At 38.5% G+C, this 71,100-nt stretch overlaps 6 protein-coding genes and 1 long non-coding RNA gene across 10 annotated transcripts; 3 read left to right on the top strand and 4 right to left on the bottom strand.

The window, feature by feature from the left end:
- Positions 1-16,066: 16,066 nt before the first annotated feature.
- On the top strand, positions 16,067-22,472 carry LOC110878656 (probable translation initiation factor eIF-2B subunit delta). Of its 4 annotated transcripts, none has more exons than XM_022126999.2 (7): positions 16,067-16,637; positions 18,192-18,320; positions 18,392-18,720; positions 19,880-20,624; positions 20,705-20,801; positions 20,891-20,945; positions 22,152-22,472. In XM_022126999.2, exons 1-7 carry the CDS (start codon positions 16,199-16,201, stop codon positions 22,215-22,217), a joined length of 1,860 nt encoding a protein of 619 aa, XP_021982691.1. In that variant the 5' UTR covers positions 16,067-16,198; the 3' UTR covers positions 22,218-22,472. The 4 variants fall into 4 exon arrangements, with proteins under 4 accessions (XP_021982691.1, XP_021982690.1, XP_021982689.1 ...); XM_022126998.2 differs by having other exon boundaries at positions 16,067-16,649; XM_022126997.2 differs by having other exon boundaries at positions 16,067-16,661; positions 18,395-18,720.
- Positions 22,473-25,196: 2,724 nt separating this feature from the next.
- LOC110878655 (sn1-specific diacylglycerol lipase alpha) lies at positions 25,197-28,596 on the top strand. Its single transcript, XM_022126995.2, has 5 exons — positions 25,197-26,237; positions 26,848-26,906; positions 27,012-27,140; positions 27,621-27,756; positions 28,132-28,596. Exons 1-5 carry the CDS (start codon positions 25,542-25,544, stop codon positions 28,456-28,458), a joined length of 1,347 nt encoding a protein of 448 aa, XP_021982687.1. The 5' UTR covers positions 25,197-25,541; the 3' UTR covers positions 28,459-28,596.
- Positions 28,597-30,101: 1,505 nt separating this feature from the next.
- LOC110878654 lies at positions 30,102-34,631 on the bottom strand. The gene is made up of 10 exons (XM_022126994.2): positions 34,037-34,631; positions 33,764-33,901; positions 33,334-33,522; positions 32,340-32,477; positions 32,135-32,253; positions 31,921-32,053; positions 31,300-31,429; positions 31,108-31,187; positions 30,883-31,017; positions 30,102-30,625 (listed from the first exon to the last, which is right to left on the bottom strand). The coding sequence occupies exons 1-10, from the start codon at positions 34,508-34,510 to the stop codon at positions 30,386-30,388; spliced, it is 1,776 nt and encodes a 591-aa protein (XP_021982686.1). The 5' UTR covers positions 34,511-34,631; the 3' UTR covers positions 30,102-30,385.
- A 983-nt stretch (positions 34,632-35,614) lies between these two features.
- On the top strand, positions 35,615-38,670 carry LOC110876342 (protein FAR1-RELATED SEQUENCE 5-like). Its single transcript, XM_022124513.2, has 5 exons — positions 35,615-35,753; positions 36,069-36,828; positions 36,917-37,175; positions 37,361-37,924; positions 38,011-38,670. Exons 1-5 carry the CDS (start codon positions 35,615-35,617, stop codon positions 38,668-38,670), a joined length of 2,382 nt encoding a protein of 793 aa, XP_021980205.1.
- Positions 38,671-40,678: 2,008 nt separating this feature from the next.
- Positions 40,679-41,744, bottom strand: LOC110874666. The gene is made up of 3 exons (XM_022123179.1): positions 41,663-41,744; positions 41,262-41,516; positions 40,679-41,193 (listed from the first exon to the last, which is right to left on the bottom strand). The coding sequence occupies exons 2-3, from the start codon at positions 41,505-41,507 to the stop codon at positions 40,765-40,767; spliced, it is 675 nt and encodes a 224-aa protein (XP_021978871.1). The 5' UTR covers positions 41,508-41,516; positions 41,663-41,744; the 3' UTR covers positions 40,679-40,764.
- A 432-nt stretch (positions 41,745-42,176) lies between these two features.
- On the bottom strand, positions 42,177-43,674 carry LOC110876341. Its single transcript, XM_022124512.2, has 4 exons — positions 43,378-43,674; positions 42,660-42,966; positions 42,473-42,580; positions 42,177-42,382 (listed from the first exon to the last, which is right to left on the bottom strand). The coding sequence occupies exons 1-4, from the start codon at positions 43,672-43,674 to the stop codon at positions 42,177-42,179; spliced, it is 918 nt and encodes a 305-aa protein (XP_021980204.2).
- Positions 43,675-60,022: 16,348 nt separating this feature from the next.
- On the bottom strand, positions 60,023-60,908 carry LOC118482102. The gene is made up of 2 exons (XR_004867231.1): positions 60,652-60,908; positions 60,023-60,170 (listed from the first exon to the last, which is right to left on the bottom strand). It is a non-coding gene; the product is annotated as an uncharacterized LOC118482102 (long non-coding RNA).
- Between the last annotated feature and the right edge of the window lie 10,192 nt (positions 60,909-71,100).

The following is a 71,100-nucleotide window of genomic DNA, read 5'->3' as shown; positions in this document are numbered from 1 at the left end:
TCCCCAACTAAAAAGAAATTCCGTCCCGAAATTTGGTATGCACTCACTAACGTAAGCTATATTGTTCACTAGTTTTCCTGGGGTGTCACATCCTCCCCAACTTGAATGGGAATTTCGTCCCGAAATTCACTAGTCGCATCAACACTGGGTTTGCTAGGTTTTGACTGGTCTTTGGGGAACAAATGTGGATACTTAAGTTTCATCTGGTCCTCGCGTTCCCACGTGAACTCTGGACCACGTCTTGAGTTCCAACGAACTCTCACAATTGATATACGGCTGTGTTTACGAACTTTAACTTCCCGATCCATAATCTCAATTGGTTCTTCGACAAACTGCAATTTGTCATCTATCTTCAGCTCTTGAAATGGTACAACTAGTGTTTCATCAGCCAAACACTTCTTTAATTGTGATACGTGAAACACATCATGGACATTACCCAACTCAGCGGGTAATTCCAACCTGTAGGCCACCTTTCCAATTCGTTCCAGAATTTTGAATGGCCCTACATAGCGAGGGTTTAGTTTGCCGCGTTTCCCAAAACGCACCACACCCTTCCAGGGTGAGACCTTTAACATAACGCGATCATTAACTTCGAATTCCAACAGTTTACTACGCTTGTCAGCGTAACTTTTCTGGCGGTCGCGAGCTGCGGCCATACGGTTTCGGATCTGCACAATGCTTTCTGATGCCTCAAGCACAAACTCAGGGCCTGTGATCTGACTATCACCCACCTCAAGCCAACAGAGAGGTGAACGACATTTCCGTCCGTACAATGCTTCGAAGGGAGCTGCCTTAATGCTTGTATGGTAGCTGTTGTTGTAGGAGAACCCTATCAATGGCAAGTGTTTGTCCCACCCTTTCCCAAAATCAATCACACACGCCCGCAACATGTCTTCAAGTGTCTGGATGGTGCGCTCGCTTTGACCATCCGTCTGCGGGTGATAAGCGGTGCTCATGTCGAGTTGGGAACCAAACGATTTATGCATTGACTGCCATAACTCTGAAGTGAAACGCGGATCTCGGTCTGAAATGATAGAAGTTGGCACCCCATGCCTAGAAACCACCTCCTTAAGATACACTGCTGCCAGCTGAGAGAATTTGTCTGTTTCCTTGATTGCTAGGAAGTGTGCTGATTTCGTGAGGCGATCAACAATCACCCAAATGGTGTCATTCCCAGCCTGAGTTCTTGGTAGTCCTGTCACGAAATCCATGGCGATCTGTTCCCACTTCCATGTGGGTATCTCGGGTTGCTGCAGTAGCCCTGAGGGCTTTTGATGTTCTGCTTTGACTTTAGCACAAGTCAAACATTTGTTGACGTAGGTTGCTATATGAGCCTTCATGCTGGGCCACCAGTAGGTAGTTTTCAAGTCGTGGTACATCTTATCTGATCCAGGATGTACAGAGTAGCGTGATTTATGTGCCTCTTCCATTACAAGTTTTCGTAAGTTACCAAAGAATGGGACCCAAATGCGTCCAGTTACGTAGTAAGCACCGTCTCCCTTTCGTTCTAGTCGTTGCCTCGAGCCACGTAAAGCTTCAGCTCGAACATTCTCTGGTTTCAACGCTTCTAACTGAGCGTCTCGTATCTGGGAAGGAAGGTTGGACTGGATCGTGAGTTGCAATGCTCGCACACGCCTGGGTGCATTATCCTTTCTGCTGAGGGCATCAGCTACAACGTTCGCCTTGCCCGGATGATACTTGATGGCACACTCATAATCGTTCAATAGTTCCACCCATCGTCGTTGTCGCATATTCAATTCTTTCTGGTCGAAGATGTGCTGAAGACTCCTATGGTCGGTGTAGATGGTGCATTTGGTACCGTACAGATAGTGCCTCCAAATCTTCAACGCAAATACCACCGCTCCTAACTCCAAGTCGTGTGTCGTGTAGTTCTTCTCGTGCACCTTCAACTGACGAGAAGCATAAGCTATCACTTTCTCGCGTTGCATCAACACGCAACCAAGACCCTGAATCGAAGCGTCACAATAAACCACAAAATCTTCGGTTCCCTCTGGTAACGATAAGATCGGTGCACTGCAAAGTTTCTGCTTTAACAATTGGAAGGCCTCTTCCTGCTTTGTTCCCCAAGAGTACGCCGTGTTCTTCTGTGTCAGCGAGGTGAGGGGTTGCGCGATTTTCGAGAAGTCTTTAATGAACCTTCGATAATACCCTGCGAGACCAAGAAATTGTCGCACTTCAGACGGAGTCTTTGGTGCCGCCCAATTCTTAACCGCATCCACCTTCGCAGGATCCACATGTATCCCTTTCTCGTTAACAACGTGCCCAAGGAAATGCACTTCTCGAATCCAAAAGTCGCACTTAGAAAATTTCGCATACAGCTGTTCCCTTCTCAAAAGTTCCAAGATGACACGTAGGTGACGCTCGTGATCCTCCTTGTTCTTGGAATAGACTAAGATGTCATCAATAAACACTATAACAAACTCGTCGAGATATGGCTTACATACGCGGTTCATGAGATCCATGAAAACCGCTGGTGCATTTGTCAATCCAAACGGCATAACCAAAAACTCGTAGTGTCCGTAGCGCGTTCGAAAAGCAGTCTTGGGAACATCCTCTTCTCTAACCCTTACCTGGTGGTAACCCGACCTTAAGTCGATCTTTGAATAAAAACTTGACCCTTGCAACTGGTCAAACAAGTCGTCGATGCGTGGTAACGGATAGCGGTTCTTAATGGTCACCTTGTTGAGCTCTCGATAATCAATACACATACGAAATGACCCATCTTTCTTCTTTACAAATAGTACTGGGGCTCCCCAAGGCGAAGAACTGGGTCGAATAAAGCCCCTGTCCAACAACTCTTGCAGTTGATTAGACAGTTCTTGCAACTCTCCAGGTGCTAACCGGTATGGAGCTCGAGCAATCGGAGCCGCTCCCGGCGCAAGATCAATCTGGAATTCTACTTGACGATGAGGAGGTAACCCTGGTAGCTCCTCTGGGAATACATCAGCGAATTCTCGCACCACTGGCAGATCCTCGATCTTACTTTCTTCAGACTGAGCGTTGGTAACTAACGCTAACATTGCAGGATACCCCTTTTGCAGATATTGCTGTGCACGCATGGCCGAGATAATACCAACCATCGTCCCACTACGATGCCCTTGAACTAATAATGTCTCTTCATCAGGGAGAGGGATACGCACGATCTTCTCTTTACACAAAATTTCTGCTTGGTGTTTAGACAACCAATCCATGCCTACCACTATGTCAAAACTACCGAGCGTAACGGGAAGGAGGTCAATATCAAACACCTGACCCACGAGATCTAGTTTGCATCCAAAAAGGACATTCGAGGCTTCTATCGTTTTACCATCTGCTAGTTCTACTACTTGTTTAACTTCTAAAGGTGTTGGGGTTATCCCTAATCGTTGACTAAACTCTAGGGACACATAACTCCAATCGGCACCCGAATCAAATAATACAGAAGCAATACGATTGTTAACAGGAAACGTACCAGTTACAACGTTGCCGTCATTCCTGGCATCCCCTGCTCCAAGCTGGAACACTCTGCCGCGAGCACCATTTCCCCCATTATTGCCGTTGTTGTTGTTGTTGTTGTTCCCAGCATTGTTATTATTCGGGCGGTTGTTGTCGTTGGCGTTCTGGTTTAACTGAGGGCAATCCCGCTTAAAGTGGCCCTCGTCACCACACTGATAGCACCCCTTCCTGAAACCCTGGTTCTGCTGGGGTGGTTGCCCCTGTTGTCTCTGGTTTTGCTGGTTCTGTTGCTGCTGGTGTTTGGGTTGTGAGGCCCTACAATCCATGGCCTTATGGCCCATCTTACCACACTTGTTACACGTCCGACCACACGGCCCAAAATGATGATAGCCACACCTGTTACACCGTGGCTTTCTCCCTGCATACGAACCCTGGCTGTGGCCACTTCCCTGGCCTTGATTGACAGAAGACGACTGGCTGATGCCGCGGTTGTTGTTGTTGTCTGGCCTTTTCTGAGTCTGACCAGCACCGGGTGCTTTGTCGTAGTCGCTCCACTTCCGTTTGTTATCATTAGCAGATGTAGTAGCAGTGGGTGCCGCAGCAGCAGTGGCTGAAATGCGCGGGGGTAACGAATTGCTCTCGACCTCTTGGTCCACAATCTTATGAGTCAGACGAACAATCTGTGTTAAATCATTGAGATGGGCTGCAGTGACCAAACTCTTCACACAAGGAGGCAACCCTTTGATGAATAACTCAATCCTCCGGGACATAGGCCGGGACAAGTTCGGGCACATGTCGGCCAGTTCATACGATCGCTTCACATACGCTTCGACTTCAGATCCAACCATCTTCAAGTCGTAGTACTCGTTTTCCAACTTCTGGACCTCGTCCCGAGGACAATACTCTTCCCGAATCAGCTCTTTAAAGTCATCCCAAGTTGTAGCATTCGCTGCCTCGATGCCCAACAGTTGGACTTGGGCATTCCACCACGTTAGGGCACCATCCGCCAAGGTACCCGCAGCATATTTTACCCTGTCCCCAGCGGGACAATTACAGATAGCAAACACAGACTCTGCTTTCTCGAACCATCTTAGAAGTCCCACAGCCCCTTCAGTCCCGGTGAAGGTCTGTGGCTTACAGTCCATAAACATTTTGAACGTACACGCAGGCTGGTTAGGTTGAGGTTGCGCTTGCTGACCTAAATGACGGAAGGAAACACATTATAGGAGTGAAAAGACATGTATGTGGCATAAGAGTAAAGAGTACTTGGTACATTCCGTACCAGCTTGATAGGCTGCTAAGGCCTCAGCCACACGGGTATTGATTAAGTCAGTCAACTCAGCCTGAGTCATGTTGATGTTGCCACGTCCGTGTCCTCGTCCACTCATGATTCTATAGTTGGAAATGAATCGATTCAGAAACTCGAAGCGAGATGGAAGTCAAGTATCATACTGGTATTTACGTACTACCAAGTTCACACATAGTAAGGCAGAACCCTTCTCACGCTCGATAAGCCTCATTGGGACTTGCATGCACCCCGCGTTATTATTAAGTGTGCACCCATAATAATAAGGCAATTTGCATGCTTATCTCAGTGCCTCTTAGCTTACGCTCAAAGTTTCCCCCCGTTCAAACAACACAACAGATGGTATCACAGGTCTATGGTTTACATGAGTCGAAGAGTAGTGTCACACTATCAAGTCACTATGGTGTTTAATGTCTCGTTTCGTATACGTTGTGAGTATGTGACTGCTAAGTAAGTAATGTATAAAGTGAGAGAGAGACGAACCTTGCAATCTGGAGCTGAGTGTCATGATCGATTTTCGAAGTTGTTTGGTTATAGTCTGGTTTTACAAAACGTTTTAAAACCTAGTTCACTATAACCAGTGGCTCTGATACCAAACTGTAACACCCCCGAAATTCCACCTGCGGAAACCCCGCGAGGCGTGTTACGCATCAGAGTTCGAGCCACCAATCACATTGAACCAATAGTAAATACTTAATAAAACATGCCATTAATTACCAATAGAAATTGTCAAACATGATATCAATTCTCAAGATGTTGGGTAGCGGAAGCATATAATAAATTATTTAGCAATTGTTTCGTAATAACACTTAAACCAATGTATCAATATAAGATAATACGAAAGCCTCGACCCATGACCACTCCAGCACTCCCAGATAGCAAGTCCATGTTCCAAAGTTAACGACCTACAAGCATGCAAACAAGTGTGTCAGACTACGCTGGTGAGTTCAAGGTCTTGTTAACGGGTTGTGTTACCAGATGTATGTTAATGTGATTCAATGTTGTATTACGATGTTGCTCATGCTAGTTACCCTAGGGAGTACGCCCTTACAGAACCGAGGAGTGTGCCTCTTAGCAACCCACTATGTTGTTCACGCTAGTTACCCTAGGGAAAACGCCCTTACGTAACCGAGGAGTGTGCCTCTTAACAACCATAGTGAAACCCAGATAATTAGTTCACCCCCGTCCTTACGGCCCGGTGTGAGGTTTCCCACCTAATAGCGCTATCAACTAATTACCCCCATTGCCCTCCAGGCAATCCGATGATAGATCCCATGTTCAATAACCAAAACCGATTAAGTTGTTTACCCAAAGTTTCCCTTCCAAATGTTTACCAGTTGTCCCAAACCACCGGGACGCATGCTTGAGAAAATGCATTGAACTCACCTTGGTTTGCTCGGCAGATTATACCAAAGTTACTTGAATTAAAAGTGATCAAACACGTCCTAACAGGATTACCATACAAGTCAGGTTTGGTTCAAGTAAAGCACGTATGGTTACACAGAGTTAACACGTTACAAACATGTATCGATCATGGCAACACTTAATAGTTAAACAATGCATTCAACCTGTGCGATCATCATAAGCCCAATAGTACTTGGTCCAATCATGTTGTGCGATTCAACAAACCCAGCCCAAATAAACATAAGTGATCCAATAGCGTGTACGGCCCAAATAACAACATAGATGACTTGTGCGATTGCACCGGCCTTGTGCGACTGATAAGCCTTGTGCGGTTCGGATGGGCTTGTACGTTCGGATTAGCCCAGTCCAAATCAGAATATCCGACCCAAAGTTAAGCGAACACAACACTTGTGCGGTCCAGTGATCTTGTGCGACTGTGGGTGCATTGTGCGATCAGTCTTTGTGCGATTCAGATCAGATTCTAGGTGATCTGATCTTGTGCGGCCGAAAGGGAGCTTGTGCGGTTAGACTGACTTGTGCGATACATATTATTACTTCCCGTGATTTAAGCAATCGGTTACCACAAGTAAATGGGTTTCCAAATTTACAACAACCAATTAACACAATTAACAGTTTCCAAGTAGGCCGGGATCGATCAAACAAGCTTTGTGACATGTAACTCATACAAACCCTAATCATGTTTCAAGAACACATCCTATAATCATTCAATCGGATTAAACCTTAAAACATAACAATCTCATAACTGATCAATACTAATACTCGAATCCATGGCATAACAATCCGATCAACATAAGTATATTTCAAAACACACATTCAAGCCGATTACAACATGAACAATCCGATTTTTATGATCATTAACAGTACTCTAACAAGCGTCATCAAATCGGTTCTAGCTTATCATCACATGAACATTCCTAATCAATATAGTCTACGCATGAGATCATGTCATCCTTCAATAGTAAAGCAATAACAAAATACTAACCGATAGATAGAGGGTGATCCGATTCGAGGAACGATCTTCAGATGAGAAAGAGGTGCTTGCCGTCAAGTTTGAGAGGAGAGAAAGAGAGCTAGGGTTTGTAACTTTGTGTTTGTTTTGTTAAAATGTGAGATGGTTACAACATCTCAAGTGTTAATCGACTAGAGGGAATGGGCCGAACCCACACTTGGGCTGCCCCTTTGATCCGAGTACAAGCAATACGGCCCAATGGCCTTGTGCGTTCGAATGTGTGTTGTGCGGTTGGTTCATGTTGTGCGGTTGGGCCATTATACACATACATACATAGCACACATCCACATAACAACATATCATGTATTCATCAATCATATTATTCACATAATCAGTCAAGTTCATAAAGTCGTGTCGTGTTCACGAATGTTACACAAAGATAGGCTCAGATTGCGTATTGTCACATGAGCAATAGAAGCTTCTACAGGTTTGTCTTTTCTGCTGCTTCTTGGGCACGGCCCCGTGCTCGCTGAGCACGGGGCGTGTTCAGTCTTCTGCCTTCTCTGTTTTGCTTGGGAGGATGCTGTCGAGGGGTCGGGCAATCCACTTTTGTTCCTTTCTTGTATTTATGTTAGATTTAGCTGCCTTTTTGCTTCTTTTGTTAATTTGAGCTTATTTAATCCTGAAAATACAAAAGGAAGACAAAAACACACTTTTTCCAACATTAGTACTTAAAAAGGGTTAGTTTTATGCCTCATTTGACGTAATTTATATGTTTCATTTTGCACACATCAATGACATCACCTTCAAGAGCTCAAATCTTAGAGATTTCACGGTGAAAAGTGAGATTTCAAAGGAGAATTATGTAGAGGATATCGTGTAGATCAAAGATGTACAAGAATCTAGTGTAAAACGTACCGAAATCGCCGAGAAATGGAAGAAAAGTATGAGTGCGTGCGTCTGGATCGAGTGAGGCTGTCACATCAGTGGGAATGATGTGACAGGCCTATTTATAGTGTCATAGGGAGAGAGTGAGGCGGTGTGCATGGATCGGATGGCAGTTCGATCGAATGGTCATCCGATCGGTTGGTCATCCGAACGGATTGCCATTCGGTCAATCCCATCCTTTCTATGTTCTCGTCTTTGATTCGATTTGCGAGTTAGGTTAAGCGTTGCGTTGTGTTGTGTATTATGGGGTAATAGTATCACATAACTAGATTACATCATTAACACCATAATTTCCGCCAGTGACAAGACTCCAGTCCCTCGTTCAACCAAGTCTCAACTTTCACGAGCCTCAAGAGTCAAGCACCAAAGTATCAAGAGTCAAGAATCTAGATTCCAAGCATCAAGAATCATAGCTTCCAAGTATCAAGTATCAAGAATCATAGTTTCCAAGTATCAAGTATCAAGAATCATAGTTTCCAAGTATTAAGTATCAAGAATCACAGTATTAGCATCACAAGGTATCAAAAGTATCACATATCGCATAGTATAGGGGCTAAAAGTGACAATTAGCCAAAAGTCTAGGGACGCAGGCGTTACAGGCCTGTTTCGACAATGGTTGTTCCTGAAAAGCATTTGAGGATGGTTTGCGTTGGTAACAACTCAATTTACTTTCTGAGAAAGTTATTTGCTTTGCACATTATAAGGTCATATCACATCCAAACAAACGCTTTTTCTCGATTTCACATTCAAAACCTTTTGTTAGTTTAATGTGGGAGCCTATTTTGTAAATTTCTGTTTTTGAATGGGTCTATAAAAACAAAAATTTAGGAAGAGTATCAAAATTTGAAAAAATTAAAAAAGATTTTATCTTTGTTTATAAAATGTTAAAAATGAGCTCAGGGAGCGAAAAAAGAGGAAATGCTAGAGCGAAAAAGGGGAAATGATAGTACATCAGTGGATTATCAGTGCATCCTAAAGATTTGTAATGTTTAAAAGTTTTAAATAGTTAGTGTGTCGGCAGACTCTCTAAGACTAGTAATTTTGCGATAACGATAGTTCTAGTCGAAAACACGGTCAATATTGCGTAGTACTTAGTTTTGTCCTTCTTTACTGTGTGCCTGACTGGTAATTGTTGAATGCTGAATAATATAAAAACCAGTCAATATGTGAACTTTCACTACTTTCTGAAAAAGTCACTGTGATTGTGTTTTCTTTTTTAGAAGATTTAAACTTGTTTTATTTCTTTATTTTGTTTAAGCATTGGACATCTTATGCAAATACGAAAGTATCGAACTAGATGTTAGTGCCTAAACATTTCTGCTTTATTTTTCTTGGTGTTTCGTTTAAGTCTTGGATCACCTCTGAGTATACGTGAGTATCGAACTGGTGGTTAAGATTTAAACGCTTTCAATTTGTTTTATTTTCTTTATTTTGCTTAAACATTGGATGATCTCTACGTATACATGAGTATCGACCCAATCGTTAATGTTTAAGTGTTCAACTTTATTTTCACACAAATCACAATTGATAATGTTTGAAGACATTACTCGAGTCAGTGTACTACATGATGAGAGGATATGCTAAGATTGTGGGGCCCATATGAACTTTGTGAATTTAACGTACCTTAATCGTATCAATAAGCATTACGAAATTATTAGTTGAGTTTAAGTGGACAAACAATACCGACAATCCACATGAATTGTTTAAACTCAATGTTTTTTTTATAAAGAAAGAACAACAATGTAGCTGGCTAGTCTCAATCAAACTAATATGATCCTCTTGGACATGATACTCACAAAAATATGTGTTGTACATAGTTTCTATATTTGATTTTGAAAAATCCAAAAAGATTTTTCTTTTCAAATTGTTTTTGATAGTTTTCCATATAAAACTGATAAAATTAATTTTTCATATGCACGGAGGCATCTTTGAGATAAACATGGATATATCCAAAAATGTGAATTGGTCTAACAAGACATTCGAGAAGATGTTTGTGACTGTGAATGGATTGGTGTTGATAAACGCATGAGGTGCAGAATTTAGGATACTCACCGGGGTGCAGAATTCGAGAAGATCACGTGATACTTCAACACCTCTCAGCAACCATAAACGTGCTAAAAATTTTCCATGAGGATTTAAAGATACGATGATATGATGGCCGATCATCAGTCATACTTGAAATCTCCCGAGCTAGATTCTAGTTTACCAGATCGCCGAAGATCTGATCCTCAGATGACAGAAGATACCGAGCTAGGAAACCTCTTCCTACATCTTCTTAAGCACTCAACAAAGCAAGAGTCAGAAATGGCCCGGATGATTAATATAACGGTGCTTTAGGGGCATGTTTGTAATATTCATGTATTCGAGACCTTAGGTCAAGGGGCTATAAATAGGAGGGTCAAACTTGTATTAGTTAAGACTTGGAAACACTTTCTAGGGCTTGTGTGTGTAATATAAAGAAAAAAAGTGTGGGTTTGACATGTAAACATCATTCATAATACAAGCGTGAATGATATCTAAATCTTGTGTTTGATCTTGATACACAACATCGTGTTTGACGGATTTGGCACGTCGAATACGTTTATCGAACGAATCAGTACGGTTACACGATCCTACAATGAGGCATCCCAACAGGGGTAACAATAGGTGTACTTTTGGTCTCTTACTTTTGTCTTATTTGATTTTTGAGTTAAATGCCCGAATAGTCCCTATGGTTTGGCCTTTTTTACCTTTAGTCCCTAACTTTCTAAAATTACCTCTATACTCCCCAACTTTTCAATTTTTGTTCCCAGATAGTCCCTAGCGTGGATGGGGGTTAGTTTTCTCAGTTAAGTTGGTGTAAAATGACTATAATGCCCTAAAGTAAAACAAAATGAATTAATTAAGTACTTTTTCTTAAAAATAAAAACCAAACTCATCCCTATCCCTACCACGGTCTGTCTTCATCATCACCTTCAACCCCCCCCCCCCCCTCTCTAAACCACCACCACCTTCATCTCCACCACCACCACCATAAAACCCCACCGTCTGTCAACACCTCTATCACCAACCCATCGCCCTCATCGCCATACAGCTCAGCCACCACTGCCAAAACCACCCCCGCCACAACCACCACCGCCGCCATCATCACCACTGCCACAACCACCTTCCGTCACAACCACCACGCCGCACCCACTTCATCTTCCCCACTGCCACAAACCACCCTCCGCCACAGCCACCACCGCCGCATGAAGTCAAAGTAAGTTAGTGGCAACACCCTATCTTCTACGGTAGCAGATGGTGGCGTTCAAAATTTAAATTATAGCAGGTGGACCAATAATCGTTGGATTTCATGTTGAATTGGAAATTCAAAGTTAAAAATTTTTTTATAGATAAACATTGGGGAATTTACCCTCTTGAATTCCATGGAAGATGAAAATTCTACACAAATAAAAAAGAACGAACCGAAGGAAAAGGTTTGAGTGATACCTAGTTACGCGAATCAAACATAACATAACAAAATGAAGAGGTTAGTAGGAGTAAAAGTGCAACGGTTGTTCGATGACCTTTGTACGCCGTTCATTGGTGAAGCAATCAATCGAAGAGGCTAATTCAGTTAGGGTTGAAGAGGTATGAACCACCACAGAGATCAGAGCATGCGTTTAGGGATTAAACAAACAGTTCTATTATTTTACTCATTCCTTTTATCCATTATCCAAATATTAATCTCATTCCTTTTTATCCATTATCGATCGAAGGGGCTTCACACGGTGTTAAATTCATTAGGGGTGGTGTATGATGGTGGCGGTGGTAGATTTGGTCGGAGATGGTGGTGGTCGCCGGAGATTAGTTGATGGTGGTGGTGATGGGTATTTTAGTTGGTCGGAGTGGGGTTAAATTATTTTATTTAATAATAAAGGTGGAACTCACATGAATTTTTATAACTAATTAATTTATTATTTTAATATACAGGGTATTTTAGTCATTTCACACTAACCTAACACCAAAAACTAACCTCCATCCGCGCCAGGGACTATCCGGGAACGAAAATTAAAAAGTTGGGGCCTATAGAGGTAATTTTAGAAAGTTAGGGACTAAAGTTGAAAAAGGGCCAAACCACAGGGACTATCCGGGCATTTAACTCATGATTTTTCGTTTATGGAGGCACAAGCGTGCACGACACTTTTTCTTTCTAGCCCACCACGTTGTTCTGATTCTTGCTAATCTTCCAAAAGGTGGGCTGAGGCGATAGGCATGGCCATGCATCATGTTGTGCACGGGGGTGCTTCTTGGAAACTTCTTATTTTTCGTCATCGTTTTCTGCTTCTTTTTGATCTTAGACCTTCAATTCCTACAAAAACTAAAAAAGAACGATTTAGGTAATGTTTCCCAAATGTGGAGCTAGCCCACTTGGTAGAGACATATGCCTCTTAAGGGAGAGGTCCAAGGTTTAATCTTGGACAAGGGTGAATAATTTAGAATTATTGGTGAATAGAGTTGAGTAAGCGTTACCATTAAAAAAGGTAATGTTTCCTTCATAAGTTGCCTCAAAAGTACTTATAAAAGGTAATGTGTTTTTTTTCGTTAAAAAAATCAACCTCAACGGATGGGGTTTTAAGCAACATTCCCTACATCAATTTAAATGACGATCCAATCGATGACATAACACCAACAAGGCCGCGACAGAGGAAAAATTTTGAGTCATCAAGCAAAGGGAAAGAAGGTTGGGTGGATTCCATGAACGAATTCAAGTTGGCCAAAATGTTGGACATGGAGGAGAATAAAGAACGACGCAAGTTGTTGGCAGATACAAAGTTAAAAAGAAAAGAACAATACATGAACCACTCGATTGAGCTAGAGGAATAAAGATGTGAAAGTTTTGACCCAACTGCACGAGAATGCCGAAGAACCGTATCGATCGACTCATAGAACTCAAATGGGAAATTTTTGCGAAGTGGAATTGGATATGTAGCTTTTAGTTTGTTTTTTATTTAAATTCGGTAGTTTATTATTATTTTTATGAAACATATGTTTTTTTAGGTTGTGAAGTTTTATTTTTATTGTAATTTTTTTAAGTTTAATGCAATTTTTATTTATTTTTCTTACATATTTTATTTTAATTATAAAATAAAAAGGTAAGTGATGGAATGTGATGACCGTTGCAAGTGTGATAGAGTGAAATGTGATGGACTAAGGTGTCAAATGGTGACTTCCTGTGATGAGTGATGGAGTGTGATGAGTGATGACAACTCCTAGTACCCTGATAGTGGTTGCAACCGTTATTTAGAGGGTGCATGAGAGAAGCGATAGATCTAAAGAGGGGGTCTTAGGCTAGTCTTGTGTGTATCGACATAGACACTGAGATGTGTGTGACTCCCACCAGAGGTTGATCTCACTTCTGGTAGGTGCGCTAACGATGTATGTATGTGTGTGTATGAAGCATCTATGCCAACAATTTTATTAATGAAATTAATTCTAGATCTTACACTTATATTTGTTCTTGTTTATTTTTTTCATTTGTCTCATGTTCGTTTATTCGTTGCCGTACCACATAACGCGTCTAGTAGGCTTACGCACTCCTAGACGTCTTGCAAATCTCGTGTTTGGTCCATCTTCAAGGGATTAACAATATTAGCAACACATTTCATTGAATGGCAAGCAAGAGGGCATTTTTTTTCAAGTCGAATATACGACCACTTTCTGATGTCCAACATGTTTTTCAAGTCAACTACGAAAACTTCGATAACTACATCATTCTCATTAAATATTCTGTCTATTTGCCAATATACTCGATTGTGTTGGTGTTATATCTATTACGGGTATTCATCAGTTTGGTTTCCTTGATTTTGATTAATTTTCCTGCCAAGAATTTGGGTCGGTTCTTTGAACAAAAAAAAATAAAATAAAATAAAAACTGAATTTTAACAAGATGGGTGTTCTATAGGTTGGGTACGGGTTCCCTAGTTTGGTTTCTTCTGTTTTGTAATGGGTTGTATATATAGGAAAATTCAAAGCCCAATATACATGTGAATTTGGTTTTCTCGGTTTAACTGAACTGAATTTCTTAAAACTGAATCTTAAGTATAAAATCGTGAACGTAATTTGGTTCGATTTTAAATAGTTTTGGTTTGGTTATGTCCAATTTTCGGTTTAAACACTCTGTAACTAAGTATTAAACACCCTGCTAGAGTTTTATATTGATCTCGAAGTGGCATAAATGTTTAAATTCTTGGTAAACTTTCCGATAACGATTTCCATATGAAGTAATTATGTGCATCTAAGTTAAAACAACATCGTTTGAAATATAAACAACAATTTTGTGAAAGGCTCAAGATGGCGAAATTCAATTCAGAGCAGTCAACAATTTAAGTGCAAAGAAAGAACATCAAAATGAGATCTGAAATTTTTTCGTAAGTGTAGGAGCCGAAAATGAGCCATACATTTTCCGAACTTCAAACCACAAATGTGATAAGACATGCGTGACATGACAAAAAAAAAAAACAAATGTCCAGTCATCATCTAGAGTAAATACACAACTATAATAAGAGGTGTGAGTCTTGTATGATCACGGTTTAAATTAATCACATGATCACGGTTTGAATTAATCACATGATCCAACATTTCCCTCTCGGCACCTTTAGTTAGGAAACATATAAGCAAAACTACATTGCAAACGTAGCTAAGTTAGAAGGTCGTACATTACCCTGGATCATTATTACTCTAAACAGTATACAATGGATCTGTAGGATCGATGACTCGACCTTATGAGTCAATCAGAAGAGTTCTAATCCAAACCAAAGGCGGAATTCAATGATTCGGACATGATTGCAACTTGTTTAACACTAGGAATCACTTTAACTGTCGATTAGATTGATTTGATAGTGATTACAGATCGTACGACACTTCGGCAACACTTCGTCTCCGGAATCAGAATGTTACAAATGAAGTCATGAGCTCACCTATTTATAGAAGTTCCCAGTCCGCACGAACCACACATCACCAGGTCGTGCGACCTGATCAGCTCGTACAAACTGGTTCAGCCAGTTCGTGCGACCTGGACTGTCTTCCCTAAACTCCTATTTTCTATTCTACCGAGCTCCAGTCTATCCAATCTAGTTTACATGACTCGATACAAGACATAAGACGAAGTCAACAAATATATGCACCAACAGTATCACAATATTATCCATATAATCCAAATATTAAATTATAGACGTCAAATGATGTGAGTGAGAAATCATAAAGGATAGGTAGACCTCACAAAGGCAAGGCCTCTACACTAACACTAATTAGTGATTCTCACCATCTCTACACATAATGAAGGCCACCTCGATCATCAAACGGAATGTTATGTGTTTCTAGACAACAGATTCTCTTTATTTATCAAACAAACACATATTATCAAACGGAAACTGAACACGAACACCCGTTTTAAATAAAAGTTTGGAGTATGGACACAACTTGTGAGTTGCTTATTAACATGATTAATTAATATCTAACCAAAACCTAGTTCAAAAAGGAAATCCAATCAAACCAACCACTCTTAACCCATAAATCTCCGCCTGTTATGTGGCTTCGGCGATTTGGTTTCATATCAGTAAGTGGTGTAATATCCAGAATTTGTTCTTTTTTGATTTCAAAGATATTTCCGAGGTTCATAATCACGTGGGGCTAAAAGATGCAAAGAAGGAGGCGCTCAAAGGGATCATTAGGATTGGGTGTTGGTGTATTTGGAAGACCAGGAACAGAGCCAGATTTGACAGCAAAGATGTTAAGATCTGCGAAATTATGAGTGATATTAAGGCGACCGGTTTTTTATGGTTCAAAAGTAGGTCGAAATTTAAAGATATTTTTTGACACAATTAGTGTAAATTTGTAATTATGTAATGTCGTTTGTTGTTTTGAGCCCCTCGATTTGAGGTTTGGTTGTTTTTTTTTAATGAGGTTTCCTTTAAAAAAAAAAAAAGAAAATCTAGAAAAGTAGAAGACACATCATCCCATTTCATAGTTTCTCATTTTACTATAGCATCCAAAACTTCCTCCGTCACCGCCCACAAAAACCTCACCGTACAAATCTCCACTCACCACCTTCATCCCCACCCTATAAACCCTAGCTCCACCACATTCTGCCACCAATGGATCCCCGCCGGCAATCCCGCACCGTCATCGACCCCAAAGTCCGTCAAGTCGGCTTCTTCGCACCACCGGACCACTCTCAATCCGTTCCCCTACCACAATCCTCCACTTCACCTCCATATTCGGACCTTTCTCCCTCCGGCAACTCACTCTCTCCGGTCATGATTCCACCTCCCCGTACTCTACCACCGGCGAATCGGCTATTGTCGCCGTTAAATCGGTTCTCCGGCGACTCTGTGAATGCAGTTCCGGTTGGAAGTTACAATCCGTCGCCATCTGTTGGAGATTTTTTTGAGGAGAAGAGTGTGCGGTCGCCGGACCGGCGACGGAGCGGTGGAGGCGGTGGTTCCGGGAAGTTTGCGTCGTCTTTGCCGGCTGGTGGATTTGAGATGCTGCCGGAGGTTAAACCGAAGAGCTTGACTACTGTTTCGGTTGTTAGTAAGTTGCAGGGTAATGTGACTGGTATGATATTGTAATGTAGGAAGTTGTTGTTCACTGTTTATGTGTTGATTTTGTAATTGTGTTTAGTTAGATGTTGATGATGCGGAATTGTTGCGTTAGTTAGTATCGGAGTAGTTGTTTGGAAATTCGGATAATTTGGTCCCTGAATTGCTTGTTAGTTATAGTAGATGTACCTGAAGTCCTGAACACTAGAATTGCCTGTTTCCTTGTGCATGAGGCTGTGGAGCTACTCAGTTGAGTCCAGCGGGTCATGCGTAGTAATGTTATGACTCCAAGATCTATGATCGTAGTTTGTAAAAGACTTAGTTTTGCTATTCAAAAATGGCTAGCGTTGCAGCTTGTTGCCAGTTTGCCTTCTGTTTCGATGTATTAGATGTATTTTAGTGATAGAGGAAGTAGGATTAAAAAATGTGAATCAAACACTTATTTTTGTGTAGTGTGTAACATGGACATTGAACTTGTGTGGACATGCATCATTATGCAATCGCTCCGATGTTGTTGGGTTCTGTGATCTGGATCACTAATTAAGGAGAGTCGCCGCAATCTGGTACGTTTTGTAAGATCAAATCATAAATCACGTCTGAAAATAGGGATAGGGGCACTATTATCGGAAGGTTTGTTAAAGATGGAATGAATTGTCGTCTGATTGGGCTAGGGTATGGCGGGAATCAACAGGCGGGAATTCGACGTCCCTTGGCGTTCCAGTCTTACAATTTCCTGCATCATAATTCTATATAAACCTACCATTGCATGCCATTTTTTATCACCAACTTCTACTTCGATAATTCTACTCTTCAATTTCAGTTTCATAATTTATCGATTTATCTTCAATTTCTGCAATGGCTTTTGTGATGGAATGGTACACCGTACCGAATCGTACCGAAATGAACCTATCCCCCTCCGAACCGAATTCGTCGAGCGAACCGCAAATTAGGTGACTATGGTGGGGAATGTTATTGAAATCGCTGTCATTAAATTTATTATGTCTTTATATAAGATGTGCTGGAATCTTGGTGCACGCCGGCTTAGAATCTAGCAAATTTAAGTTTTCACTTTCTAGGTTGACCATTATGATAAGTCAACTTCTTTTTAGTTGTGTACAGTCCAGTGAATGTATACGAGTACAAGAATTATTGGTTATATCCTTGAACATGTAAAAGACGTTCCCTGTGTTTGTTGCGGTTTGTTTGAATTGGCTGAAGCTTTATACGGAAGTTGCCATTGCCATTGATTAGACTTTGTTTAAAACAAATCACAATTATTGATTTACCAGTTTTGACTTAAGAAGTTCTCTCTCATATTTCATGTTTGACCAGTATATATGATTATTTAGTTTATATCTTCACGCATTAAATGCTTTGAACTATGGGTAACACAATAAAAAGGATCACTAAAATATTAGAATCTGTATGTTAAATTTACTTTTGACCGGTTGACGCCTTACAACATATTCCATATCTTCATTAAATTTTATTTAAAAAAACGTGATACGACTATATGACTAACAGATGGTTATGCCTACATTCACAGAAAAGGTTGGGGAACAATCCAGTGAATCTCAAGATGTAAACTCAAAGCAGCCATTGAAAGAGAAAACTTCAAAGGCTGAAAGGCGTGCTCTTCAGGAGGCTCAACGGGCTGCAAAAGCTGCCGCAAAAGGTGAGTCCGAGTCTTCTAGTGTTTGGATAAATTTGATTTTGATTTTGTCCATATTTATTATGAATATTCAGCAGGAGGAAATGCGGTAGCAAACACGAAAACCGGAAAAGCCAACAGTGTTCAAAAGAAAGACAACGCATCTTCCATTGCACCAACAGAAAAAAGGGTAGTTGATCATAAAGATAAAGATAGAAAGAAAGACGTCCCTCATCCACGAATGCAGTTTGATGATGCAACTCGTGTAGAGAAAGCTAAAAAGCGTGCAGTTGTAAAACAAACTGAGGTCAGAAACCGAGTTGAGCTTTTTAGGCATCTACCTCAATATGAACATAAAACAAAGCTTCCTCATCTTGAAATTAACTTTTTCGGTCTCAATTCCGTTCACCCTGCTGTTTACAAGGTACTTTGCTATTTAGATTTGCAGTTTTTTTAGGGGTGTAAACAAGCTGAGCCTTCCATGAGCTACTCGAGACCGGCTCGTTAAAAGCTCGAATCGAGCCGGCACAAATGAGCTCAAGCCCAAGCTTCACATATCAAGCTTGACTAGTATGGTTGCAAACGAATCGAATGAACACGAACAAGACCTTGTTCGTTTTCGTTTGTTAAGGAAATACATGTGTTCACGAACTGTTCATGAACACTTACCGAACGAGATTTTATGTCCGTGTTCGTTTGTTAAGGAAATGAATGTGTTCGTGATCGTTTGTTAATTTTAGGCAACGAACTTTCATGAACACAAATGAAAACAAACGAACGCAAACAAGCATTGATGAACAAAATATATAATACAATGATACTTATTAAATATTTTATTTGTCGGAATTTTGAAGTATTTAAATAAAATATATAAAGACTAAAAATACTAATGAACTATCGAACACAAACGATCATAAATGAACACGTTACCGAACAAGCCTCTGTTCATGTTTGTTCATTTCGTGTTCGTTCATTTATTAAACGACTGAATACAAACGAACTTCTCGGCGAACGGTTCACGAACTCTTCGCTGAACGTTCAGTTCATATGTAGCTGTATTGACTAGGCTTGAGAGCTTTAACGAGCCTATTATTTATATAGTTTTTATTTCATGTATCAAATATATATTTACATAACAATAGTAATTATATATAAAATTATGATAAAAGTAATTTAAGAATATATTATAGAGGGACATTCATTTCAGAACCAATAACATGTTGAGAACTGCGAGAACCGCATAATGCATTTGTATCTATTGCTTTGAATGTGGTACACCAGACAGTTATGAATTATAAGTTATAACCGCCCATGTTTCTCTCTATCACTGCCTCTAATTATAATATATGCTATGCAATAAATCAATAAATATTAAACGAGCTAAGGCCCTAGCTTAATCTTGAATAACTACTTGCTTAGAAATAAAACTATAAACGAGTTGAGCTCGAGCTTATACGAGCTTGGGCCAACCTGGCTCGTTTGCGCCCCTAGTTTTTTTTAATTTCATCTGATCCGAGACTCTTTTTAACGTTGGTGGTTTTTTTTTTCTTTTTTTTTTTTTTTTGTTTTAAACATTTAATCAGGTTGGATTAAGATATTTGGCTGGTGATATATCAGGCGGAAACGCACGTTGTATTGCAATGCTTCAAGCATTTCAGGAATCCATAATGGATTACTCAACACCACCAGAGAGAGCTCTTAACAGGGACTTAACTGCAAAAATAAACAGTTACGTCTCATTTTTAATCGAATGCCGGCCCCTTTCAATCAGCATGGGGAATGCAATCAAGTTTGTTAAATCCCGAATCGCCAATCTTCCATTAACTTTATCCGAATCAGAAGTGAAAGCTACTCTTTTATCTGAAATCAGCAATTTCATTAACGAAAAAATAATTCTAGCAGACAAGGTGATTGTACGACATGCTGTGACGAAAGTCAGTGACGGTGACGTCCTTCTTACGTATGGATCCTCTTCGGCAGTTGAAATGATACTATTACATTCCCATGAGCTTGGAAAACGGTTCCGTGTTGTGATTGTCGATTCCCGCCCTAAACTTGAAGGCCGGTTATTACTTCGAAGGCTCGTTGGAAAGGGTATCAGCTGCACTTATGTTCACATAAACGCCATTTCTTATATCATGCATGAAGTCACTCGTGTTTTTCTGGGTGCGTCATCGGTATTGGCAAACGGAACCGTGTACTCGAGAGTCGGGACCGCGTGTGTTGCTATGGTTGCTAATGCTTGCGGTGTCCCTGTTATAGTATGCTGCGAAGCTTATAAATTCCATGAACGAGTTCAGCTCGATTCAATCTGCTGTAACGAACTCGGTACGCTTCTTAAAGTTGTTTTTATTTGTGATTTTTGTTCTGTAAAATATTATTTCTTAGATTTGAACTTATTAAACCAGGGGACCCCGATGCGATTTCTAAAGTTAATGGGAGGGAAGAAGTAAACTATTTGAAGGACATTGCGGATAATGAAAGCCTACAACTTCTTAATTTGACGTAAGTTTGATTCTGTAGTTATGAACTTGAATTTTTCTTTAGTTTCTCACGTTGTTGATGCTTATTACTTGTTGTCTCGATGGATACAGGTATGACTTAACGCCTTCAGATTACGTTTCAATGATTATAACTGATTATGGCATGGTGAGTTTCTTATATAATTATATCGTGTTTTTAATGATCATATTTAGTTCAGTTTTTGTTTGTAGATTTGGTGCAAGTCGGAACTGGGACCGAACCGGTTCTTTTGCTTTACTCGCTATTTTTTTTATGTTTATGAAGTTGAAAAAAACAAGTATTGTCGCTGACCGCGGTTCGGTTCGGTTCGGCCAGTTTTGACAAATTCCGGGACCGCTATCTACGGTTTTGGGAAATGATAAAGCTAACCTGCTGGGTTAGGCGGGTTGGCGAGTTTGGCGGGTTGGCGGGTTGGCGAGTATGGCGGGTTGAACCTGTTTTTTCCCAACGTCGTTAGTTTGATAAAAATGGTTCATGATTCATGAAGATATTATCTACATATACATTTACAAGATGGGGGAATAGTGCCAGGCAGCATTATCTACATATACATTTACAAGATGGGGGAATAGTGCCAGGCAGCTGCCTGGCCCTCCCCCATTGGACCAACATTTTTTTAATCTTATTTTATTTCCCGCTTAAAATTACGCTTTCGTCCTTCGTTTAAAAATACGTTTTTGTCCCCAGTTCAAAATAAAATTATAATTTCGCCCCTAGCTCAAAATTACGCTTCTGCCCTCGGTTCAAAAACTCATTTTTAATTTTGTTCTCAGTTTAAATTTACGGTTTTGCCCTTCGTTTAAAATTACGGTTTTTCCCCCAGTTCAAAATAAAATTTTGGTTTTCCCTCTACCTTAAAATTACGATTCTGCCATCAGCTCAAAATTACGTTTTTGCCCACAATTCAAAATAAAAATATGATCCCCCAACAACCTCAAAATTATGATTTTGCTCTCAGTTTAAAATTATGATTTCGCCTCTAGCTCAAAATATAATTACGATTTTGCCCTCTATACAGACATACATGTTATGAGAGAGAAATATTCGGTTTCTTGCCCCGCAACGCGGGCGGGGCAAAAACTAGTTACATATACAAAACTACATATTCCGAAAGTGATTTTACCTTTTTAAAAAAAGTTGCACGGCGGGTTTGAAGTTCCAAAGCGTCAGCTGGACCTTTAAGCCACCAAAAGACCGAACCCTGAACTAAAACGTGAATGACTTGCTTCCGTTTGGGGGGTTTATGAACAGGCGATCGGATTTTCCAAACTGTTTTCTGTTATTATGTGGTTTGCGTGATGATTAATGTTGGAGTTGATGTTGAATTTTTAGATACCTCCAACCAGTGTCCCTGTCATCGTAAGAGAATTCCGCAAAGAACATATATGGAGTGGCTGACATTCGAGATCGTTAAACTGCCAGTTTTGTAGGTTATTGTTGTGTTCTTTTTGCTATTGATAGTCAATCTTCGACTCTGTGAAGAGTGCAATATTATGCCTCTCCGAGCTTTTTGGTACTTTTTGGTGTTTTTGGTTATCTGTACCTTTCGGATTCATGAGTTTTGAGCAGATCACTTTTGTGGCGCTATACAGGGGTGGGGACTGGGGGATGTTTTGATGGAGTTTTATATTGTCCACTTTGCAAGGTTTTTTTTGTGCCCATGTTGTGGTGCTAAGCTAACCAACTAGAGTGGTGCTATTATTTATTTATTTATTTTTAAATGAATTAAAGATTTCTTTGAGGATGGATTAGCATAATCCACAATAGAGATTGATAGATGTGATAAAGGCTAGCTGCTCTATTAATGTGGATAACAATACCCTTTTGCTAATGTCTTTTCTTGTCACAAGGATGGATTCGCCACCTGAATCCCACATGAGAATAAGTGACTGGTGTCGTGCAGATAAGGTGATATATGTAATGAGAGTAAATGCGTGAAAATGGATGCGTATCTACCGGTAGATGAAAGGTATTTACAGGAAAGAGAGACGCTTAATGCGATTGATTTATCCTAGCTAATTGTCTTACTCGCGTTATCGGTTCAGCAGTTAGCCTAGAGCAACCTGCAGTCATCAAAGGTAGAGGTGCACAAAATAATTGATAGTTCCGGTTCTTACCTGGTATAAGGAGGAACCGGTCCCTACCCTTTTTATACCCGATAGGTCTTACGCGGTTCCGCCATATTTTTAAAATGGACCCTATCCCATTCCTACCTGATCTGGTTCGTACCCGACCTGTTTTTATTGGGGGTAGAAACTGGTTCCAACGGTAAAAAATCATTTAGAACCAATTCTAGTAGTTAAAAACAGTCATTCCCCCCCCCCCCCCCCCCCCCGCGACCGTTGGAACTAGTTCTAGGTCATCCTAAATCATTACAAATAATTTTGGGATGTATTAGTTGATTACCCAACTCGAAAATGCATTAAATGAACCCAAAAAATTGCAAAATAAAAAACTTACAAAAATGTCTCAAGCTTGGAGTGATGATGAGGAGTATGTGTTAGGTCTAACTTGTGTACACGTTAGGACTGAAGACTTACAAGGGGATGGTACAATTAATGATTTTGGGAGTTGTTTTCGATCTCGCTTTAAGAAGAGGTTTGACGAGGAAACGTGTTCTCAAACCAATCGTACATGTATAGATCTCAAAGCAAAGATCATAAGCATAGCCCAAACAATAGAAAGATTTCACGAAATTTACCGCCAACGAATGGACGAGGTATATTTCACGAAATTTATCGTCTACCAAGCTTGAAATTTGGAAGCTTATAATAGATTTTCAATAGTACATGGTATTAGTATTTTAGTTTTTTAGTATTAGTATTTTAGTATTAGTATTTTAGATTTTTAGTATTAGTATTTATGTGTAATGTTAACTATGTTTAAGATTACTAGGGTCGTACTAAGCTCGCGTTTCGCGACGGGCAACGAATTTTCCGCCCTCATCACGACGCGACGGTAATACGCTCGGTTTTATTTCAATTTGTTATGTGTAAGAAACTTGATAGGTATCGTTTTGGTTTGTTACGCTACCGTCATAACATCGGCACTCAGTACAACATTTTATCATAACATAGATAAAAAATAAGCACATCGTAATGGTATATTCGAATTCTTATATTACAATATGCCCCACTTGCGGTGTGCACAGATAATGTATATATGTGTGTGGGTGCTCGGGGGGGGGGGAGTGAAATGTTACTAACTTTAACGTTATTTGACTAATTTTGTGAAAATAACGTTAAAAGCGGCGGATAATTAATCATGCATCATGTGGTGGCATTGATAGCTGAAAGACATGGGGTACATGCACCAACCGGTCTTTGTCCTAATTGTTTGAGTGTTATGTGCCTTAGGTCCAAGGCTTGATACAAAACTACAATCGAGCTGGAGGTCTCACTGGAAGTAGTCTCTCTATCCGTACTAGAGGTAAAGCTGTCTACGTCTATCCTCCTTAAACCCTCTCTTAGCTTCCCTATTAGTGTGATTTACTGAATATGATGATGAATTTTTATATTACAACATATTTTAAAATTTATAAGAGAAAATAAAATAGAAAAAAAATAAATTGAACATTATATTAAAAAAATGAAGGAAAAGAAAATGCTTGTAGATGTGGTTTTGGAAGGGTTCGACAAAGTGTCCCGAATCCGAGCCTAGTTCTCAAATGGTATGTTGGCAAAACCACTCTACCACATAAAATAAATTAATAAAATTTGCATAGAACAAATATATATACGAAACTGCGTTCTAAATGTATTGGCATTATACTTCGGGTTTTCAACAAAGTAATCATTCATTTGAACTTCATTAGCTCCTTCCCGATCGCGACACACAATTTTTTTTTTTGACTGTCCCGTATCTTCAAGCTCCGTGAGCTCATACATATTGTCAAAGAATTCCAAAACACAACCTGAAGATTTCGACTAACTAGACGAGTCGGGCGGAAATGTACTCGAGTACTCTATACTCCCCGTAGGTATTTTTCTAAAAGTATAAAATATAGAAGGGTATAGGTTTTTTGAGAGGTGGATTGGAGTGTATAAAACGGTATAAAAAGGGGTAAAGAGTGTATAAAATGGGTAAATTGTATAGGTATTTGTAGTGTATGAGAATTTTTTATATATATAAAAAAGCATGCCCAACTGTTACATTACCGTTCCTAACGACTATAATCAACCATCACACAACTATCCACTCGCGATGTACATCACATGTTACCTCCCATCCACGAGTGAGCACACTTGCGACAGTGTGCTATTACATATTCACTCATGGCTATCCCTTTAACAGTATATGAAAGAAGGAAGGTGATATAAAAATTGACAAACTTACCCTTCAAGTAGGGAGAGATTAACAGAAAAAGCTAACTGTGTGTTGGCTGGTAAAGTCGATTAACAACTTTTTGAAATCAAAATGTGCCACCAGGCAATAACTGAAAAAAAAAAGATAATTAAAAAAACTGAAAAACTAACGAAAGGCCACCAAAAGGTAACCGTTCAAACTGTAGTTCCAAAAAAGTAGGCTTCCTTAAATCTAGAATGTCAACGCAGTCGTTAACTGTATCGTCAACCACTTTTTATTCCTCGAATCTTCTTCATCCTTCCTGTACTCTTCCTTCTCAATTCATTACTTTGCCTTTCTAAAACCATCCATCAATATTGTTAACATATTAAAACGTTCGTTCTCAACACACCAACAACAAACACACTTTCCTCGTACATGTCTGCCTGTTGCGTAGGCTGTTTTGTCGGTCTAGGTTGTCTCCGGTGGGGCTGGAAACGTTGCACCCACACCGGCGCCGACGACAGCGCCACATGGCCAAGCGCCACCGCCGTCGACTTCGAACCAGTCCCACACCTCTGCCGCATCACCCTCGCAGTATACGAGGAAGACATCCACCACCCCCAGTTCCCCCCTGTCGGCGGCTACAGACTAAACCCAGATTCCGTATTCAAGCGCGTCACATACCAACAAACCCAAGGCCACGCGCCTCCCTACCTCATCTACGTGGACCACACACGCCGTGAAATAGTAACTGCCATCCGCGGCTTGAATTTGAAAAAGGAAAGTGATTACAAGATGTTGTTGGATAATAGATTGGGGAAACATATGTTTGATGGAGGGTATGTGCACCATGGGTTGTTGAACTCCGCGGTTTGGTTGTTGAATGCGGATTCCGAGAATTTGAGGAACTTGTGGCTGGAAAATGGGAGTTGTTATAAGATGGTGTTTGTTGGGCACTCGCTTGGTGCCGGTGTGGCCGCCTTGTTGACGGTGTTGGTGGTGAATCATAGGGATATGTTGGGTGGGATTGGTAGAGAGATGGTGAGGTGTTACGCGATTGCGCCTACTAGGTGTATGTCCCTTAATCTTGCTGTTAAGTACGCTGATGTTATTTATTCAGTCATATTGCAGGTATGCTTGATATTTTTCATCTCTTATGTTATATGGAATTTTACGCTAAGTAGTTAATGCGGTAAAATATCGGATATCGGTCAAGGACCGATATTTGAGATATCGGTTATCGTGGTGGGATATCGGTAATTTTAATATCATGCTAAATTTATATATATAGCAATTTAACACTAACAATTGCAACAAGTAAGAACTGACTAAGACTTAAAACACTAACATTTAACAGTAATAACTTTTTTTTGAAAATTATTTAACAGTAACAACTACAATTAAGACTTAAAACACTAATAGCAGCAATAAGAAGAAAAATGAACGGTAGAAATAAGAAGAATGGTACTGATATCGGGAAAATCAGTGATTTATCGATCAAATATCGGTCCTATATCGGTCAAATATCGGACAATATCGCTGATATTATCGGTACCGATATTCTGACCAATATTTTGTACCGCTATCTCGGCAGGGGACCGATAACCGATATATCACTGATATATCCCTAATATATCGGTTGATATATCGGGATATTAACTACATAGATTTTACGCAATAAATGATTGGATGATGGATAATAATTAATACTACTGATGAAGTTTACCAAAACCTTGTACAGGATGACTTCTTACCTAGGACACCTACTCCACTTGAGGATATCTTTGAATCAATTTTCTGGTTGGTTCTCTAAACTCATAAATATTGTGCACTGGCTCCATCTTTTGTTGTGGGGTATAAATTATTATCATTCTTTTATAAACCAGGCCTTGATGCTTTGGACAGCTTGCCCTGCTTGCTATTTATGGTTTGCATGAGGGACACATTTATACCCGAAAACAAGAAGCTCAGCGATCCAAGAAGACTGTATGCACCCGGCCGATTGTACCACATTGTCGAGAGAAAGTTTTGCAGGTAAAATGCTGTTTTCGAAATCTTACCTTGAGGTGACGTCCGGTGGGTGGAGTAACAGGTTGAAAGTTTGAACCCGGTCTAGGTTAAAATGATGGTACTTCGTTGTGTAGGTTGAACATGTCAGGTTGGTTCGGGGGGCTCGGGTCGGGTTGGCCGGTACTTTTTGTTTTTAAAAAAAATACAATGTTAATGTTACAATATCCTATTTTTTTAATTGAACGATTTAGGAGGTTGTAAGTATTAAAAGTACACTTTTGATGAGTTATCAACCCGTTCGGTTTAGTGTTGTTTATGTTGACTTCATCTATTTGACCCGTTAAGAAATATAACAAAACTCAAATGAACCCATTACGAATAAGTGAGTTGTATTTGGTTCCTATTCGCTAACAACATATTTCCTAAAGTTATGCGTACATTTTTGTTGATTTTCTTTCATTCTATCAAAATCTAAACAATGGGTCGGTGTGCATCTTTAAACAGGTGCGGAAGATTCCCTCCTGAAGTCAGAACAGCAATTCCCGTTGATGGTAGATTTGAACATATTGTGTTGTCGTGCAACGCTACGTCTGATCACGCTATCATTTGGATTGAAAGAGAAGCAGAAAAGGCTTTACAAGTAAGTCATATGTAATTGTTTCCACTTACATGTTTGTGTTCTTTTTCATGTCTAGTATTCAAATCTCAAAGATTACAAGTGGCGAAACAGGCTAGCGAGCCTAGTCGAGCTAGATATTTATTTAATCTATATTAAATAAATTTTATATAAATAATACGCTAGTGAGACTAGTCGAGCTAGATAAATAAAGCTTGGGCTTGGGATCGAGCTCGATTATTAAATGAGTTCCAATAGAGCCTCAAGCTCAGGCTCGTTTAAACTTAATTCAATTCTAGCTTTTAGTGAGATGATCTCGGGTAGCTCACAATCGGACGGGCTCGTTCTCAAATTGTTTTGTTCTGTAAGCGTAACTAGAGGGCGATTGGCTTGTTGCAGTTATTACAAGAGAATAGTGGTGAAGCTGCTACAACGCCACCAAAAGTACAAAGATTCGAAAGGATACAATCCATCAAGAAAGAACACAAGGACGCGCTTGAAAGAGCGGTTAGCCTCAAGATACCTCACGCGGTCATGATGATGGACCCAGAGGAGGAGGAGACGCAACCGTTGACGAACACAACCGAGAAAGATTACAACGAAGAGGAGTTGCCCTCAAAACATAAGGTTGGGGTTGGGGATGGCCCGAGTACAGAACTACCAGCCCCAGCTAACTGGAAGGAGTTAGTTGAAAGACTGTTGAGACACCCAAGCCATGGATCTTAAAACTCTCTCAAGTTTTGGATTACTAGTTCTCATTGTATTTATTTATTTATTTATTTATCATGTTGTATATAATATCATTTTTTGTATATATATATTTTTTTTATCATTGTTGCCAATTGAGAGAAATATTGATGTAAAGATCTGCTGTGGATTGTATTGGAATAAAAAATGGTTAATGTATCACCCAAACTTTTGCTTTGAATACCTAGAAAAAAAGTTTAATTACATAACAATAAGTGAAATGCATCCTTCTTAAGTTTACTCCTTGATAGTTGATTCCCACTCGGGTAGAAATCACTTTTACAGTTAACAGTTTAACACTAATGTTCTAGGAAGTACAGTTATTCTCTCCAATTAACGAATTAATGAATGTAGATATAACTTTTTTCTCTATGTATGTTTTATGGAACAGAGTGTTGGGCCATAAAAAAGGCATAGGCGTGCAAGACGGAGGTTGCAGAGATGAGAATGCTGAGGTGGATGTGTGGACACACAAGACTAGATCGGATAAGAAATGAGGTTTTTAGGGAAAGGATAGGAGTAGCTTGAGATGGTTTGGGCATGTGAAGAGAAGGCAGACTACAACGCCAGTTAGATCAGTGGAAAACTTCATTGTGGAGGGGAGAAGTAGAGGCAGACCTAAATTAACTTGGGATGAGTGGATTAGACATGATTTGATAGAGTTGCATCTCTCTGAGGACATGATCCAGGATAGGGATTCGTGGAGACATAGGATTAAGGTAAAGGACTATTACGGGATGACATATAGGTAGCCTAGTTTTTGGTTAAGGGCGGAATTAGCATACGATTGTCTTTAGGTAACATGTGCATTGGTTGTTTTATAATGCTATAAATGTTTATGCAGTATATGCTAACTCCTGTTGCTATTTGGTAGTTTATTTCACTATGTTACCTGTCTTTTCTGCTTGTACACGTCTTTTTGTTCGTATACTTTTGTTTTTGAGCTGGGGGTCTTTCTGGAAGCAGTCTCTCTACCCCCAAGGGATAGAGATAAGGTTTACCTACATTTCACCCTCCCTGACCCTACCACTAGCTTTGCTATTGGTGGGATATACTAGGTACGGTTGTTGTAGATATAACTTTTCTCTATGTTTGCTATAGGCCAAAGAGTTTTCTCTCTACTAAAGGTAGAAACCACTTTGCAATATCTGAATAATCTTGATAAAGATCATCACTTTCGTTTACAAACCAGCGTTTGAATGAATATTACAATTTTGTATACAAAAAGCTTATGTTAATTTGTTTGTCACTTCTAATTTGTTGTGTTTGTTACAGGTTGCGTGTTCTTTTTTTCCAAAAATTTCTATTAAAAGGATAATTTTCAATTTATAGAAAAGTGAAAACAGTTAGATTTGTACAATGATTATAAGAATACCACTTTTCAGGTTTTCTTCCTTGTAATGAGTAGAGTTTGAGCAAGAAAGGAGGTTATGAATACTAGTTTCACACGTATGATTTTTCAATGTACAACTCTTGTTGACATAAAATCAAAAAAAGTTATTGTTTGTCTGGAAAAATATGTTTATGTAAAAGAGAAGTTATTGCTTGACTAGATGCACAACTACCAAATATTTATATTTATATGATATAATATATAAAATTATAAAGATCATGAGAAAACAAACAATAAATATAGCACACCTTGTCACATTTAACTCGCACTCAGCATAAGAGATTACTATTCCGGATTTTATTGATAGAAAAAAAAAAAAAAGCAAACCACCTTTGTCTATCTTGTTTCAGGTATACCATAAACTTCCGACCTGACCTGACCCGTCATGTTTGTTCTCTATCTATGTCTTACTAAAGCACAACGATACGAGCTCCTAAAACGGGCTCATTTATCTCATTTGACCCATTATTTCAACTATTTACCTCAATATCCTTATTGGCGTTTGCTGATTATTCAATGAGAGAGAGAACTAAAAGCACGAGACAAATCAACATCTACCAGTTCCTTCAGGTTCCATACCCGATGGTCTTTGATGATCACCGCCACCCCAACAGCCATTGTAACTGTCAGAAATACAGTTGCCTTCAAGCAACCGTGCCCACGTGAAAACTTGCCCAAAATAGTCTTGCAGTGCTTGTCTGCTTCTTTCAACAAAGCTTCACGTTCATCTCCACCAGCCATTGCCGTCTCATTCTACATAAATAATCAACACATTAATCATGATTACATAAAACGACAAAATTACAATAATAATCTATATTTTAAAAAAATTTAAACAATTAAGATGGGTGTACGTATAAAAAATAGACTTTGGGCTTTATGCAATTACATATTTTCAGTTCATCCGGAACCGCTTGTTTTTATAAGGTATGCGGTTTATTGTGTTGTCTTTTTACAAATAATCATAGTTTTTTTTTTTAAACTTAACCGAGTATGTGGTCAAGGGTTACCTTATCCCTGAAACTCTTCAACGCAGATTTCAAAGGATCGAGACTGGAAAGCTTATCCGAGTGAATCTTCCACTGGTCAGACAGTTTTCTTAGAATAACCACACTAGCTTCAAGATGATCCAGATATATATCATCCTGTTTTGAGTTTTACAGTGAGAACTCGAGAAACACGAACAAATAAAGATCAATACCTAAGAATCTAAAACATCATTCATCATAGTTTACCCATTGTTTGTAACAGTCTGGACTTTGAGTTACACACCACAAGAATATGTCACTTGCTTCATTTGCTAGAGCAGAGTTACCTGTATAATTATAACCAGTTAAACGGCTGGGTCAAAAACACGCTGTGTTACTTTTATATATATTTGTTCAAATTCATATATATAATTTAATACATAACATATGATTTCTTGCCTTTCCCAGCAGCTTTTGCAGCAACGGGTAACAACTGCTGTGTAAGTTGCTTCATAGCTTTACTGCCAGGTGCAACAGCAATAGCAACTTCCTTCAAGACGGGATAGATGGCTTCAAATCTCTCAGTTGCCTGATACACCAGATGTTTTTCAAACTCAAATTAAAATATTTTAATTTAAAAAAGAGTAAAATGCCATTTTCGTCCCTGAGGTTTGGCCAGTTTTGAGGCTTTCGTACAAAGGTTTGTTTTTCCACATCTAGATCCAAAAGGTTTGAAATCTTGCCATTTTCATCCGGCTCGTTAACTCCATCCATTTTTCTCTGTTAAGTTAGGGGTATTTCCGTCTTTTTTGGTAACTTAAAGGCCAATTCGATCTTTTTCACTTTATGTAAAAAGACTGAATTGCCCTTTAAGCTAACAAAAAAGACGGAAATACCCCTGACTTAACGGAGAAAAATGGATGGAGTTAACGCGCCGGATGAAATGGCAATATTTCAAACCTTTTGGATTCATATGCGGAAAAACAAACCTTTGGACGAAAATCACAAAACTGGCCAAACCTCAGGGATGAAAATGGCATTTTACTCTTAAAAAAATATGGTATCCTAAAGAAGAGTCACCTTGACACGAGCTGTAGGAGCAGGGAATGTGGGTCCCATCAAAAGCTCGAGGGCGGAGGGTGGCACCACACGCTCCCCTTTTCTCACAGCACCATTTGCTAAAATTGCACGAGCTTTAGGGAAAGATAAAATCCTACACAAGTGAGAGAATTAACATATAGGATTTACGAGATTAGGGAAAACCAAAATAATAGTAAAGTTTCACAGTTCAAACCTCTCAACTAATTGCAAAATAAGGTCTCTGGATTGAGGATTACACGATTTACTGCAAACTAACGGCAAGAGCAGGCGCACCCACATGAACAGCCCCACAACCAGGTCACCTTGAGAAGCCTGTTAAATGTTTCAGTTACTTATTGAAGTTAAGTTGTCTTGCTTCTAGAAGATACAATACTACTTATCTTAAATGGTGAGATTACCTGTGTGATAGCCCACACTAAGACTGGAAGCTTTTCTAGCCCTTGATATTTGGAACCATCTTTTACTATGGGTAAAATACCGATCATTACATCAGGTTTACGCCGTAATACCATTGCTAGGACCACAAATATGGCGACCTGTAAAGTCACAAAATGCATGATGCTCCATATATATAAAGGGCGCAACAAAGTGATCTACTGCAGGATCTGAATGGCACCAAAAGGATAGTTAACATAGTATGCTAAAATAAGAAGTTCATGCTTTAATCTCATTTTGGTCCACATTTATTAAGGTAAAGATTATTTACATTTACAAATACTGAAGGGTAGATCTCACAGTAAGAGGTGTATTTAGAGAATTAGAAATCAAATAACAGTCCTTGTCCTTTTTATCTGTACAAAATTCTTAAGCAAGATGGATGAATCCCTAATAAGAACAAAGCCCAGAACAACAACAAAGCCCATAGGACAAAACATAAAACGTGAAAACCTTGTGTGCCCAAATAACAAGAGAAAAAATAATTTAAAAGTTGCTTGAATATTTTGTTCTTACTTGTATCATAATTATTCTCCATGTACAGGAGTTACTAGTTGTAGTTTCCTAAAGTTATACGCGTCCATATGCGTATAGTGAAAATGTTAAGATAGGTAACTTTCCTTTTTGTTACTGTAGCGCATATCTCTGTCCTGATGAAGCTCAGAAAGTATAATTATGTTCTCCTTTTCAATATTCATATTCCACTATGTAGTGGAATCCTATCCTTTACAGAATCTACCTATCTGTTGTTCAGGGTGCACATCCAATGCAACATTGACCATATTCCTATACTCTTGACCCCAAATACAAGGAGTACAAGATTGGTAACACAAGATTCCAACAGTAGCTTATATACAAGTGTAACAGAACAGGTCTCTAGTTTGAAAGCATCTTCACTAAAAGCAATATGTTCATCATCATTATCCTCAACATATGAAACATGTCATAGACCATTACCTGAGATTTAGAAGTTGGCTGCTGAACCACCTTCTTTGAACCCTTGACGGCTCCTTGGTGGTGAGCCAGGTCAGCCATTATGCTATCTAAACACCACAACGTAAACGACCCAAGGGCGTCAATAGGTTGGAGGTTAAGCCAGTCTGTAGCAGTCCTATAAACATCTTCAGATATATGCAACAGAGGAATCTGCATAAAAGCCAAATAAATCAATCCAAAAAAGGAAATTTCCATAAGCATCATATATTCATATTCCTTCTAAAAACTAATCCATAAAAAATCAAATAAACATCAAAAAGCTAAGTAGCGACACATTCCGAATTTCAACTACAACAAATATTTGGCCAATATCCAAAATCATAACAAAAGTAAACAGCCTGCCATAAACATAAAATAACTTTTAAAACTACTAAAAACAGAAAGTTCTCACATCAGTCATCTTCTCAATAGTAGCTTCCTTGAGTGTCTTCATCCACGGAAACTGTGAACCGCTGACCGAAGCAAACGCTCGACCAAAATACTCCGCAAATCGCATCAACATTACATCCGGTTGCGACTCATACGATTCCTACACAACACAACACCAAAACCTAATTCAATTTCATTCAATTTAGGTTCAAATTCACTAATCAACTCAATCAAAACCACATCAATTCAATCAAATCACAAAATTAGGCATTCAAATCATCAAACGTTCAATTACCGTTACATCAGCTAGAAAAACCGCAAGATCAGAATCATTAACCTTCGCAGCAGCCTCGGCAACGCTAACCTTCACCTTCTTTACCTTCTTCTTAGGTTTACTCTTCTTCAAGTTCAACTCTCCGGCAACAACCACCGCATCTCCGCCGTAATCCTCACCGTCGTTACGATCACGAACAGCAGCATCATCATCCGCAACCGCAGCTTCGATCGCATCGAACGCAGCTTTCTGAGATTCAACAACTCGTCGTCGACGATCCTCCGACATCTGTTCAATCGGCCGGAAAACGTCACCGGAGTTGTGATCGGAGTACTGTTCAGGTGCTTTGTTGGTGAATTTACGTCCTGATTTCTTATACGACACCGTTTTCCATCCGTGATCGTCGTTGTTGATGTTGCTGCTGCTGCTGCTGCTACTGCTTGCAAGCTCGATTTGCTTCAGGATTGCTTCTAATTCGGCTGAATTTGCGTCCATTTTTGCGACGGAGATGGTGATACGACGTCGTTGAATGTAGGTCTTCCGGTGATCTGTGGTGGTTGCCGGTGAGGAGAGATTGTAAGAAGAGAAGTAGGGGGGAGGGGTAACGTAGATATAGGCGGAGAGATACGTGGGTTCGGTCGATATTATTACATTACAAATTTACGTATATGCCCTTTGGTGTGATGTGGGATGTTATCGATTTTGTTATTAGTTTTTTTTTTTTTTTTAAATTATTCGGGTTGGTTGTTTGGTGTTCGCTGACTAGTAACGTTGATGGTTTTTAACAATAATAGACGTTAAAAAATATGTCAAGTTTTTATAGAATGGGTAAAATGCTCTTATCGTGAATTGAAAATAAAGTGTTTAATTTACATAATTAAAAAAAAAGTTAATAGAGAAATGTAAACACATCACCACTCAACATCCGTTTTGATTATTAGTTGTCGCCAATTTGGCATTTAACGCTTATATTGGAAGATGTTGTTTTGAAAACGGATTGATCCTGTTATGATCGTCTTAGTCGCCATTAATCCAATTTATGTTTCAATGGAAGTATATAGTCTAGCAACAAGTATTCATTTATGAACTTGATGAGCACTTACGATAAGTCAAACATGAGACTTTGACCATATAAAGAAACAGGCGATCACAATGGCCTAAACAATAATTAACATTGTTAATAACTTATTTGGATGCACATTGACTATAATCAACACCATGATATATATATATATATATATATATATATATATATATATATATATATATATATATATATATATATATATATATATATATAGAGGAAGTGTAATGTACAAAAGGGGTAATCGTACTTCACGTACGCTAATACCCTGACCGTCAGATCTGTTTGATCATCTCGCAAGTAAGGTTTAATCATTAAGGGCAGATTAGTATTTTTCATTCTTGTCACAGGGGTAATTCAGACATTTACTTAAAAACAAAGAAATTACGCGAGTTCGTTATCTCCAGTATCCCGGTAATTACGATCAGTATCAGTTTCAAGTAATTTCCATTTTCAAATTATAAAATTAGCGGTTATTGGTGGGCGATTAGGGCTTAATCAGTTTTTTCATTTTAATGGATCCACAGAGTAGTAATGCTCGAAACACAGAAGATGTCGATTTTGAAGATGCAGAGGTCGATACCGGACTTGAGGATGCAGAGCATTATCGGAACCCGACATCAGGCAACAACATTACCTTAGACGATCAGACTAGTAAGTTGTAAAGTAAATGGCTGTATTAAATGTGTTGTGTTTTATCTCCATCATTTTCATAGTTATTAGTTTCTTGATTGTGTTTTTAATCACGAGTGTTTGGTTGAATGTAAGAGAAGTTTAATTTACTGGGTGGTTTTTGTTTATGCGGTATTAGATTTTCAAGTGTTATTAATTTTACATGCGTTATTTTTATAGTGATGCGTTTTATTTTTTTTTTTCAATGTTCCTGATTCCGAAGCGTTATTATTTTTACATGCGTCATTATTTTTACAAGCGTTATTTATATTGATGCGTTATTTTTTTTCAATGTAGCTGAAAGATTGTATATCCCAGAGGTAGCTTCATCATGTGTTCCTGTTATTGGAATGGAGTTCTCTTCCATAGAACAAGCATATGTTTTTTATCAGACATATGCCAAGAAGGCAGGGTTCTCCGCTCGAAAAGGAGGTGAACATCATGTTGGTGGTATTATTAGGTCTAAGTATTTTGTGTGTTCAAAAGAGGGGCATAAACCACAGGCATTTGATGATAATTATTCGAAGTTGTCTAAGCCATATAAACGTAGGAACAGACCGACTATTCGAACCGGCTGTAAAGCACAAATTAAGCTTTGTTCGACGGATGGGGTGTTGTTTAAGGTTGATAAGTTTGTTCAATCGCATAATCATTCATTCGTGTGCCCCAAAGACATGCACTTATTACCAGCTTATAGACATCTGTCTGAGACACAAGAAGAGATGATATGGGAGCTTGGTACATTGAATCTTGGGCCAGTGAAAGCCTTTAATATAATGAGAAAAAGATACGGCGGGTTTGAAAATGTAGGTGCAACTAAAGACGATTGCAAGAATTTTAGAGCTAGGATACATAGCTACATCGGACAGTATGATGCAGATATGGTTATCAATAGGCTGACCGATAAAAAGAAGTTTATGGTTGATTATTCATTCTTTCATTCGGTCGATGAAAACAAACGATTAACCGGCCTGTTTTGGGCCGATGGCTTGTGCAAACGTAACTATGCTGAGTTTGGAGATGTCATATCGTTTGATGCTACATTTAAAACCAACAAGTTAGTCATTAGTTCAAGCTTTTTACTGGTATTTTTTTTTATAATCATCTTGTTTTTTATATTCATTTTTTGTATTCACATTTTGAAGGTATAAAATGGTTTTTGTACCTTTTACTGGTATTGATAATCATTGTCGAAATGTGACACTTGGAGCCGGGTTGTTAGCATCCGAAAGCATTGAATCATACAAGTGGCTTTTACAATCATTTTTGAACTCATTCGGTAAGCAGCCGAATGTGGTTGTCACTGATCAGGATCCCGCGATGAAACAAGCCATCGAAGCAGTGTTCGATAAGAGTAGGCACAGATTATGTATGTGGCACATAATGAAGAAACTTGCTGATAAGGTTAGGTTCAAATAGAGTATGCGTGATTATGTTAGAACTGGCGTAATAGTTGTATTCAGTTCATATCTTTATTTGACCAGACTAAGAATAGTCATAATGCGTTATTTATTTTTCTACATGCGTTATTATGTGCTTTATTCTTTTTTTCATTACACCGTCTAAGTTCCAATTCTTTGGTTTAATAGGTCGGACATCAGCTGTGCAATAACGAAGACTTTAAGAGACGTATGTGTGACATTGTATGGACAGATTCGATTACGCCAGAAATGTTTGAGAGAGAATGGAAGCTGATAATGATTGATTTCGGTCTAACTGAGAATAAGTGGCTTGATGATATGTTTTGCATGAGATCTTCGTGGATCCCAGCGTTCTATCGTCATGAGCCTATGTCTGGGCTTATGCGGACCACTTCTAGATCAGAGAGCGAAAACCATTTTTTCTGTCAAGTTGCGAATTCTCAACTTACCCTTGTTGAGTTCTTTAACCATTTTGACGGTGCAATGGACATTCAAAGATTCAACCATCGGAAGAATGACCATATATCTAGAAATACAGTCCCGGATAACTTTTCTGAATCTACTCTAGAGGATGATGCCATGAAAATTTACACCAGGTCAATTTTTGCTGATCAACAGGCAGAGTTACAAGGAACATTGTCCGAGTGCCTTCCTATAGAGACTAAAATTGAGGAACCTTTTTTGAGGATAAGTATGAAGGATTGGAAAGCTCACGGCGACGGTTTATTAGAGGTAATAATATATACATCAGCTAGTATGCATTTATTGCCAAACCATGTTTCCTTTTTATTTTTTTTTATTATTTTTTTTTTGTGTAGGTATGTTTCAAGAAGGGCGAGGATGTAATTGCATTATGCACGTGTCGCAGGTTTGAACAATATGGATTGTTGTGCAAGCATATATATTTCGTGTTCAAGATGTTCAAAGTGAAGGAAATTCCCAACAAGTATGTAATGAGAAGATGGACTAAAGATGTGGTACCGAATGATCTTAATAATACATTTGATATTACTGTTGACGGTGATGATGCGCATAAAAAGGCCAAAGAGGTTGCGTATGAGATTATGCAGACTGGAGAGTATCTTATTGGTAATCTGATCAAAGATTTCGATCATCTACTTATAGTTAGGGATCGGATGAGAGAGATGAAAGAAATGGTTGATGAACTTCGCATAACCAAGCCCATCGACCCTAAGTTTGATAGATATTCACGGTTAATTGGTTACGAGAAACCAAACACTGACGAGCCACCTACAGTCCGTGTGCCAACCGGTATTAGAAACAAAGGACGAGGTTCACATAAGCGGATTAAATCAAAAAAAGAGAAAATTATTAGTCTAAAAGGCAAGAGAAGTCGGACATGCAGTGTTTGCAATATCAAAGGTCATGACATTCGAACCTGCGAGGTGTTAAAGGGTAAAGCTACTGCTGCTGATAAGGTTGCCAATAAGGAGGGGAGGAAAAGAAGAGCAATTTAGTTAGAGAAGGATCCTAATTTAGTTGATGAAGAGGACGAGGAGGTTGAAAGTGGTGACGAAGAGGAGTTTGAGGAGTCCGACGAAGCAGAAGATAGTGATTTTGAATGCGAAGACGAGTAGTGTTTTAACAATACAGACATTCCATATTTAATGATTTTTGTTGTGACTGAACTTTTATGTAATCTATGACATTCACATGGTTTTTTTTTTCACATGATATGGGTGATTATATATCTCAAGAGTAATTGTTTTTTTTTACCCCTTTTTTTTGTGATTAATCATAACCATACACAGGACTTTTTTTTGAAATGGAGACTTCAAGTGACCAAACACTGATTCTCATCTACGTAACTAGCGTATTAAAAGGTACAAATTCATGCGTGATAATACGTAACATGCATTTTTTTTCATATCAATATTGCTAAACCAACATTCAAAAAAGTATGAGACATCAAGTGACATAACACTGAGTCTCATCATCACAACTAGCTATGGGTGGATGATTTTACCAAAATATACCCCCACATATAAGTTCAATACACACAAAACTAGACTTTAAAACCACCATTGTTCAAAATACCAACAACACATTAGGTCATCCCGAAAATCAACAAAATAGTTTATTAATCAGCCATACCACTTACTTCGGTGACATTATCTTCCCAACCTCCTTCTCGGACGTCTCCATCTTCTCTTCAACGGTCTCCACTGCATCTTTCAGATATGAGTATACTAAGTTATCTGCCGATGCTTGATCCTTCATCAGTTGTATTGCTTTATCCCTTAACATGGACTTCGGTTCTTCAAGCAGAATTCCCCACACTTCCTGGGTTTTTTTTTGATGTTCTAATATCCTGCCCTGCACATCGAGAATACTGTTACAGGAGTTAACATTACAAGCAAGTTCCGTTAACCTGCGGGTATTCAAGAGCTCCTTGATTGCTTCGTTTGCGGGATTTGTCGACATTGTTGTTCTTGAAGAGAGTCTGATATATGTTTTTTTATAGTATATGCCTAATGGGAGGGGTGAGTGAATCTTATATGTGTGTTATTGGGTAATTAATTTTGGTAGTTGAGAGATATTTTTGGTAAGTTAAATGTAATATTTTACATCATTACAAGTCTCTACAAGTCATATCGACTTAATACTAGTCTATATAGTTATAGGGTTTAATTATTTTTATACATCAAGTTGCATACTGATAATGTCTGCACAATTATCACTGCATGCGTTATTTTTGTTAGTTCATGCGGTATAATTTTATAAAAAATTGACATGCGTTATTTTTTTTAGTTAATGCGGTATAATGTGGACTAGCGTGATTTCATGCCTAATTAAAACTGGGGCATGCGTTTTTTTTTATAATTCCTGCTGTATAAATTGGTCATGCGTTATTTCTTATATTCAAGCGTTATTTTTTAACAAAACTACAAAAAAAACATCTGTCATGGTCAATAATTTTATATTGTCCTCTTGCTCTGCAATTCCCTTTTATATATCGATGGAAAACCATTCATTTTTTATCCGTTCAATTTTTATTTTAAAACATGGCAGAGTCTTGTAATTCATCGAGTGGTTCGTCTTCCTCATCAGGTATGCGTGCCTATCTAAAAAAGAGAATTGAGGATCAAATAGCTGAAGACAAGTCTTGTAAAGACTTGCTAGAAACTAACATTCATAGGGTCAGAGAGAACATGAAAAGGAGGGAAGAAATACTGAATTTGTTGTCTGGTATGTCAGATTCAAGTGTCAAAGAGGTGGCTATGATGTTTATGGTTGATCTTGGCAAGCGGGATGAGAAACAGTTAAAACAACTCGCGGACGCCATTACCGTCTTGGGATGCTCTATGGAGTTGAAGATCCAGTTTCTAGAGACTTATTTCTGATGGTTTTTATGTATCGTCAATCATATATGTTTGCGAAATCATGTCTATCTAAGTGTTTTTTATATTTTTGTATGAAAGTTGTGTTTTTGAATAATGAAAATGTCCGACTAGTTTATGTTTATAACTAGAAATTATTAGAATTATAAATAGAAATAAAAAATCCAAATGACAAAGATGTTTGGAACAAAAGACAGCAAGATAGTAGTCCTACGACTTTTCATTTTGTTTCCTCTTTTTGAGCTTGAAGAACTGCTCTAATCTGTTACTTATTTTGCTATCTAGATCGTGCAAAGCATCAGCGGGGATCGAATTCGCCATAAAGTCCGTAGCTTTGTCGTATACCTCCTTCCTTATAAGATTGTAGTCGGACAATACAATCTTACTAAGATACCTGTACCGCAAAAACCGTAGTTGTGAATCTTGCATTTCTTTCTGGTCTTCCGTTTTAAACCCTGCATTCCATGGAGATTTGCCCTTGTATGTCTCCATATGCCTCATAGTGAAGACACCACAGTCACTACCATTTTGAAGAGTTCTCCACTCCATTTCCTTTCGAATTATTTTTGCTTTTTCCAACTTTGTTATCCACTCTTTTTGTCCAAGTTTGCCTTTTAGGTATAGCACTAGGACTCTCCGCTATAAGCACGATAAAAAATCATATTATTACCTATTCATCATAAGGATAAAAAGCTATGTAGAATTACCAGCTTTTCGGGGCGTCCACGGTAGCGTTTGGTAAACGATTCGGCATACCGAGAGTTATCGATTAACTCGATATCTCCATTTTTCATGTTAAAGCATAGGCACCAGTAATGATCAGAAAGTAGTACTGGAATGAAGATGAGATCAACTTTGTCAACTTTCTTCACCTGATACTTACACAATATATCGTCTACGCCTGGTCCGAATACTTTCAATCGATCACTATCTGTGATTTTTGGCTCAAACATTTCGTCTTGCTGCAAGATTTTTCGCGATTTTTTTCATAAAAAATCAAACCATGCGTGATTAACATATTTAGTGATTTTTTTCAAAAAAAATGCAACCATGCGTGATTAACATATTAATTTTTCAACCTTTGCGTGATTAATGTTGGAAAACTTACCAATATTGTAGTTGGTAAGAACAGCCTGTAGGGTGATGATTTTCTGTCCCTTTTTTTCTCTTCAAAGTTTAAAACATCTACAAATGTGTTCATTCCACCATATGATATGTATTGCGATGGGTGGAAGGTTTCAAATATGATTTTAAGCGCTTCGACTCCACTGTCAGACTTGTATATCAATGTCCTGTTGTTTTTTAATACCAACAAAGAAAATTTAAAAAAAAAGATGAAATTTTTTAACTAATTTTTAGGATTCAAAATCTTACCCAATATCTCCCATCGGAGCTAAGAGATAACAGATGATGTTTTGGTCACGTACCAAAAGTGGCTCATATAGGTTGGTTACCCTGTTGCAGTAAGGCGATCTATATGTGTCACCTAGTTCTGCCAGCCGCTTTTCCCTCTTTTCCCTGATCATCTTGATACGCGTTGTTACTAGCCGTGTATGCCTCTCGTCATCCGTTTTATTTGTGTTCGCTGACACAGGAGTTTTTTGATTACCCGCACTTGATGTTTACAGGATTGGAGCCAATTTTAAAAGTGTCTCAACAGACTGCATTTCTGCTTCGGTCACTTCAGCAGGTTCATCAGCTGATGTTGTCGGAGGCTTATCTTTATCATAGGCGTCGGTTATTGTATTCTGTTTATGTGCTTGTTGTTGACTGCACTCTGCCAAATTTACAGGTTGGTCCATGTTGTTCACCACATCTGCTTGCGCCACTGTTTTCATGTTTGATTTGGATTAATTTGTTTTGTAATCACAAGCTAAAAAAATGCACCTTTGTTTAGTAATGAACATATTTTTGTTACCTTCTGTAGTCTGCCTGTATACGCCTGGTTCGATGGTTTGTAAGGCAGCCAGGCACGAGTCCGAAATACCACCATCATCAAATGGGGTATCATGAACATCATCACATCCTATAAAATCCCATACGTTTTGTTTTTATTAATCATAATTTCACGTAAATATTAACAAATAAGAGAAGTTATTATATACCTTTATCTTTCACCGTGTTTTGATGTTCCAATTTTGCATCTCCATCGCCCTCTAACTCTTGATTTGTTTCGCCACATTGTCCGACTTTGTTTTGAACCACCTCATCACCAGCATAGCTTACTTCAGCAGGTATCGAAACTGTATCCGTAGAAACGGAATTTTTAACCGCATCATTCCATCTTTTACACCTTTCCATAATTTCAACATCCCAGAAAAACTTCTCCTTTACACCCTTAACGAGAGCATTCATATCCGAAACAAGAGAAATGTATTTCTTTATATTATTGTCCATTGTTTTCAACAACACCTGCGGAATTGGACAGTCAAAAAGATCAAGCGTGATTAACAGTTATAGCGTGATTACAAGTCTAAGAAGCCAAGTTGCAAAAAGTTCAAGCGTGATTAACAGTTCTAGCGTGATTACCAGTTTAAGAAGCCAAGTTTCATTTTTTTACAAGACCATTCGTGATTATCAAGTTCTAGCGTGATTAACAGTTATAGCGTGATTCCCAGTTTAAGAAGCCAAGTTTCATTTTTCTACAATACCATGCGTGATTATCAAGTTTTATATCATGCGTTATTAATTTGTTACCCAGTATGCGTTATTACATCTACAGAATTATTGTCTAACATCATAAACAAGCTCTATAGCATCTCTTATTGACAGAAAAAAAAAATAAATAAATAAAAATAAAAACAAACAAAAAATCAAGTTTACCTTTTTATTTTTTTTCGAGGCTTCCCACGCAGCATGATCATAGATCACCCCGGTTAGTTGAACTGGAGTGCTGCAGTAGTCAATCTCTTTTTGCGTTTGTGTCCCTATGTCCATTTCATCTAAATTCATGTCTGAAATATGTTCATTCGGATTCCACCCGTCAAACCAATCCGTATTTGATGGTATGTCTCCTTCGTCAATCGGATCCTCCCCATCCAGGTTTCCAGTCAGGTTTCTTCTGTTGTAGACATGTGTCGTATCCACTGGTGGTATCATGTACTCATCCGTATCTTCCATCTCATCTAATGTATTGAATTCGGTGAGGTTTTCTTGTACCGCAGCTGCCTCGTGTATCGGGATGATGTCAGCGAAAAGGTTAGTGTACACCGTCGATGTGTTTTCTTTTACGATTTCGAATGGTGCGGTCGTAGCCTCTTGATTTTGATGATCATTGCCATTTATGCGCGAGGCAGTAACATGTGGTTGATCCTGGCGATTATCATTTGCTCCTTCGTCTTCTTCCACTTCCTCACAATCTTCAACACCTAGCGGCCCGTTGTTGTATAAATATTCTTCCACGTCGTCGATCATACCAGAGGTTACATAATGTATGACAGGCATTTTGACAGGTTCATCGAAAATTTTGTGTCTTTGGTTGAAATAATGGCTGTATAGAAGCTGCATATTGTTTTTTGAAAAAAAACAAATTATTAATATTAATATCGTATTTAGCATAACCGTTAAAGATGTGTACATAACATACCGTTAGGAATGCAACCGGGCCATTGTATTGTGAGTCTAACTTTTTCCAACCTTGTCTTGTTCGTTTCAGCGATTCTAAAACGAAGGAGCACCAGTCCAGATTTGGAATGTCTTCCTCTTTGTCAATTGCAAGTAGAAAACTTTGTTTAACAGTTGTTGACTTTGTTATCTCTACAAACAAAGTGTTCCAGTAGGCTAGGAAATTTAGCTTGAATAATCGTCCGCCAGTGGTTTGATTTGACATAGTTCTTGCAAGCAAAGTATGAGTAATTTTGTTTCTGTCTGGCCACTGGTTTTTGAACTCATCTATGGTTGTTTCTGCGCCTTGAGTAGCCGTATTTTTCTCCACTATTGCTCCTTTTCTAGGCTTATTTTTTTCTCGTACAATAACATTACCCTTTGGAATACCAAACACGTCATGTACTGAATCTCGGGTGATTTTTATCTTGTGATTTCCTATGTTTAGTGTGCTGTATTGCTCGTCATAGTTTCGTACGAGCCAATACCCTAAACGCGTGCTTATATGATAAAGCTTTATATTAAGGACATCACCAAATCCAATGCTTTTCACATCCGCCACCTGCGCTTCAGTAAAGTGCTTAACTGTATCCAAAAAACCTGAAGGACTGCACCGTAGGCTTATTACATCATGATGATAATGATAGAACGGTCTTGGTTCTGACCTAAAAGGTTCTGCATCGGTAATCTTCCGTTTCCCCTCGATAGGATCCATCTGCTTTTCGTTTTTCGATTGTTTCTTTTTTACTGGTTCAAAGTCTTCACCATCTTGGTTAGTTGTAGTACTTGGCCTTTTTCTTGTGTTTTCACCTCTTTTGACTATCAAATTTCTAATAGGTTCTTCAAAGTCATCATCATCATCTTCTAGACTATAGTTTGTATGCTTTTTATTAACCTTTGATTTATGAGGTTGCTTTGTCATAATCGCCTGAATCGGGGGCTCAAAATCATCATCATCATCAGCAACCCCTACATCATATTCCAATACAAAGTTTTTAAAAGATGGGATGAATCATGCTAATGCTGCTTGCTATCTCAAAATCTACAACTACACAATTTTTAAGCTAGAACCGGTAGGTCATATCAATATGTAATAGCTATCATACTAATGCCGCTTGTTACCTCTAAATCAGCAATTTTACAATTACCGCAGAAACCCAAAGATTATAAGTTTCATATCCCAATTCACACTGTAATCTGATTCAATATTTCCATATCAATCTTGCTAATGTTGTTTGATAGCTAAAATGATTCAATTACACAATTAGATCAGACGCCCCAAATATCAAGTGGTAAAATGCCCAATTTCACAATGTAACCTAATTCCGCTAGTTTATTAAAGAGAATCATCATCTAATGTTGAGCCTGTTAATCCCGCTTCTACATATCAATGAAACAACAAAAAATTACGCTTGTTCTTATCAAATAACGCTAGTTAATCAACCCTATTTTTGGCTTGAAAAACATCAACCAACATCAAAACTGTAGTTATGCCGCTAATGTGCACCGGCAAGGCAACCTAATTCTATATTTCCATATCAATCATGCTAATGTTGTTTGATAGCTAAAATGATTCAATTTCACAATTAGATCAGACGCCCAATATCAAGTGGTAAAATTCCCAATTTCACAATGTAACCTAATTCCGCTAGTTCATTAAAGAGAATCATGATCTAATGTTGATCCTGATAATCCCGCTTCGACATATCAATGAATCAACAAACAATTACGCTTGTTCTTATCAAATAACGCTAGTGGATCAACCCTAATTTTGGCTTTAAAAAACAACAATCAACATCAAACCTGTAGTTATGCCGCTAATGTGCACCGGCTTCACCGGATCATTTCTTTTCTTGCTCCTTCTTTCTCTTTTAGCTGCTTCAAGGTATAATGTAACCGCCGATTAGTTCAACTATAAGGTTGGGACTGTCTAACAAAATAAACGGGATTGAATCGATACCTCTTAATGCCGTATTCGTCATTCTCAAGTGAAATCGATGTTCGTTACTATTTCACCGTTGTTAGTCTTCTTTCACCGACGGTCGGAACCGTCTTTTCTCCGTCGCTCCGAGTCGTTTGAAAGTCACCGAATTTTTTGATGAACAAATATGGTTATTGATTAGATACTGAGATTTAGCCGGGTTTTTAGGTATAGGAATTGACCATTTTAACCTTTGATTCAAATAATTACGTTTTAGCCAGACCCTTAAACATTTATTTAATCCCGCTTTTAATCGTTTGATCCAACGGTCAGGATTATAACGTATGTTATGTACGATTAGTCATTATGTAGGTTAACCGCCCTCTATATATATATATATATATATATATATAGGGTAAGGTTCATGCGAGAACCACCCTTATTGCGAGAACCGCGAGAACCAATGTGAACACAAAATAAAATCTAAAAAAAATCAAAAAAGCACTCAAAAATTTTTTTTTATTTTTTTTAATATTTTTTAACAAAAAATCGCTATATTTCGTTCCATAAAAAAAAAAAAAAAAAAAAAAACTTTTTTTTTTCGAGTAACAGTTATCCATGCACATGTGCATATGTATCATTACTTCAACAAATTCGGTAATACATTATCAGGAATAGACAATTGCACTTTAATTTACAATACCATTAGTAATACACTACTTTTTACATTACCAATATTCAAAATGCACATGTGCATAATTAGGTATAACCATGATATAACGTGTTTTGGTACAAAAAGTTTGTGATTTTGAATGGAGAAGTAGACCCATATACATGTTTTTTGGTTAGTTATATCTAGTGGTTGATGGTTTGGTTATAGTTGTCAATTTTTTATGTAATATGTTGATTGGATGGTATAAATGGTGTTTACATACATGTAATAAAGTGAAAATATTGTTAATGGTATTGTATTATGGATGGTAGGAGGTAATGGTATTGTATTATGGATGGTAGGAGGTAATGGTAGTGTATTATGGATGGTATGATAGATGAAAGGGAAAGTGTATTCAAAGTGGTGTACATGTGTCAAAGAAATGACAGAAATGCACATGTGCATGCTTGTGTATTATGGATGGAATGATAGATGAAAGAGAAAGTAGTGTACCAAAACACTTTATTTCCTGTTGATACATATAGATGCACATGTGCATTTCTAACATTGGTAATGTAAAAGATAGTGTATTACACGTAGTAGTGTAAATGAAAGTGCAATTGACTATTATTTGTAATGAATTACGGAATTTGACAAAGAAACGACACATATGCACATGTGCATGGATAACTGTTACTCGAAATTTTTTTTTTTTTTTGAAATTTTTTTTATTTTTTTTATTAACAAAATATAGCGATTTTTTCAAAAAAAATAGTAAAAAAATAAAAAAAAAATTTTTTGGGTGTTTTTTAGATTTTTTTAGGAATTACTGTTTGTGTTCACACTGGTTCTCGCGGTTCTCGCAATAAGGGGTGGTTCCTAACGGATCTTTGTCCTATATATATATATATATATATATATATAGGGAGCCGCTAGAATGAGAACCACCTCGAGTTGTAAGAACCGCGAGAACTACACCCCACGGAGCGCCGTTCGCCGCGATTTTTTTTTTACAAGTAGATGTGTGCATTATAAACACGGCCGTAAAAAATCACGGCGAACGGCGCTCCGTGGGGTGTACTTTTTTACACCTCAAGTTTGGTGAAAAAAAAGAAAAAAGAAAAAAAATTAAAAAACACCAAACTTGAGGTGTAAAAAAGTACACCCCACGGAGCGCCGTTCGCCGTGATTTTTTACGGCCGTGTTTATAATGCACACATCTACTTGTAAAAAAAAATCGCGGCGAACGGCGCTCCGTGGGGTGTAGTTCTCGCGGTTCTTACAACTCGGGGTGGTTCTCATTCTAGCAGCCCCCTATATATATATATATATATATATATATATATATATATAGAGGCCGGTTAACATACAAATATATTAATCGTACATTATGTACGCTACAACAACAACCGTCCGATCATCTCATTTAAAGCGCGTGTTTAACAATTAAATTTATCAAATTAGGATTAATAAAAAAGAGACCGCCAAGGTTAAAATCGTCAAATTTAAGATCACCTGATCAACGGCAAAACAAAACCTCAAATCATAACGACAATTCCTAAAATCAAAACCAAAAACGAAATAATAACAATTAATCAAAAATCGATCGATTCCTATTCACCAAATCGATCGATTCATATTCACAAATTCTTCTGAGAAAATGAACTTCTGATGAATTTAGAAATTCTGGAAGGACTGACTATCGAAGAAGATGATGCAGAATGTCAAATCATGTGCGAAATCATCGACAAATGCAAATGCGAATTCAGTAAAAAGGGAAATTCTTTGAAATTTCATATAGTTTGCGAATTCATGATATGCAAATGCGATTTCAGTAAAAAAGTTAAGTATTCTATGATATTTCATATAGTTTGCGAATTCATGATAATGCACTTGCGATTTCAAAAAACTCTTCATATAGTGTGCGATTTCAGATATTTTACACGTGCGAGGTTTCTTACAGTTTGCGAATTTCTTTCGAATCAAGTGCGATTTTGAATAAGAACACTGCAAAAAAAAAAAACTTAAAGAATACTTTGTAATAAAAATGCAAAAAAAAAAAAAAAACAAACTACCAATCTTAAAAACTAAAAATATATTATTTTATATAAAAAAAATTAATTTATTAACGATGTGACTATAATTTGACATGTAATGATGAATTTTACAATAAATACTACTGAACTTACCACCCTACCTCTATAATAAATTTAATATATTAATATAAAAAACCTAGATAACTACCTTCCATATTAAGACATAGAAGACCAAATAAAACACACACAAAAACACAGACCAAACAAAAATGGCATCTGAAGATATAGAAAAAATCAAAAACATTGCAATCAAAGAGCTATTGTCAACTCGCACGTTGACAGAAATAAGCACTGATGTCACCTCTTCTCATCTGGTTCTTGATGTGCAGGGCAAAATTCTTGAACAAATCAAGAACAATCAAGCAGTATGGGAAAAGCTACTTCAAGAACCACCATCAAGCTTCAGAGATAAAGCTTTGGATCACATAAAAGAGCAATCTCGAGCTGATGACTTAGCCTTCTCTTTCCTGCCAGATGCTCTAAACACTGTGAAGGAGAAGATGGAGTTCAGCTCTAGTGAACGTGGCAAAATCTTTGCTTCAAGTAACTAAATTTCTGTTTAATCGTTTTATGGTTGTAGCTGTGTTTGACAATAACAACTATTTTGTATTTTGGATATATGTTTTGAACAAATCTTATGCTTTATTATAATTTAAAATTGCATGAATGAATTAGAGATCTTTGCCACAAAAAAAAAAAAAAACAATATAACTCAAAATCGTATGTATTAAAAGTGAAATCGCATGTGAAAAATGATATAAACTAAATATAAACTGATGCATATAAAATCACATGTTTATACTACTAAAATCGCATGTGAAAAATGATATACACAAATGAATATAAAATCGCATGTGTTTCGTATAAATTCGCATTTACATTTAAAAAAAATTACTCATCCTCGTCATCTTCAGACACCTCTTCCCACTGATCTTCTTCTTCAGATCCATCATCACTACTGTAATCTTCAAAGTCATCTTCCTCTTCGTCGTCTTCTCCCTCATTGTCTTTGTCTCTCACACCATCTTCAATCTGGACACCCTTCATCTTCTTTTTTCCCTGTTTACCTTGTTGTTTGGCTTTAAGCTCGCCGCAAGTCCGAATGTCATGACCTTTTTTATTGCATACGGTACATGTCCTTGACCTTTTCCGGCTGATCATTGTTCCTTCTTAGATTTAATCCTTCTATGCGAGCCGCGGCCTTTGTTTCTTATACCAGCCGGCACACGAACAGTAGGGGGAGCATTAGTTACTGGTTGTTGATAACCAATCAACTTTGAAAATCAGTCAAATTTTGGATCAAGTTGCTTGGTTATGCGACTCTGATCAACTCTCTCTTTAAGCTGCATCATTTGATCCCTCACTAAAACAAGTTGATCAAGGTCGGAAATCAAATTACTAACCAAATACTCCTCTGTGTGAATGATTTCACGAGCAATCCGTTTAGCCTTGTTTTGCACATCCTTACCACTGATATTTAGATTGTACTTCACATTTAACTCATTGGGCACCACATCCTTCGTCCATCTCTTCATAACATATTTGTTTGGAATTTCTTTAACACCAAACATCTTGAAAAAAAAATATATGTGTTTGCATAGCAGCCCATACTGCTCAAAACGCAAACAGCTACACTCTGCAGTTACATCATTTTCAAGATTCTTGAACCACGCCTATAAATAACCAAAAAAAAAAATTAATTTAATAAAATTTAAAATCGCATATATAAAAATAACAATTTCGCATGTCTAAACCATCATGTAAGTGAATAAAATTAAAATCGCATGTGAATCATAACAATTTCGCATGTCTAAAAAATTATGTAAATAAATAAACTAAAATCGCATATGTAATGTAACAAATTCGCATGTCTAAAAAACATGTAAAATACCTCCAATAAACCATCGCCATGTGCTTTAAAGTCCTTCAACAATATTCTGATACGTGGACCTTCAACTTTGGTGTCCATCGGCAAACATTCGGAAATTGTTCCATGTATCTTTACTTGCTGATCAAAAAATATAGACCTGGTGTAGATCTTAGCAGCATCTTTTTCCAAGGTAGTTTGACTCCAATCAGCTGGCTCAGTATATCTTGAAATATGATCATTTTTTCTATGATTGAACCTTTGTACATCCATTGCACCATCAAAATGATTCATAAACTCTACGAGTGTGAGTTGTGAATTAGCAACCTGGCAAAAAAAATAGTTCTCACTCTCTGATCTTGAAGTTGTTCTCATAAGACCCGACATTGGCTCATGCCGGTAAAAAGCCGGAATCCACATGGATCTCATCCCAAACATATCATCAATCCATTTGTTTTCAGTGAGACCGAACTCAATCATCACCAATTTCCACTGTCTCTCAAAATCTTCGGGCTCAATCGAATCAGTCCAAACAATGTCGCACATTGTAACACCCTAGTTACTATTTAACGGTTTTATATGTAAATACCAACAATTAGATGTGTAATTAAGACTATACATACTATTTAAATACGAGTTTATTAAAACTTTTACAAATCATAAGTTATTCAACATAAGTGATCGAATTTGTCGTTTAAAATTTACGACGAGGCAATGTGCGGAAGCATGTATCTTTATCGTGTTCGGTTCTTCGATGAGCTTGATCGTCTTCCGGCATCCAAAATGTACCTACATTTCATAAACATGAAATGCTTTAGTCATACGGGGTTTAAAACGTGTCAAAACGAGTTCGGGAAACGAAACTGATCAAAATACATTATGCTACGGGGTCTACCGTAAATTACGGTGGCTACCGTAATTTACGGTAGCCCCTGAATGTTGATTCTTCCCACCGTAAAGTAGGGGGTTTATGGCGTAAAGACTTATAGGCTACCGTAACTTACGGTGGCCTCTGCAGGATTTTTCCAAGTTTGCCGTTTTCTAAAACGGAAACCTTCATAACTTTTAATCCGCTTGTTCATTTGACCTACCGTTTCTTCCTACGTGATTGTAATTTGATCCTCCATCATATGGGGTTAAAATCCAACATCTGGATTAACAAAATTTAAGGCTTTTAAGTCTTCGGCTTATTACCCTTTTTACCAAACTTTGACCCGTTCGTGATTTTATCAAACAAACATGTTTGATTCTAAATTCTCATCATTTCCATGTTGTTATCATATTAGATTCAAATCACGGGTTTATATACATTCTTAAACCCGTTTTTACTTAGATGTTTAATTGACCCGTTAAGGGCATTTAAGCACTTTTACGCATAATTCACACTCGATTATTCCTAGCATCTTATTTCCACATTATTTATCAATGATCTTCCATCACAACTATATTTGTGATGGATTAAATGTGACGATCTATATAATCCGAGTTTTACCCCTCGGATTATTATTTTACGACAAAGACTCATATAGAGTCTTTTGACCAAGGATTTACATCTTTCACTTTTATACTTATTCTAAGTATTAACTTGATTATAAAACTCGTTTTCAAGCGACTTCTAAGGGTTGTTTGCTTAATTTCGCTTACGAGGGCGTTTTGGTCGTTTTTAACCCTTCTTTTACAACGAAGGGCTTGCTTAAGTCATGCACGCCCAAAATCTCATTTTTTTTTACCAAATCTTGTTTTCAAAACACTCTGTCTATAATCTAAATCCTTCGGTTTACCTTTTAAGGTAACCGAATGTCCCTTTTACTTTGCCTAACTCTCATAGAACTTCAAGTTCTAAATGATGAGTTGATCTATTATACATACCTGGCTCGGATCAACTTATTAACCCGGTTTTAATACCTTGCTTTATAATCGCTAAAGAAGAGCGATGCGAGTATCCATTGGATTTCTATTCCTGTAAGCATATAACTCGACAAAAGATCATTAGTCAATATTGTCAAAAGGTGATGTCTACACCTTTTGGCCCGTTTGGCCGAATTGATCGTTTATCTTTGCGAGATGATATTTATTATCATCTCATCTACATGACCCGCTCCGTTTAACACTGTACGGTCATTTTACTTATAAACCGTTTATTACCACTTTCGTCATAATATGACCAAATTATCGATTTACTTCCTTTTTAACCATTATTATGGTTTCTTTCATCTTTGATTATCTAGTTCCGTACGCCTACACAACGGAACATCGTATTTCAATTGTTTAGTTATCTCATTCGTTATTTATACGCTAAGAGAATATTACACAATCTAAGACTAGTGTAAGCTATACTTACCTCGCATCCGAATACGCTTTTTCTTCTCGTGCTTGATTCGTTTGACCGCTTCTTTCCCAAGCCTCCACCTAGCTCGTTAGGCGACAAACTATCATCATTCACAAGGTGGTTAGATTAGTCATTTCAATTCACGACTATTCCACCTTACGTATTTTCTATGTCGAAGCTACTATTCGACTTTGTCATTGGTTAGTTTGAATTCTAAAAGTCAACTACCTTTAATCATACAATGGGCACAATTAAGTTAAATCAACATTAAGATTAGAACCCGTCTTAACCCATATTTCATGTAATTAGTCAAACAAGGCAATTACGCGTTTCATTCGTAATTTCATCATATAAACATTCACTTAGGCATTTCAACGAACACCTTGTGGGCATATTCTATAAAATCAACAATCAATTTTCATAACTAGTTATTTGCCCAAGTTTTAACATCATTCACAAGTTCTTATGTCTAGCATGCATATCAATACCTAGACTTACTTCATGGAAATCGAATTACACCAAATTGATGATCATAAATCTAGTGTTCATCATCTTCCCACAAAAACCCATTTAGCACTTACAAAACTAGTTAACCGAAACACTAATTTATGGTGCTAAATTAACGAGTTTACATCTAGGGCTCGTTCCTAGACTTGTGCTCATATCAATTCTACTACAACACCCATTATTCATGCCTGAATTTCATTCTTGAATGTTAATCATAATTTTGAAGTATCATCAAATAGCAAAATTCAACATACCTTTCGATCCCCACACTTAGGTGATTACGAATTTGTGTTCATGCATTGATTTAAGACTGAAATCGACCTTCAATTTGATGATTCTTGGCACTTTAGGGTTTTGCTCCCTTTTCCTTTCCTCTGGTCGACCCATGCACACACACACACACTAAGTGTGTGTGTGTTGTGTTTTATTTATTTGTTTTTATTAAAACTAGTTTGCCCACTTGACAACTTTAGTCCCTTGTGTTTTATCTTTCATAAAAAGGGTTATTACCCATGTTTTCTTCATTGTTTTAAGACACCTTTTTAACTAGGTTAATATTCCTAGCTACTTGGTGAATTCAGGAAAGTTATGATTAAGTTCATTTTAAGTCCCGTTAACTCGGGCCTTTTATAAAATTTATTTATCCATAGGCCTTTATTTAACTTTTTATTAAATATTAGGTTTATTTACTTAAAAATTCTAATACTCACCGGGTATATTTCACCACTAACGGTACTTTACCCGTCTTTTAGTATTAACGGGGTTTGATTACCAAACCCGTTTTCGGGGTGTTACACACATCCTCCTTTTAAACTCATCATTATTACACAACTCGTGTCCAACCTATAACAATAAATGCTTTTTATATCAGCCTATAACAAAAAAAAATTAAAATAAAAATAACCCTAGCAAAAGACAAAAATATTGCATGAAATACCTTATCTGCCACTTTTTTGATTATGTGCCACATGCACAATCTGTGTCTGCTAATAGGGAAAACCTCCTCAATAGCCTGTTTCATAGCAGGGTCTTGATCCGTCACTACAACATTTGGTTGCCGACCAAATGACTTTAAAAATGAATTCAGAAGCCATTTATATGATTCAATACTCTCCGATGCCAACAACCCAGCTGAAACTGTTACATTTTGACAGTGGTTGTCAATGCCAGTGAACGGAACAAACACCATCTTGTACCTGAACAACACATGCGAAACAACATTTAGTATGTGCGAATTATTAAAAATCACATGCGAAACCAGAAGTATGGCATGCGATATATTCATCACATTCTGTTTGTTTACACATGCAATATTAAAATTGCATTAACAAACAAACATGCGAAAATAAGTAACAAACATGTTTGTCTTGAAACACTTACCTGTTTCTCTTTAAAGTGCTAAGTTCCCATACCATCTCCTCCTGGACATCTGACAATTGTCTGTAAGCTGGGAGCATGTGAATGTCATTTTGACATACAAACTTATGATTATGACCATCAACAAATCTCTTTACTGTATATAATCTACCATCCACAGTGCAAATCATAAGTTGAGCTTTGCATCCGGTCCTAATAGTCCCCCTGTTCCTTGTTTTGAATTGCTTTTTTGACTTCGAATGATCATCAATACACAGAGGCTTATGTCCCTCTTTAGAACAAACAAAATACTTAGTTTTGATTATACCACCACTGTATACTTCACCACCTTTCTGAATAGAAAAACCAGTTAACTTAGCATATGATTGATAAAATGCATATGCTTGTTCAATAGAGATAAATTGCATTCCAACAACAGGTGTAGCTGATGCCTGAACCTCCGGAGTGTAAACCCTTTCATCTACATAAATCAAAAAAAAAAAACATAAAACGTCATATAAAACACATGCGAATTGTCTGATCAAAGCATGCGAAATGATGATATTGATTAATCTGAATTACATATGCGATTTATTACATAATAACATGTGAAATTGCAAAAAAAAATAAAATCAAATGCGAATTGTAAGAGTAATAACATGCGAATTTATACATGTTGCTTTTCAAAATACAAAAGTGTAATCAAACATTCAAACTACAAAAACAGCTACAACAATGCTACGATGTAACACCTCGAATTTTTGTGTCCAATGATGTGTTAAAACGTGTCATTTGATTACACGTGGCATTGATATTAAATAAAGGACTAATTTTGACAAACCTTGAATGTATGTAAATTCGAGGGTTATAGATGTCAAGCAAGGGTAAATATACTGTATGGTAACCCTAGATGGTGCTTGTACCTTCAAACGAATAAATCATGGATCGTACGGAAGCGAAACGCGGAAGAAAGTGAGAGATTACAAGCTACAGGGGTTAACTGTGTCAACATGTTTAATTATACCTCTGAGTGACCCTTTAACGCTCCCGAGGCTTTGTAACAGTATTATACGCTCACTAGAACATACTGTATAAATTCCGCGAAGTTCCGTTTTAAAACGAGAAAGTTATGATCGAATTCGTATAAGAAGGGTTAAAAGCGTCAATACTGAAAGTTAAGGCTTTCTGAATAATTAATAAACTAACCGGGGACTTAACTAAGCGGGTAAATAACACGAGGTCCTTAGTTGTAATTAACCGAGGGCCAAACCGCAAAGTTACCCCTTCAAACCCGAAAGGTCAGGTTAATAATTACGAAAGATTTCGTTATTAATTACCAGATTCTGTTCATCATTTCAAAAGATTTTAAAAACCTGAAAAACAGGCCTCTCGCGACCCGCATTAGAGTTTGGGTTAAGTGAAAGCGGGCAGCGAGCCACCTAAGATACGCGCCTGGATTTAAACTTCAGGCAGCCCGCGTTAAAACATGCATGGATCCTCCATGCGGGCCGCATGAGACGCCCAGATGCAGAAAGTTTGTAATTGCATGCCTTTTGAGCTTGTGAACGATCAAACATCAATAAATGAGGCATGGGCACCCCCTACTCGACCCATAGCTCTATGGGACACCTGCCCATCATCCATGATCAGTTGTAGGGGTTGTGTGATGATCTTAGGTGCCTTGTTTCACTATAAATAGCCACATTTGGTTCATAACTATCACACAACTCAAATACACTCAACTGATCATTCTAAGAAGCTCTCAAGCATTCTTCTCTGCTCTCTAAGCAAGACACAACTTCTGTAAGTCGTTCACATCCATTGTGGTCTTGTATTTCCATAGATTTAGCTTATAAACCCAACCGTCGTAACTAACGGTTGTCATAGCGATAATTCACAAATGGTCCAGTGAATTGTCGGATCAAAAGTAGTTATGAGTTGGTATTTATGTGGGCAATAAACCCCTAAAAGGGTTCCCTCTGATCACCACTCTAACTATGTCAAATGTCGAGTCAAACGTGCACTTAAAAAGTCAACAGAAAGCTATTTTGTCGTTTTATACATAATCTGTAATGTATATGCTATGAAACCTGTTTTGGCACTCATAAAACATGATATTAAGAATATAAACTTGTTTACGCTCGTTTGAATCGACCATTTGCTATATTGACCCGGTTCGGAGCCGAATGTCGCAAAAGTTTGACTTTTGCTTTGACTTCAGTTCTGACCCGTTTTAGTGAGGTATAGATATGCCTTAGGACTCTCTTAGGACCAGGTTACATGATGGTATAACCCTCTGTGACCGGTTCATGATTTGTCCGAGTCTTTTACGCATTTCCGTTAATCGCCCAAAAGTTGACCGTAACGGCCTTTTAAAAATAAAACGAGTATTTCGGACACGTGAACGGACCATAACCTTGCTTATTAAATTATAAGCATGTCCTTAAAGTTTCACGTCAATCCGAGGTCTAGAATGAGAGTTATGCTAAATAGCGCATTTATAAGAAACTTTTGTAATAAACGGCGCAATTAGCATAACCCCTAACTAAACCAAGTTTCCGTCACCAAAACTTTTACCCACTGTAGTAAAATAATATTTTTGGAATTTTAAAGATTTTTAATAATTTTTACCTTGCTCATAACCTGCGGTTATGGCTACGGTTCGGTAAATACCGAATATGCCCTTTTCAGCCAAAACGTGAGTTCTACAAGGTCTTTTGACCCGTTTCCAGTTGCTACTGATTTTAAATAATAAATAAAGTATTTTAGACTTTATAAACTGTTCGGGAAACTCAGATTTCCTGTAGAACTCGAAAAGCTCTTTAAAAGTCTTTAAAATAACCGAAAAGCCCCTACGGGGCGTAATATTAACTTAAACTCGTTACGGGCATCACGGAAGGTATCCTACCGATACCACAACCTCTTTAAGGCATATTGACTTAGGAAATAAGCGTAAGACTCTCATGGTTAACCGTCTCGCCTATTGCGCGCACGGTTCGGCTTATGAAACTAGTTTTCATAAATTAGCCGATACGGGTCAAACTATATTATTTTGACCCCAAAATACAGAGTGTGAACATTGAACCCATATAAAACAAGTCTCTGAACTTGTTTGGGGCAGAATCACATTCCATTCTCGGTTTTCGCCTTTCACGCGATTAAACCATATCTATATATCGGAACCAACCGGTCTAGGCTACGGCTAATATAAGACCCGTTAGGATTCTAAGAGGTTAATTAAAACCTTCGTTCCAGATTAGGAGCCCCAGTAAAAGCTATCGGTGATTTAATCAAAGTAAGGAATATACTTGCAAAGGTAAATACTTTTAACTTATTTCCCCTATACGGGCTTGGGATACGGTATAATAATACCGCTTGATTGAGCATCATATCTTCCATCGCTGAGGTGGTTAAATTGTGTAATGTGATCGGCTCATTTAAACAGTTTTGTTTCTTAAAAGCCTTTGGGGGGTTAATGACCGTTGTCCCGGATATCCTTGGCATCATTCTACGAAATGGCCACGACCTCGACATCCCGGTGTAGGCGTACACCCGGTATATATTGTCGACATTTAATTAAAAGACGTAGCCGTTGGTTTCTATACTACGGTTTTACGCAATGTGGTGTGTCTATTAATCTTTAACCCGGCACGATCCAGGCTACTGAACGCATAAAAGAACATGTAATACGTTCACAAGATTTTAATAATTTTCCCAAGTTATAAAAGAGTTTGTGCCTTGTGCATTCAAATCAATTTTAATAAACATTTTCAAATGTGTCAGTTGAATGTATTTACCAGTGTAAACTGACGTATTTTTCCCCAAAAGATTAAGTGCAGGTACTATACGGAAATGGGCTGGTAATAGCTTCCTAGGCATCACGAATAGTCTCGCAAACTCGATGCCGTATCTGAATGAACAATATTTTATTATTATTTTGATCCGCTGTGGATACATTCGACTTCTGTAATATATTTGATATTACCACCAGAGGTTGAAGTATATATTTATCTTTAAAGCTTCCGCTGTGCATTTATATAATTGTGTGGTTTGACTATATTGTTGCCAACTACGTCACGGTAATCCCCCACCGGGCCCACCGGTGATACACGTGGAAATCGGGGTGTGCCAGGTTGGTATCAGAGCCAACATTGAGTGAATTAAACACTATCCTATTGTGTTTAATCCCAATGACACAATTGCACATACTTGAGTCTAGACAAGAACTTAGGACAAATTCGAATTTTTATTCCAATTTTGTCTTTTTTTTTTATTATGGGTATTTAAAGTTTTATAAAGCAGGAAACATGCCGCCAGTGATATTTCGAGGAAGAGGAAGGGGAAGAAGAGGCAGAGGAGAGATCGTTACTCACCACGATCACGAAGCCGGACCTTCTGGTACGCGAGCTCCTTCGACTACAAGGAGTGAAGAACCACAGAGGCGAAGAGACCTTTACGAACCCGCGAGGCATTCCACCTCGCACAGCTCGACGCCATCATACCGGCACTCCTTTGGGACAAACTCAGAGAATGATCCCAACAACCCACAACCTTCCTTCATACCTCTACAACGTTCGGTATTGCACCGAAATTTCGACGACCCTACTCCATACTTCATAGGTCAGTTTAATCCAGCTGACTACATACAGGAACCTTCAGGCTTTGTTCCATTAGGGCCACAAGATCACTTCTCCGAAGACCATATGGATGAAGATACTGATCCAACAGAAACTGCTCGTGGTACGCCCACGCATCCGATAAAAGTCTCTGATGGGTCATCCTTCCATGGCACACCCTATCAGGGACCAGATAGTTTCCAAGCATTGTTCGACCGACATGAGTGGTACTACACACCACCTCAACAGACATCACAACAACCGCGACATCCACAGGATCCCTCTGAGGATTCACGCTTTGTGGCAGTTACGCCACCACCTCCGCCACCGGCGCAACCAGTAATGCCTGATCCGCCAAGGCGTAGGAGGACAAATGCTCGTATGTCCACACGAGGAGGAGGGGGTATCCACTTCAGCACCCCTCAACACTCTAGTAGTAGCCACTATTGTCACACCCCAACCGATGGCGGAAACATCGGGATGAGACGAACAAATTGCTCAAAACAACATAACACTAAATGTGACAATAATTTATTTAATTCATTTCATAAACTTTAAAGTGAAATACATAGTTCCAAACAACACAACATATTGTTCAACAATAATTCAAATGTTATTTGGGTTTCTAGAGTTCATCCTAGCTTGATTCTTGAATCTTGTACTTTCAACCTGCAATATGTATTAAAATAATGTCAACAAAAACATGTTGGCGAGTATACAAGTTTTCATACATAGTATATACATGTTTAAAATGTTTACTCAATTCCAAATGTGAAATACCATATCATATTGACAGTATATACTCGAAACGATGTTACTCTATGTGCCCAAACCAAAGTTTAACGCAATTAAAGTGTACCCAAACGAGTTTGAGTAGGTTGACATAGTTTAACCTAACAATACCTGCTCGTAGAACAGGAGGGGCGTTTCTCAACCTATAGCGCTACCATTGTTAGGGGAGGCTTGTACGAAGTTAATGAACACATAGTCATTAGGTGTTTACAGTAGCATAACATGTCTAACATGAATAGAGTGTGTCACATAGAATATGGAATGAGTGTGCATAAAATGTTTAATGTGTTGTGATGTTTGATATGTAATACATATTGCACCCAAAAGTGTAAAACGAAAATGGGTCATGTATACTCACATTGATTGCGTTGCGCTTTCTTGTACGAGTAAGATTGGGAAATCCAAGAGAATGAATGATTACCCTAAATGTATAAATACCACATAACAAACTAGTTATTATTTATCTTAAAATTTCCTCAGGTTTGGAGACGTTTGTATAACCTAAATGTATACTAATAACAAGTATGAAAATAATTTAGTATTTATTAAACTTTTGAGATAAATGTGGTTAATTTATAATTTATTATATGTGATTAATATATCAATCGTCTAGCTATGTGTGTGTTGCTAGTCTTTTAAACCTTCAAATCTTAAATCAAGGCAATACACTTAATATAAATAGAAATTCATTCTTTATTAGTTTAAATTATAATTTTATAATATTTGTCTTAAGAAAATATGGTGATCAAAACAAGACATATATCTCTTATATGAAATATAATTCAAAACCTTGTATTCTGAATAGAATTTTATTTTCAAAATCATGATTTTATAAATAATCATCTCTAAAGCAGATTATGTAACCAGATTATGTAACCATAAGATTCTAGTTTACAAATTCAAGTCTTTATGTGTAAGTAAATCATAAAGGCATCAACATATTTTTTTTTTATTACAGTAAAAATATAAGTGTCCCAACCCGGAACCAGGCCGTATCGAACTCGGTTTCTTTCTTTCTTAAATAGACCAACAGTAACCTTTTTATAAAACTTATAGATTTTAGTTGTTTGAACATTGGATGTGTATCGAATTGATTAACGAAAAATAAAACAAAAGCAAGAGAAGATTATACCGAAACAGTGACGAAACGGTTTCTGTCGTAAACTCTGGTGGATCCCGGTATCGATGCGAGCTCCGGCCGCTTGCAGGTCCTCTCCGGTAACGTCTTTAAAGGGAGCGGGGTTTCGAGTGATGTCCGATGACAACAGTTTATAAACGTCAAACTAAAACAAATGAAATGAAAGGTTGGGAGGATGGTATACCGCAACAGGGACGGAGTGGAGTTCCGTCGAACTCCGGTCGTCTTCTCGATCTCCGGCGACGTCTATCTTTCTCCGGCAAGCTCCGTTTAACCGGCGAGTTTGTTAATTGAACAGAGAGTGTTTGTGAGTGTGGTGTTCGAACAGAAAGGGTGAAAGATGTATTGGGTGAATCGGGAAGAATGATGCCGGTTCATGTGAAGGTGTGGGTCGATATTTATAGGTGTCGAATGGGTCTTCGGTGGTTTGGAAAGTTGACCGAGAGTTGGAAACTCTCGTTAATTGGTCGAGTGAAAGAAATCAGGGAATCAATTAGGCCTTAATTGAATCGAGATATGGTAAGTCCGACTGTCGTATCTTAGCTGTCGAAGTGAAGAATGGAGGAGCAGTCAACGTGGTTTGTTTTTGGCGGTCGAATGTGTTTGAAAAGAAACTAGATTTTTAAGTCTTATTTATTTGTTTGAGTGGTGCATGTAGGAAGCTAGTAATGTGACGGATTCACTGAGAAAGTTAGAAACCACATTATTTTGATTAAGAAGGTGTATAACAAAAGGTGGTAATATGATTATACTTTTCAAACGAAGGCATCTTCCACAGTATAGTATATTGATGGTTATAAAATTCTCTTTAGAGTGAAGGGTCCTTTGTATTGAGCCTTTTGTTTTTAAACTAAAGTTTCCCAAAATTTTCAATTAAATTCCTTAACTTACATGTTTATACTAACCGACGCTAACGGGGTTAGAATTCTAACTTGGTTAACTAGTTTATACCAAACTTTATATTTCAAACAATTGATTTAATTATTAACTAACTTGTTACATAAATAACTATATATTTATATATATATATATATTGGAAATATATTAATTTAATTAGTTAAACGAATAAATAGATAACCGCATTTGTAACCGAATTAGATTAGGATAAAAATCTTTCATCGATTATCCATTTCGCGAAAAAAAATTCCGTTGGTTCAAGGATAGGATTCGAATTTCAAAACGGGTCGGATTTTGAATATCCATTTTTGGACGGATGTTACAACTATCCGCCACTACAAGAAGAAGGACCTTCAAGTCCTATACAGGAGGCGAACTCCGCACCAGCTGCACCAAATTCGCCACCATTTGGGTACGACCAACCCATACCTGCTTACACGGGTCCAACGGCTTACAACCCGTTCGAACCGTCGCAAGCACATTACAACTACAATTATGAGCGCGACCCATATGTGGTGTCGGCTAGATATAATGCACGCTACCCTGACGGAGCTCATGGGAACATGGGAGCACCGGACTACTCAGCTCATGGGTATCCAATACCTCCCAGACCTCCAGTTCCGCAACAAGCGCCACAACCACGATTCTCTCCTCCTGAACAGGAAGAGATACTCCATCGGCTAGATCGTGTGGAGAGAGAGTTCGAGGAAGAGAAAAAGAGCCACCGAGGATTTCTCAAAGGCTTGGCAAACCTACTAAAGGGCAAAAAGAAGAAACGTGACCACTAGCCCTTAAACAGTTGTACTAATGTAATCTCTACTTTGAAATAAGTCCCTGCGTGGACACTTGTCGTATTTCAGTCCCTACGTGGACTTATCTTTTAGTCCTTGCATGGACACTTATTTTATGTTAGTCCCTGCGTGGACTTGTCACTTATTTTAAACCTCTATGAAGGTATGTACTATTTGAAAGACCCATTTAGGGCAATATGTGATTGTATTTGAGATTATGGAATGTATGTTATGAGTTTTGTTTTAATATGTATGAAATAAATCAAAACCATTCCTTTTAAATTGATCTGCCTAAATAAAGAATCTTACGAGTGAAACCTAGCCTGGTGTCTTTTAAGATCCGGCCAAGATGGTAGGACTTAATTAAAGGATTCAGATTCCCTGTTAACCGCTGCAAGCATGTTAACAATCATGGCAGATGTGATTCGTTAAAAATCACGCGCGTCATTCTTATACAATAATCCTTTAAGGATTTCAAAACCCAACTAGATGATTTATAAATCGTGGGTTAAATCACCAATAAAGGTGATCAATCTTATTTAAAACATCCATTAGTGATGTAGTGCCTACGGGCCAATCATATTAAAACATCCATTAGTGATGTAGTGCCTACGGGCCAATCTTATTAAAACATCCATTAGTGATGTAGTGCCTACGGGCCAAATCTTATTAAAACATCCATTAGTGATGTAGTGCCTACGGGCCAATCTTATTAAAACATCCATTAGTGATGTAGTGCCTACGGGCCAAATCTTATTAAAACATCCATTAAGTGATGTAGTGCCTACGGGCCAACCATATTAAAACATCCATTAGAGGTGTAGCGCCTATGGGCCGTAATAATTGTCTTATAAAGACAAAAGGCAGTGGTGGTCTATGACTCCCTGTCAGGAAGAGATAAAAGAACTACGGTTCAAATCTCTATGCCTTTGATTCTCTGAAATCTCGGCTAATAGTATAAAACATCCTCGTGATTAGGCTTTATGCCGCCAATATTATAGATATAGCTAACATAGGATATATTCAAATCCTAAGATTTAATGAGTAATAAGTTAACCAAATATGGTTTCTGTTACCATGGTTGACAAATTGTCATGAAAGACAATTATATAATAATCTCCTGAATAAAATTTTGTTATCTTCTGTAACAGATTCAAGTTACAATGGCGGATCCCAATGGAGAGAATAGCCATACAAATGAAGATGACTACGACAATGTGCCAGTGCATTTGACAGGCGCACAGTTAAAGGCTCTAATTGACAATGCTGTTCAGGCAGCTCTGGATCGTCAATATACTGAGTCCCAAGGCAGAACCGTATCAAAACCACCCTCCAAACCAAAGTCACAATCCAAACCACTCTCCAAACCCAAGAAAGATGATGATAACCACTCGTCCGCTGAGAATAGTATTCGTCGTGAACGAGAATATACTGATGCGTCCGGTGCCAAGGGTTGCACCTACAAGTACTTCGTGTCTTGTAAGCCCCGGGAATTCACAGGGGAGAAGGGTGCTGTTGATTGTATCACCTGGCTGGATGAGATGGACACTATTGTGGACATCAGTGGATGCGCGGAGAAGGATGTGGTGAAGTTTGTGTCACAATCATTTAAGGGCGAGGCCCTAGCATGGTGGAGAGCGTTGGTACAAGCAGCGGGTAAGTCTGCTCTGTACAAGATGACATGGGAGGAATTTATTGCTCTCATTAAGGAAAACTACTGCCCTCAGCATGAGGTTGAGAAGATCGAGGCTGACTTTGTGTCACTGGTGATGACGAACCTGGACTGCCAGGCTTATTTGACGAGCTTCAATACGATGTCTCGCCTGGTTCCGTACCTTGTGACACCAGAGTCTAGAAGAATCGCCCGTTTCATTGGGGGCTTGGAGCCTGCGATAAAGGCTAGCGTGAAGGCCTCTCGGCCGACGACCTTCAGGTCAGTTACTGACCTCTCCTTGTCTCTCACTTTAGATGCTGTCCGTCTGAGGACGCTAAGGAGCAAGGAGGCTGAGAAGAGGAAACGTGAGGATGATACCTCACGAAGGTCAGGAAAGAAGCATCGTGGAAACGGTGATGGCAAAAGAGGGTCGGAGACGAAGAAAGATGGGCAAACTGGTGAAAGACCCAATTGCAAAATCTGCAAGAAACCCCACTCTGGGAAATGTAGGTTTGGGTCGAATTCACAGTCTCAGCCAAAGACTTTTTCCTGTGGACTATGCAAGTCCAAGGATCATAAGACTGTAGATTGTAAGAAAATCAAGGACGCAACCTGCTACGGTTGCAATGAAAAGGGGCATATCAAGAGCAACTGCCCTAAGAATGCCAGGAAGGCGGAGGAGACCAAAAAGACAAATGCGAGAGTCTTCCGCATGGATGCAAAGGAGGCTGTGCTGAACGACAATGTGCTTACAGGTACTTTTCTCGTAAATAATATATTTGCAAGAGTACTTTTCGATTCAGGCGCCGATAAATCCTTTGTAGACCAAAAATTTTGCCAACTATTAAATATGCCTATCAAAACCCTAGATGTGAAATACGAGGTAGAGTTAGCAGACGGCACGATAGAAACCGTCTCCACTGTTCTAGAGGGATGTGAAATGTCCATTAAGAACCATTCTTTTCCTCTATCTCTACTTCCTTTCAAACTAGCGGGTTTCGACATCGTTCTAGGCATGGACTGGTTATCCCGTAATCAGGCCCAAATAATTTGCAACAAAAGGCATATAGCACTAAAGACTCCGAGTGGTGAATCGCTTACCATTCGAGGAGACACGCAGTATGGATTACCCGAGGACGTATCTATGCTCAAAGCTTCTAGATGTTTGAAGAGAGGCTGTGTCATTTACATGGCTCAGGTGATAATTGATGAACCCAAGCCGAAGATAGAGGATCTTCCTGTCATTTCTGAATATCCCGAGCTCTTCCCCGAAGAACTACCTGGTTTACCACCAGATAGACAAGTGGAATTCTGAATAGATATCATACCTGGAGCAGCACCCATAGCTAGAGCGCCCTACCGGCTAGCTCCTACTGAAATGAAGGAACTAAGAACCCAGTTGGATGAACTATTGGCAAAAGGTTTTATCAGACCTAGTTCGTCTCCCTGGGGAGCACTTGTCCTATTTGTAAAGAAGAAGGACGGATCGATGCGGTTGTGCATCGATTACCGTGAGCTGAACAAAGTTACCATAAAGAATAGATATCCTTTGCCAAGGATCGACGATCTGTTCGATCAGCTGCAAGGAGCGAGCTACTTCTCAAAAATCGACTTGAGGTCGGGCTATCATCAGCTAAAGGTCAAAGATGAAGATGTGCACAAGACAGCATTTAGGACTCGCTACGACCATTATGAGTTCCTAGTGATGCCTTTTGGGCTCACGAATGCACCGGCTGCGTTCATGGATCTCATGAATCGCGTCTGCAAGCCGTACTTGGACAAATTTGTCATCGTCTTCATCGACGATATTCTTATATATTCCAAAAGCTAAGCTGACCACGAGAAGCACCTCCGTTGCATTCTCGAATTACTATAGCGTGAGAAACTCTACGCCAAATTCGCGAAATGTGAATTCTGGCTACGAGAGGTTCAGTTTTTAGGTCACGTTGTAAGTGAGCGTGGTATCCAAGTAGATCCCGCTAAGGTAGAGGCAGTCATGAACTGGCAAGAGCCAAAGACGCCTACCGAAATTCGTAGTTTCCTGGGATTAGCAGGATACTACAGGAGGTTTATTGAGAATTTTTCAAGGATTGCTGCGCCCCTGACTTCCCTAACCAAGAAGAAAGAAAAATTTATTTGGGGCCCAAAGCAGCAAGAGTCCTTCGAAGTTCTGAAGCAGAAGCTAAGCAACGCACCTGTGTTGACACTACCTGAAGGTACAGATGAATTCGTAGTTTACTGCGATGCATCACACACAGGCATGGGGTGTGTGCTTATGCAGAAGGGCAAGGTGATTGCCTATGCTTCAAGACTACTAAAGGTGCACGAAAAGAATTACACCACCCATGACTTGGAGTTGGGTGCCGTTGTATTTGCACTGAAATTGTGGAGGCATTACCTTTATGGTATTAAATTTGTGATTTATTCTGATCACAAAAGCCTCCAGCACCTGTTCAACCAGAAGGAGTTGAACATGAGGCAGCGCCGTTGGATGGAAACCTTGAATGACTATGATTGCGAGATCAGGTACCATCCCGGCAAGGCGAATGTAGTCGCTGATGCCCTGAGCAGAAAAGAAAGGGTAAAACCTATACGAATCAATGCCAAGAGCATTGAGGTCAAGAACAATTTAATTGAAAGGATATTAGCTGCACAGCGAGAGGCTGTGTTGGAAGCTAATTATCCTAATGAAAAGTTAGGAGTAACTGAGGAGCAGTTGACTCTTAGCAAGGATGGAATTCTTAGACTGAACGGACGTATATGGGTTCCGATTTATGGAGGACTACGAAATGTTATCCTCCAGGAAGCCCATAGTTCCAAATATTCTGTCCATCCTGGTGCAGACAAGATGTATCAAGATTTAAAGGCAAACTATTGGTGGATAGGCTTGAAAAAGTCTGTGGCCGCCCATGTAGCAAAGTGCTTGACTTGTGCTCAAGTCAAAGCCGAGCACCAAAAGCCGTCTGGCTTGCTACAACAGCCTGAGCTTCCCGAGTGGAAGTGGGAATGTGTAACTATGGATTTTATTACCAAGTTACCGAAAACCAGGAAGGGAAACGACACGATATGGGTCATAGTCGATAGGCTGACTAAATCAGCTCATTTCTTACCCATCAAGGAGACGTATAGCTCCGATATGTTAGCCCAACTGTATGTCGATAAGATTGTAGCCTTACACGGCATACCTATGTCTATTATCTCCGACAGGGATACTAGATACACGTCACATTTCTGGAAGAGTTTCCAGCAATCTTTGGGTACGCGTTTGAACTTCAGTACGGCTTACCATCCACAGACAGACGGTCAGAGTGAGCGTACCATTCAAACGTTAGAAGACATGCTTCGTGCATGTGCGATCGATTTAGGTGGTAACTGGGATAAGAATCTACCCCTAATCGAATTCTCCTACAATAATAGCTACCATACCAGCATAAAGGCTGCGCCTTTCGAGGCATTATACGGTAGGAAATGTAGATCGCCTGTTTGTTGGGCGGAAGTAGGAGAGGTCCAATTATCGGGACCAGAGATAGTTTTCCAGACAACGGACAAGATTGTCCAGATACGGGAACGTCTCAAGGCTGCCCGTGATAGGCAGAAAAGCTACGCTGATCCGAATCGTAAGGACCTTCACTTTGATGTAGGTGAAAATGTGTTGCTTAAAGTGTCGCCCTGGAAAGGGGTGATGCGTTTCGGCAAGAAGGGCAAGCTGAGTCCGAGGTACATAGGACCTTTTGAGGTCATTGAACGTGTCGGATCAGTTGCCTATAAATTGAATTTGCCTGAAGAGCTCAATGGAATTCACAATGTGTTCCACATCTGCAATCTCAAGAAGTGCTTCGCCGATGAATCATTGGTGATTCCACACACAGATGTGCATATAGATGAGAGCTTAAAGTTTGTAGAAAAACCTTTGTCGATTGAAGATCGACAGGTGAAAAAGCTTCGAAGAAAGCACGTACCTATTGTAAAGGTCAAGTGGGATGCTCGTAGAGGTCCTGAATATACATGGGAAGTCGAAGCCACAATGAAAGAAAAGTACCCCTATTTATTTGAGTAAATCTCGGGTCGAGATTTATTTTAAGGGGGTGAGGATGTAACACCTCGAATTTTTGTGTCCAATGATGTGTTAAAACGTGTCATTTGATTACACGTGGCATTGATATTAAATAAAGGACTAATTTTGACAAACCTTGAATGTATGTAAATTCGAGGGTTATAGATGTCAAGCAAGGGTAAATATACTGTATGGTAACCCTAGATGGTGCTTGTACCTTCAAACGAATAAATCATGGATCGTACGGAAGCGAAACGCGGAAGAAAGTGAGAGATTACAAGCTACAGGGGTTAACTGTGTCAACATGTTTAATTATACCTCTGAGTGACCCTTTAACGCTCCCGAGGCTTTGTAACAGTATTATACGCTCACTAGAACATACTGTATAAATTCCGCGAAGTTCCGTTTTAAAACGAGAAAGTTATGATCGAATTCGTATAAGAAGGGTTAAAAGCGTCAATAATGAAAGTTAAGGCTTTCTGAATAATTAATAAACTAACCGGGGACTTAACTAAGCGGGTAAATAACACGAGGTCCTTAGTTGTAATTAACCGAGGGCCAAACCGCAAAGTTACCCCTTCAAACCCGAAAGGTCAGGTTAATAATTACGAAAGATTTCGTTATTAATTACCAGATTCTGTTCATCATTTCAAAAGATTTTAAAAACCTGAAAAACAGGCCTCTCGCGACCCGCATTAGAGTTTGAGTTAAGTGAAAGCGGGCCGCGAGCCACCTAAGATACGCGCCTGGATTTAAACTTCAGGCGGCCCGCGTTAAAACATGCATGGATCCTCCATGCGGGCCGCATGAGACGCCCATATGCAGAAAGTTTGTAATTGCATGCCTTTTGAGCTTGTGAACGATCAAACATCAATAAATGAGGCCTGGGCACCCCCTACTCGACCCATAGCTCTATGGGACACCTGCCCATCATCCATGATCAGTTGTAGGGGTTGTGTGATGATCTTAGGTGCCTTGTTTCACTATAAATAGCCACATTTGGTTCATAACTATCACACAACTCAAATACACTCAACTGATCATTCTAAGAAGCTCTCAAGCATTCTTCTCTGCTCTCTAAGCAAGACACAACTTCTGTAAGTCGTTCACATCCATTGTGGTCTTGTATTTCCATAGATTTAGCTTATAAACCCAACCGTCGTAACTAACGGTTGTCATAGCGATAATTCACAAATGGTCCAGTGAATTGTCGGATCAAAAGTAGTTATGAGTTGGTATTTATGTGGGCAATAAACCCCTAAAAGGGTTCCCTCTGATCACCACTCTAACTATGTCAAATGTCGAGTCAAACGTGCACTTAAAAAGTCAACAGAAAGCTATTTTGCCGTTTTATACATAATCTGTAATGTATATGCTATGAAACCTGTTTTGGCACTCATAAAACATGATATTAAGTATATAAACTTGTTTACGCTCGTTTGAATCGACCATTTGCTATATTGACCCGGTTCGGAGCCGAATGTCGCAAAAGTTTGACTTTTGCTTTGACTTCAGTTCTGACCCGTTTTAGTGAGGTATAGATATGCCTTAGGACTCTCTTAGGACCAGGTTACATGATGGTATAACCCTCTGTGACCGGTTCATGATTTGTCCGAGTCTTTTACGCATTTCCGTTAATCGCCCAAAAGTTGACCGTAACGGCCTTTTAAAAATAAAACGAGTATTTCGGACACGTGAACGGACCATAACCTTGCTTATTAAATTATAAGCATGTCCTTAAAGTTTCACGTCAATCCGAGGTCTAGAATGAGAGTTATGCTAAATAGCGCATTTATAAGAAACTTTTGTAATAAACGGCGCAATTAGCATAACCCCTAACTAAACCAAGTTTCCGTCACCAAAACTTTTACCCACTGTAGTAAAATAATATTTTTGGAATTTTAAAGATTTTTAATAATTTTTACCTTGCTCATAACCTGCGGTTATGGCTACGGTTCGGTAAATACCGAATATGCCCTTTTCAGCCAAAACGTGAGTTCTACAAGGTCTTTTGACCCGTTTCCAGTTGCTACTGATTTTAAATAATAAATAAAATATTTTAGACTTTATAAACTGTTCGGGAAACTCAGATTTCCTGTAGAACTCGAAAAGCTCTTTAAAAGTCTTTAAAATAACCGAAAAGCCCCTACGGGGCGTAATATTAACTTAAACTCGTTACGGGCATCACGGAAGGTATCCTACCGATACCACAACCTCTTTAAGGCATATTGACTTAGGAAATAAGCGTAAGACTCTCATGGTTAACCGTCTCG

The sequence above is a fragment of the Helianthus annuus genome, chromosome 9 (assembly GCF_002127325.2).
Source record: "Helianthus annuus cultivar XRQ/B chromosome 9, HanXRQr2.0-SUNRISE, whole genome shotgun sequence".
In the NCBI taxonomy this organism is placed as follows: Eukaryota; Viridiplantae; Streptophyta; class Magnoliopsida; order Asterales; family Asteraceae; genus Helianthus; species Helianthus annuus.
This window is presented reverse-complemented; position numbering and strand designations above follow the sequence as displayed.

What these genes read in the sequence shown, in the direction of transcription:
- LOC110874666 (XM_022123179.1), bottom strand. Translation starts at nt 41,507, where the DNA reads ATGTTTGAGCCAAAAATCACAGATAGTGATCGATTGAAAGTATTCGGA. An exon ending in GTGGACGCCCCGAAAAGCTG is followed by an intron (nt 41,194 to 41,261) that starts GTAATTCTACAT and finishes TCGTGCTTATAG; the next exon opens with CGGAGAGTCCTAGTGCTATA.
- LOC110876342 (XM_022124513.2), top strand. Translation starts at nt 35,615, where the DNA reads ATGGATCCACAGAGTAGTAATGCTCGAAACACAGAAGATGTCGATTTT. An exon ending in TACCTTAGACGATCAGACTA is followed by an intron (nt 35,754 to 36,068) that starts GTAAGTTGTAAA and finishes TTTTCAATGTAG; the next exon opens with CTGAAAGATTGTATATCCCA. An exon ending in ACGGCGACGGTTTATTAGAG is followed by an intron (nt 37,925 to 38,010) that starts GTAATAATATAT and finishes TTTTTTGTGTAG; the next exon opens with GTATGTTTCAAGAAGGGCGA.
- LOC110876341 (XM_022124512.2), bottom strand. Translation starts at nt 43,674, where the DNA reads ATGGAAGATACGGATGAGTACATGATACCACCAGTGGATACGACACAT. An exon ending in AAACACGGTGAAAGATAAAG is followed by an intron (nt 42,581 to 42,659) that starts GTATATAATAAC and finishes GGGATTTTATAG; the next exon opens with GATGTGATGATGTTCATGAT. An exon ending in ATACAGGCAGACTACAGAAG is followed by an intron (nt 42,383 to 42,472) that starts GTAACAAAAATA and finishes ACATGAAAACAG; the next exon opens with TGGCGCAAGCAGATGTGGTG.
- LOC110878654 (XM_022126994.2), bottom strand. Translation starts at nt 34,510, where the DNA reads ATGGACGCAAATTCAGCCGAATTAGAAGCAATCCTGAAGCAAATCGAG. An exon ending in AGCCAACTTCTAAATCTCAG is followed by an intron (nt 32,478 to 33,333) that starts GTAATGGTCTAT and finishes GTGACTTTACAG; the next exon opens with GTCGCCATATTTGTGGTCCT. An exon ending in TAGTGTGGGCTATCACACAG is followed by an intron (nt 32,254 to 32,339) that starts GTAATCTCACCA and finishes AACATTTAACAG; the next exon opens with GCTTCTCAAGGTGACCTGGT.
- LOC110878656 (XM_022126996.2), top strand. Translation starts at nt 16,199, where the DNA reads ATGGATCCCCGCCGGCAATCCCGCACCGTCATCGACCCCAAAGTCCGT. An exon ending in TTCACCCTGCTGTTTACAAG is followed by an intron (nt 18,721 to 19,879) that starts GTACTTTGCTAT and finishes ACATTTAATCAG; the next exon opens with GTTGGATTAAGATATTTGGC. An exon ending in TTATAACTGATTATGGCATG is followed by an intron (nt 20,946 to 22,151) that starts GTGAGTTTCTTA and finishes TTGAATTTTTAG; the next exon opens with ATACCTCCAACCAGTGTCCC.
- LOC110878655 (XM_022126995.2), top strand. Translation starts at nt 25,542, where the DNA reads ATGTCTGCCTGTTGCGTAGGCTGTTTTGTCGGTCTAGGTTGTCTCCGG. An exon ending in ATCTTTGAATCAATTTTCTG is followed by an intron (nt 26,907 to 27,011) that starts GTTGGTTCTCTA and finishes TGCTTTGGACAG; the next exon opens with CTTGCCCTGCTTGCTATTTA. An exon ending in GTCGAGAGAAAGTTTTGCAG is followed by an intron (nt 27,141 to 27,620) that starts GTAAAATGCTGT and finishes ATCTTTAAACAG; the next exon opens with GTGCGGAAGATTCCCTCCTG.